This window comes from Crocodylus porosus, unplaced genomic scaffold (assembly GCF_001723895.1).
Source record: "Crocodylus porosus isolate Cpor-Errol unplaced genomic scaffold, CroPor_comp1, whole genome shotgun sequence".
Taxonomy (NCBI): Eukaryota; Metazoa; Chordata; order Crocodylia; family Crocodylidae; genus Crocodylus; species Crocodylus porosus.
In genome coordinates, this window is record NW_017728909.1 from 11,513,580 (window position 1) to 11,585,668 (window position 72,089).

Below are 72,089 nucleotides of genomic sequence, written 5' to 3' on the forward strand. Positions count from 1 at the left end.
GAAGCATCTCTGCATGAGAAAGTTCAAAGCTGCGTTCCTCTGTCTACTAGTTTCATTTCACTCTTCCGGGAGGGGTGGAAGAAGGAAGCACAGCAAGGTTTTTCTCTACACCAAATGGGCAGAGGACTTGCAAGCACCAAATTTCCCCAGCTATGCACATAAATGGGAGATATATAAGGTCCCATTATCCCTGCAGAGCAGCCCTACCCTGTATCTATACATCTCACTGGGTACGTCTAAACAAGACATTTCCTCCAAAGCTGACTTAATTAACTCCACACTAAAGTCACAATGTGTACACGTATGGCCCTATTAGGCTGCAGTAAACTAATAAACTCCTGCGGTGGAGTTATTTTGTGCGCTGCAATGCATGTGTAGATGTTGACAGGGCGGGCTGGGGCATGAGGGTACTTCAGTGCCGGGGCTGCTTGCTGGCTAGCCTCAGACTGAAGCACTCTTATGCTCCAGCGAGCCCCTTCACAGCACATTGAGCCAAGTCGGAGCAGCCCCAGGCTGGCAGGCTGACCCCTCAGGGTCCCCAGCCATGAATACTCTGACCTGGCTCAACATGCTGCCATCCCAGGTGCACATTCAAACAGCATGCCTGGGAGCAATAAACTCCAGCATGGACTGCACTGGAGTTTATTGCTTTGAATTAATTGCACGTGTAGATGCAGCCACTGGGGCAATGAACTTTGTGAATATTGATTGGATGGAAAATGGCAGCTGGTTGGCTTACTGATCAAAGACGTGTCCTCCCCCTATCCCTTCAGTCTGCTTCAGGAAGCAGAAGAGACCTAAAGTTAGCGCATCCAGGATTAGGGCAAAAAAGTGAGGCTGCCACTACCACATGTGCAGTATGATCCTTCTTTTCTGAGATCCTATGGAAGCTGTATAGGGCCACGCTTCTGAAGGCTTTTGGGGCTAGGAGAAAATGAATGGTCTGTTGCTGCCCTCCCCTTTCCCAGATGCCAGTTGTTTCAGACATCCTCCTTCCTGGTCTGTGCAACCATGGGAGCAGCTGACACATGGTTCTTGATGTGCTAAAACCACAGAAGTCCTTAAAGCAAATGACCAAGCCACTGAGTACATGATGCTCACTGTAGAAATGTCAGGTGTTCGGTGACCACATGTGGACTGTGGATGTCAAGGTTATTCAGACTGCAAGAAAACAAAAGAACCATAGGGACAGCTTAGGGGCAAATAACCACTTAAGGGGTAGATAAAATATCTACCATGTCTGCAAGAGAGTTAATTTTGGCTTTTATGGCTTAGTCATTTCGTTGCTGAGAGCAGAATCTCGATTTGACCTCCTCAAATTGAATGTTCACTTTAGCCTAGATTTGCTGAGCTATTTGTTAATGCTCACATACAGGGCCGTTTTCTCCAGGGTTTTAAGGAAAAAACTCATTTCAATGTAAAATTCACAGGATCAAATTGAAATTTATTTTGAGAAGAGTTAACATTACTGATTTTCAGGCTCAGACAATCACTTCAATGTCAGATTGTAATTACACATTTTTGTGCATCAGCTGCATGCATAGGGTGGGAAAAAATGGAAGATAATATGGTTCCTTTCAACTACAGAAAGGACCCCTGTGCTGCCTTTCCAAGGAAATCCTTGACACTGAAAGGAAAAAGAGAGAGATTTTAATCAAGCAGTCATCAGAAACAAAAACATTCATTGTTTTAAATTGTTCTTACCCAAAATTTTGTTTCCTTTTCTGCTATCCTCTTACTGGCATCTTTAGAGAGTTTTCTTCTACAGCAGCCACACCGAAACTTTATTTCTACTAAAATAGCAGCATTAAAAGATATTGCAGTGCTGACCTTAATGTTTTACAACATCCAGCCAAAACACCTAGGCCTCTGAACTATGGATAACTGTATAATAAAGACAATGTAAAGAAAAATTACAAGGGAGTGAAAGTCAAGAAGTATAAAATAGTTCTGTGATTTTTGTTCGCCCTGTTATGTCCAAATTCTGATATGCACCTAGAAACAAAAACTCCCCATCTCAATTTCTCCATCATTTCAGAAGAAAGCAAGGGTTCAGAATCTGAACTAACGCCCAGATCTGAGTTTCATGACTGCTCCTTGCTGTTATTCACAGTACGGCAGAATCTAGGATCGCAAGGTAGCAAGCACTGAATCGGTGCCCGCTGTACAGTGAGATTTCCACTGGTGGACTTATCGCAGTTGGTTTCATGGTGCAAATCCCCAGTGTAATCACACTGTACTGGAGCAAACCAGGGGCTTGCACTCATGCAGTTTACCTCAGTAACTTATCTGCGTAAGTCGACCAGTAGAGCACATCTGAACTGCTCTACTGCAGTTGTGTACTAGTAAAGCTAGGGTGGAGCAAAACCTGCTGCATAGACAGGGCCTAAAAGTCAGTCCCTTACCTTTGTGGTACATAATGACCTTCATATTGTTACTCCAGTTGTGCTGACAGCCCTCAACCAAAGCAGAACCCTAACAGACATGACACTGCCCAAACATCCAATACCTGCCCCAGGGAGCTTACAGTCTCATTACATACGGAATAAAGACATAAATGCAGGATATAATTGCTCATAGTGAAGTGCATGAAGAGGAGGAAGAAAAGGTGTGTAGCTGTACTATGGAAACATCAGTACGTTGATCTGGTATCTGCATAAAAGACCAAGCACTTAGTACTGAACTTGTCTCGCAGCAATGGAATGAAATCTTGGATCTCAATATTGGGCAGCTCCAAATACCATTGCCTTCTGGCAAAGGATCAAGGTTTCAAAGCCATGTCTGAACTTTGTAGCCTGTGCCCATCTCTGTCATGAATTACTGTCCCCAATTCTGAAGCTGGAAAGGAGGAAGTCATTGTGGAGCAGTGATAGCTTTGAGCTGAAATCATCACAGCCAGTTTGGCTTAGCTAAATAATTTTCTTGTGCCAGCACAATACCCAGGTACAATTAATCTAATCTTATCTCTGCTAGGGATCTATGGCGTCTCCACTGTTGGAGTCCCGGGGCAGTGATTTAGTCAGGTCTCCTTAATGCATATTTCTCACAGCTGCACTTACTTGAATCAAGTTGGGAGCTGGGTTCTCCATTATGGGCACCTTGCATGGTCATTTTTTACAGAGCAAAATGAGTTCAAGTGCATGAACATTGTTACTGAATCAGACTGGTAGTGCTTTGTGTGCAGGGGGCAATTGTGTAAAAGACTATGCCAAGTGAGGGGAAATGCAGAACCAGAAATCCTCATCTTAATGGTATTTCATTAAGCATTTCACTAGTTTAAATTGATGTGCATGTTAAAGCTACAGAACACTCAGCCAAGAGAACAGTGCTTCGATACATCACTTACAGGAAAGGGAGAGTATAGCTAATATCAAGAATAGTCCTGGAAACTAATGAACAATTTATTTTTGGTCAGGAAATACCAGATATAGTTGGGAGGATACAGACTTTCTCACTGTACTACGTATTTTTGATGTTACCAGTCCAGAAGGGTTTGTCGAATAATATCATTTCCCTAGCCCTGGACGTTGGCAGAGCTAACCTTGAACTCATCTCTGCCTTCAGAATCTTTTCGCGTTGTTAGGTCTCTCGTGTAAATGGAGGACTTGTAAAACCAGAGGCCAGGAGAGCAAGGGAAAGTGCTAGGTCACAGAGAAGTAGGGCTCCATAGTTCAAGTCACTGCCTGAGATATCACAGTGGGTGCGTCTACACAAGATGATAAATGCACAGTAGCCTAATTCTAATGCACATTAGCTCATCGTGGCAAAAGCTGTGCTAATGTGCTAACGGGCAGTATAATTAGTCTACTGCGCATTAGCATCACTAAAAAGGCAAGCCCTGGCACTACTGCACAGTAGCACCATTTACTATGCATTGAGTTAGTACTTGCTATTACAGTCACTAAACTTAATGCACAGTGACTGTGACGCATTAATGCATGTGTAGACGCACCCGGCGATGGGTATATTAAAAACACAGAGGTAATTATATAGGTCCAGACCTTAGTTGTATTTAGGCAGCTAACTTCTAAGGTGTTTAGGCTTTTAACTCCAAGGACCATAGAGACTTTTAAAGAATTACTATTTCAAGAAACGCAAATATCAGTGACATTTACCATAAACATAGCACAGCATAAAATAGGGTCACATTGATATTCAGATTAACTCTTGTGATTCCCAACATGAGAACTGTGGCAGACGAGCATTTGGAAGCACGAGGCTGTTCACTAGAGCTGCTGAATCTCGGGAACACATGTCGTGCAAGGTTGGATGTGACTGCTCTTTACTATGCATCATGATGGCATTAATGCAGCAGACAGATGGGTCAACAACAGTTAATTCTTTCTGCACACAAATTAAATCTTAAGAGCTATCCTTTTTGTCCAGCAGGAGGGCATTGGCATCGTTAGATGAATACATTCAAACCCTTTAGCTTTTGAATCAAATAAAGAAGCAGGCCTGATTCCTTTGGAAGGCTTTCCATTATCTTAGTGGGCTTAGCATCAGGCTCATAATTGCTAAGCCACCCAAGCCTGGTCCGACTTCCTTGGAAGTCAGTGGAAAGATTCACAGACTGGGCTTCCTATCTCCCTCCATGAAGGCTGCACAGTATGGTAATAATCCTCCCTGTGGTTTCTCTTTGATACAGTACGTGTAGCGAACACACTTTAATTCACAAGGAAAAACAAGAATATTATTTCTTTACATCAGAAAATAAAGCCACCGTTCGCAGCCGTGAAGCTCAGATGTCTTGAGCAATGTGTGTAGCTTAGGGGGTTTTTTTGACAGTGCAATATTGTATATAATAACAATTACCAATGACCTCTATTAGGTTGTCCAGTCTCATTAAAGCCAGTGCATTTGGTACCTGCCACTGCCAATTTGCCTCAACAGAGGTTTTATTCAGTGGGATATGATAGAGCTGTAAAGCAATCTTTTTTCATTTAAATAGTTTAATTGAGGAATGCTATCAGATGTTTCAAAATTTAATGTATACAACAATTTGCTTCCCCTATCTCTTTTCAGAGTTTAGTTTAGAGAAAATGACATCTGATTCTTATAGAAAGAAAGCAATTACATTTTGGAGCCTGCATGCCCGTATTGCATATGTTTTTAAACATAAAAAGAAATTCTTAATATGTAATTGTCAGGTAATAAAAAGGAAAATATTTTACTTTGCATTTATGAAGTAATTTTTCAAAAGCACAAGGGAATTGCATGTTAACGTTTTTCGTTTATTACCACTCTCCTAATGGTGCATTCTTTCTACAAGTTTAGATTTAAAAAAGATAGAGCTGATGCTCCTGTATTAGTATGATAATACCCTATAAAGTAATTAGGGCAGGGGAAACCACAGAGGTTCTGAGGCATTGATATGCCAGCCCAGGCTGTAGACCATAATCCAAAAGCCACTGGGGATCTCCACTGCCTTCAATGTCCCCAGGTCAGAACTTGTCAGAAACTTCAGCCCCATCTCCTCCATCTATATCTTTCATCCCCTTCTCTCTGGGTGCATCTACATGTGCTTCTTTTAAGCAGACTTGCCATTTTTAAGGTACATTAAGGGTGTGTGTCTACATGTGTGTGCCCTTAATGCACCTTAAAAAATGGCAATTTAAGGCTATGTGAGCCTAAATTTGATACCTGCATAAAGCAGATATCAAATTTAGGCACGCATAGCTAAGTTGCATTAGTTCACATGTAGATGCGCTAATGCACATTAACATGGTGTATTAATAAACTATAAAGCAGATATCAAATTTAGGCATGCATAGCTAAGTTGCATTAGTTCACATGTAGATATGCTAATGCACATTAATACGGTGTGTGTCGATGCATACACACCATGTTAATATGCATTAGCACAGCTGCATGTGCACTGTGACTTAGCTACTCATGCTTAAATTTAATGAGACTTAATGCACAGCAGCACATCCATGTGTAAACGTGTGCCTAAACTGCTGTAATGAGCCTTAAGCACAGTTTAGGCAAGCGTAAATACACATGTAGATATGCCCCCTGACTCATAGCCCTGCTCATTGCAAGTTTTGCCACTGTGTGCCCAGGGTGTAGGACTGTGCCCCCGTTCCTCACTTAACCTAAACAGAAGCAGCAGGCTTCATTCAGCTCTTCATTGCTCTAGTTTTATGTCACTCTACCAAGATCAGAATTTGAATAATGAAGTGGTGAGCCAGCCCTGCTGGAGCGTGTTTGTTTGCATTTACTCTATGGGGCAGTTATCCTGCAAAGGATGATATGCTGTGACTTTGCTCCACAATAAAAAAGTTTTCGGCATGTGCTCCTTTAAGGTAAGTTCTTCCTTGCATCCGTATCTTTCATAAAATGGACCTTTATTTCTTTGAAGTGCAGATAGCCCACCTGGAATCAAAATCTGTACAGCTGAATCTCTAAAATAAATAAGGGTCTTATCGCACAGCAAAGATTTTGCCATTTAAATACTACCAGGTATTTACTTTAAACTATAGAAGCTCACCTTATTGAATAAGACAAAATTCTTTGTAGCAGAAACAGGAAGCAAAACTAGGCGAAAATTTTTCAGAGGGTGGTAAATCAGCCAAGATGCATAATTTTGGAGGCACCAAAACTATACATACAACATGGTCAAATTCATTGAGCAGTCACAGCTGGGAAAAGGGAAAACAGATATTTAAAATGTCATAACATTTCATTTGCACATTTGCCAGATGAACTGCTTTGGTTTCAGGACATTTTGTTTTGCATTTTTGTTCTGAAGCAGCATTTTTTGCATTGAATGTAGCCCTTTTTTTAAATGAGGGGTTAAAAAGCAAAATGTTGTGGGCTGACCCCAAACAGGTTTGTTTTGTTGTTGTTGTTATGCTAAGAAAACTGCAAAATTTCCCCTGCTGAATTTTTTCAAAAATTTTCAGTGCAGGGCCAAACTGGAAAATCCATCATTCCCATAGCTGTTCTGGTCCCCAGTTCTCTGATCCAGCTTATGATTGTGCGTGAATGACTTCCTCTCTTTTATGTTGTCTCTTTGATCAGGATTCTGAGTTCTTCAAAGTAAGGACTGTCTTTCTGCTGTGGACAAGACCTAATGTGTCAGTCTGGGTTGGGACCCATCAGTGCTACCCATCCTTCCTAAAGCAAGGAAACTCAGAAACTTTCAGTGACTTTTGAAAAGGGAAAAGTTTTTCAGCACTGGTTTGGACTAACAGGTCATGACCACACACATTTCCCTGTGGTCTCTGTTAATGTCCCCCACATAGCTTCCCCTTCTGCCAGCATTGCCTAAAGGCCAGGAGGAGCATCCCGCAAATCTTGCAGGTGTACATCCACAGTCACCTGGGTGAGTTCTGCCCCTCTTCCCCAAATCCAAGTTTCCAAAAATCATGGTTGCCTGGATTCTAGCTATTCTGAGAGTTTGAACCGAAGGTAAGAGCTTCATAGCCTTCCTGCAGCCTCTCTGCATATGGTACATATTGCCTTCAGTGAACAGCTCCAACTTTGCCCCCAAAGATTTTTGCCTACTGCTTTATAATGCTGGACATCAGACAGCTGCTGGAGAAGGTGTCAACTTGAGTAGACCCAGAACCAGCAGCATTCAGTGGGTACAGTGGCTGCTGGCTAGACTTGCTGGTACCTTCTGGCTCGGTGTCAGTGGCTGCAAGATTAATGCCACATGAATGCAGCTCTTGTTCCCAGTTGGGATTTCCTCTGACCTATTGTTGATGCTTTGTTGGCAGCAAGAGCAACTAGCTTTCAGCTTGCTGTTGGAGGTCAAGGTAAAGTGATTTCAATTAGAAGAGGATCACACAGGGCTCAATCCAACACAGGCAGGTTGTGCAACACGGGCAGCATTAGAAGACGGGCCATTTATTCATTTCTTTGCCGCACAGTTTGGGATTTGCAGAGACCTTTTTCTTTGTCGTCCTTCCATTTCACTTTTACTGATAGACATGGATGCTGAAGGGAAAACGTGGCTCCTTCATTTAACTCTGCAGTTGTTTGCAGTGCTCCATTCTTCCCCAAAATTAGGCATGCAAACACATAGCAGAGAGAAATCAAAGATGTGCAAGGAAGAAGCAACCATCCAGTCCTTCTGACAGGCAGTGCAGGATTGCTCCCTATGGAGAGGACCGGCATTAGACTCATGAGGCCTTAATTGGAAGTGAAGGTGCGGACCCCTCCATCCCCCCACCAACGCACTGCATGACTTGCCCTGCCGCTGTGTAGATATGATCTAATTTCTAACGAAGACCACTATGGCCTGGAGCCTTGAGGAGTTTTCATGGTTGCTCAGTCCTTAAACTGGCTCAACTTGTGCACAGAATATCTACAAGTGTGTTGCCCAGTCCACTTGCAAGTGTCCCAGAACATGCCAGTGGTCACTGGGCTCTCAGGAAGACTCTTCCACAAGAGTCATGGAGTAGCCTCTACATGCCACTACCTTCAGGGGCAGCAAGTGTGCCTCATCCTCGTGTGCACAGCACAAAAGAGAATGGGGAGGAAGACTCAATGCACCATGCCTCCTCTTACTACAAGCTCTTTCAAGGAACAGTCCGGACCTAAAAAAGGTGCAGTTGGCTTCATCTACCAAGTATCAAATCAACCTGTCAGGACCTTACTCAAGTCAATGTCCATTGATACTTGATGGGTTTTGCCTGATGAAAAAGCGAGCAAACCCCAGGATTTGGCCAACTGCTGGTTTTGTTGACTTTTGTTTGTTTGACCAGGAGTACTTGTTCTGTACTATGTGAAGCTGAGACACGGTGGGCTCTCAGGGGCAGCGGGAGGAGGAGGTTGGAAGCTGGGAGAGCTGTTTCTACTATAGAATAGCCACCCCCAGCCATTCAAAAGCCAGAATTAAGACCTCAAAAAATCAGTACGTTTTAAAAATAATTTAAGGGAAGGGGCTTCTTTTAAGCGGCTTTTCAGTTTTGGTGTCATTGGAGATGCTCACAGCACATTTCCCTTCTTATCCCTATTGCCCTGAGGGCTGGCAACTTACTTTAAAAATAGATGAAAGCTGAAAGTCTGTTGTAATCACGTGACTCCAGAGGCTGGGGCTTGAAGGAAAAACCATTCACCATCAAATTGCACTCTGACACTGGCTTCTCTTCTTTAATTATTTTTGGGGGGAGAGAGGTTGACCCTTTATGTTCTCCTTTCTACTTTAAATAGTTTGGGCCAAATTCTGGGAACTTCATTCAAGTGAAATGTTGTCTCAACTTAGACACAGTGAAGAAACTTCAGTGAGAGCTTGGTTCCGTAGGAAGCGAGGAAAGGCCTTAGGATTTGGCCCTTAACCCTTGTACCTTTTCTGTCAGGCCTCAAAAGTAGTCACATCAGCATATTTTCAGAGTTGGGCTGTGTGAGCAGGAGGATGTAGACATGGTTTACTGTGGTGGCATCCCACAGTATGCCATGTATGAGATGCCTCCAGGGTCTAGATAGGGATAGGCAAAATATGACCCGTGGGCCGAATCCAGCCCACCAGGCACTTTCATCCAGCCTGCAGCACCGATCAACTAATTGTACCCCGCCCAGCCCTTTCACCCATGAGGGTGGAAACGAGGCGCCCAGATATACATACCTTGCCAATATACCCTACATGTGTGTGCCCTTAATGCACCTTAAAAAATGGCAATTTAAGGCTATGTGAGCCTAAATTTGATACCTGCATAAAGCAGATATCAAATTTAGGCACGCATAGCTAAGTTGCATTAGTTCACATGTAAATGTGCTAATGCACATTAATATGGTGTGTTAATAAACCATAAGGCAGGTATCAAATCACGCTCGTGGGTGGAAGGGCCCAGTCCAACCAGCACGCAGCTTCTGGGTGGAGTACTGCTGCCACTGCTGCAGCTGCCAAGGGGCCTGCTCGGCTTCCCCGACATCCCGCTTGCTCTGGGCAGCAGTTGGGGAAGCATCGAAGGCAGGAGTGGAGCTGCAGCTGGGTGGGAGCATGGAGGGGTTGGGGCTGGTAGCAGAGTGGAGACTGCTGGGTGGGCAGCATGTGGGTGTGAGGGGAAGTTGGAGGGTGGGTGTGGGGACTCCATCACATGCCCCATGATGCAGAAGCAATAGCAATAGGTGGTAGTGCTTGGGGTGCTGGTGCCCCATGCAGGCTCTGGTACCTGGTGGCACACGGCATCGGCCAGCACTACAAATCACGGGAAGGAGCGAAGCTCCCGCCAGGCCATCTCTAGTGTCAAAGCTCCCCACCACACATGCACAGTCCCTGCACTCACGCCCCACTGGTGATAGGATCCATGCACTGAGCCAGCTGCCTTCCCTGGGCCTTGCCACACAGGTCCTGGGACTCTGCTGCAAGTAGAGGGGAGCCCTGGCCCCTGCTTCCTTGCAAAGTCCCGGGACCTGTGCAGCAGGGAGCAGAAAAGGCAGCTGGCTCCAGTGCATGGAGCTTTCTTCAGATGGCACATGAGTGAGGGGTCTACATGTCTGTGGTCAGCAGCGCTGGTGATAGAGGTGGCCTGGCCGGACTGCACTCCTTGCCCTGATATGCAGCGCTGGCCTAAGCCATGCACTGCTGGGCACCAGCACCCCAAGTGCCCCGCATGCTGCTGCTTCTCTGCTGCCGCACCATGGGGGGGAGTGTGGAGGGGTCCCCACACACATCCCCCCATCCTGCTCCCAGAACTCCCCACATATTCACCCCCAACATACCCTATGCCCCCCACACACAGCCTCAGCCCCTCACAAACTTGCCCCCCACACCCACCCACACCCCAGCATACACACACACTGACACCCCACACCCCACCACACACATGCCCCACACCCCACCATACACACACACCCCGCCCACACCCCGCCCCACCATATACAAGAATAAGAATTGATTTTTGAGTTATTTGCAGTCACCTCTATATACAGGATGCAAACAGAAATCACAACAACAAAAAATGTAATAAAATTAAGTATGTTATAATAAGTGTTTGACTTTTAGTGTATGATTTGAGGTTTTTTCTGGTTCTAAGATGGCAACCTCCCCCTCCCTAAAGGAGTATTTCTGGGGGACAAGGGGAGGGACTTCAGGTGGCAAAGATCAGAGGGGTCTTCCAGTCTAAACATGGCAACCAAGGGGTGGGGCAACTGTCAAGGAGTGGGACTACCCATGCAGCCCTTGAAAGCTCCTCAAACCATGTTAAATGGCCCTCCACCCAAAATAATTGCCCACCCCTGGTCTAGACATATTCTGCATGACTTTTGAAAAATCCTACTCTTAAGTATGTGCATTCAGTGAGGCAACTTCTGTTCACTTGCATGCAAAAAGCTGAGCATGTGCTTAGGCAATGGCATGTTGCTGAATTGGAGGTAGAGTCCTCTTTTCCCCTTGCAGTGGGAACTGTCTCCTTTCCTTCCAGTAAAACAAGTAGGTGAAAGTGGAGTGGGAAAGAAATGGTATTTAGAAAGTGGCTCTATAAATAAAAGAGCCAGGAAGATGTTGATCTCCACGGGGTGACAGTGAGTGCAGCTGATGGAGTGGCTAAGATTCAGATTGATAGTGTACCAGGTAGCGGGGTGACTTACCCCTTTGATCTTCATTCCCTTTCCCACCAACCTCGGCCTTACCTGACACACAAATTACTGCTGCCTACCGGAGAAAGCTGTTTTCTAGGCTTTTTGCTTACTGCAACCATGGCCTAGGTGGGAAGTGATGTGTTGTTTGCTACTGTTTTACACAGCTCCCAAGAAATGGTGCTTTTCGCTGTTCAGCTTAACACGTCAATATTTTTTATGTCAGCTGGGCATTTTAGGGTAAAGCCAAATGGTATTAATACAGAAAATATTAAATCGGAAAGAAGGAAATAAAGCTGAGGGCAGAGCCCCCCTCTGTAAAGCTATAAATCTCCAGGAAGGGAAAATGCGAGGGTGCTGTATGGATGATGTTGAGAGACAGCATATTCTGGAAGAAAGAATAACACTTTGGGCATCACAAGCTGGATTTCTAACCTGGGCTCTGCCAGACATTTTGTGTCACTTTGAGACACTTATGTCCTTCTATAAAATGGGAATGACTAATAATAGCTACCTCACAAAAGAGCGGCAAAGCATAATTATTAGGTCATGCTTTTTCAACTTTGTGACCTACAGTTCAGTGTAGAGTCAGGCTATGTTTGTATTGGTATTAGGAAAAATAAAGTGGCCTGTGGCATACGGGAGGAATGGATGACCTAGTGGTACCATCTGGCCTTAGACTCTGGATATGTCTACATTATATCTCCAGCCCTGTTACAGACACCAGCTCTTGGCTATGTCACCCATCTGCTCCTACTTCTCCACAGCAAACCTGGAAATGAGCAGTGCAGGAGAGTCCCACAGTTGCTCTCAAAGCCTCTGTGCCCAGTGTGCTTGGGAGAGGCCACAGTATGCAGCTTCCCAGATCTCGAGGGATGCAGCAAGGAGCCATGAGATCATCTAGTTACATCTCCTCCACATCATGGGCAATTCCCTTTCACCCAAACACCCCTAAGTTGACTACAGTGATTTGGTAAAACCAAATCCCTTCAAGCTTGAGGAGGGCACAGCAGCTTGTTCTGTGACCCATAAAGACTAGGAGAAACCAAGGTGCCATCAGTATCCGCGGTTCCTGCAATGGCAGGGAGTTGAGATGAGATATCCCCAGAGAATTCACTGCCCGCACGTCTTGGGGAATATTGCATCGATGCTTGACTTGCATAGGTGGATGGTGCTTTTGTTCCGAAAGATCACTGAGAGGGTGCAGGTTGTTAGCAATGAAATATAAGCTTCCCATATGTTCACAGTTTTAGCAAAACACTCACATTGGCAGGACTTCTCTCTGACGGGACTGATTTTTTAAAAAAGCTAAATAATGATCTTACAGCTTCTATGCCCTCCACTGCTGTTCAAGTTCCCCACCAGCTGTTTTAAATGTTTTAAAATTAATTATGCATCATGGAAATCTGTGGGTAGTTGAAACCTGAAATGTGTTTTTTGACTGAGGCCAATAAGTTAGTGATACTGAGTCAGTCTTATACCGGGCGAGACCAGACCATATGGGGGGAATCTCCTGGTTGGGCCCATGTCATTCTTCTTCTGGCTCTAGCTCCAGCCCCTTTTACTGCTGAAACCTCTTCTGTCTGCTACAGTATGGACGGCTGTGAAGAATTTTAGGGACCTAGCCCTTTTGTCACCTCTCAGGTCCATTGTGCATACAGGGCTGTTGGAGGCTGAGTGAAGAAGTGTGAATTGCAGTGCCCTCCCTACACAGATGAAGCCACGCTCTGCAGCTCAAATCATGTCCCCAACTTGCGATGTAGAGATGTCCCTCGTGTGTTGTTCTTCCCACCTCCACCTCAGTTCCACCGGCCATGGCAGCTTGATGACCTGCCCTTTTATTATAGGCACTTATGTTCATATTTATAAGTATTTGATTGATTAATAACAGCTCATGGCCCACTCACAAGGTGTACCCATGGTTAACAAAACCTGATGAATTTTCAAGGGAAGGAAAACTAGCTGAGAATGGGTACCAGTACAGGCGACGCCAACTCCCCAGCTTTTGGGGGAAAAACGTTCAAGTGAGATAGAAGTCCTTTAAACCCAAGGCATAAAAACGACCAGGTAGTACCTATGTGCTATCCTGACATCATCCTGAAATTGCAGTTGTATTCTGAACAATCTCTGGTTTCCTTTTTTTTTTCTTTTTAACCTAAGTCCTTGTCTGTAGTTGCCCACTTCTCCTGCCGGAAGCTCTGGAGGCAGCGGGCAACCATCGCTAAGCGGCCAGAAAACAACTGCTCTACTAGAGCAAAGGAGGGTTCTGCCATACAGGAGCTTGAGTGTGGATGAACTCAAAGATTTGGAGGACAGGCTAAGTCTCCCGGCTCTGATAGCTGTGAGGAGAATGCACACAAGTGAAATGCAACAGATGCAGAAGGGAGTCGCTAGAACAGCCTCTGGGATGTAAACTACCCCATTGATCTCTGTTACCAACACAGATGTCCGGTGGTGATCACATCAAGGTTAAGTTTATTATTTCATTCCACCTGGAACAAAGCAAAGCGGGTTTGTAAATCTGAAGTTTATTGTGGGTGGTGTCTCATTTTGGTGCCACAAATGCGTGTCACTGGAGAGATACTACCACTTTTTTTTTAACACTCAAGAACGGGCTGAATGCCAGGTGACTAGGAAAACTCATGGGGATGTTCAAATGGCCCAGCCCAGGAAATCCACTGGAGCCCAGCAGTACATACCCTCATAACCAGAACTATTGCAGTTTTTTCAAACAGGGCTTCAGCTGGGTGGTTGTCTGATTTCAACTTTAACACCGTATCAGCAATTCTTTTCTTTTAAACATATATCTCTGTATATGTACAGAGCCAGACTATACGCACGCGCGTGCACGCGCGGCTCTTCCAGATATTTCAAGATTGGACAGTTTATGTAAGTGAAAAGATGGAAGAAGCTTTTCATTCAGTTCAATTTTAATCAAATTCTAAAGAGCAGCATTTCTATGCCCAATGTAAAACCCAAAATAAAGGCAGAATACTTTCCTTCTGAATCTATACCCTCTTATTATTGTCAGAGCAGGGAAGCAAGTAAAAAGCTTAAAGGAACCCTTTTAATCCCATTGACATTGGCCAGATGCAATCTGTACAGATATTTTAACCCCACTAAATAACCGTTTGAAATGTCTTTGGCTTCCATATCTGGGTTCTAAAAGTCTTGATGAAATGATACCTGAACAAAGTGGCCTCTGCTATTGTTTGAGAGATCTCCCCATGGTTTTTTAATAGTAATTTAGAATATTAAGCATTTGTCCCAGTGTCTGTTGTGAGATTCTCAAAAATCTACTTCAAAGTGAGAGAGACAAAAGAGAATGAATGCAATCAAATTGAGTTGTACCAGTGGACAGCTGGGACCCACTCTCTAATGCAACCTGGCCTATTCATGACATTTTCTTCCATGCGGAGGCAGGCTCTAGTACTTCGAACACAAATGGAAGCAGTGTAGTTCTAAAGATTTGCTTTACACTTCAGAATTTGCATTTACGTACGGCCCTTTTAAATCGCCCTCCATTTAGCCTGTCTCTTTGGCCCAGTAAAGTCTTCGTAAACATTGTCACCAGGGCTCAAGTTATGGAACCAAACTGGCCTTTTTAACAGCACCATTTTCCTGAATGTCCTCAGGTGTCAAGTTAGGGACTGGGAGCTGGTATGTGCTGCCAAGCCACACTCTTAACTACTGCAGTGAACCGCATATTGCTATTCCCTTTCTGACCGTATCTTTATGAGAGAAGCATGGCCCACTAATTACCGCAAGTTGAAGAGATTCCTGGGGTTCATCAGGGACTACACTGCTGTCACCAAGCCTTTGAATCAGCTCAGCCGGGGACACCAAGCGAGAAAGTCTTCGCCCCAGCAGGGAAAAGAAAGGCAAAGCCTGACTGAGCCTTTTGGAGCCCAGTGGGATACCCAGTGTGAGCTTATTCGGCACCTTACCAGTGCCCCAGTACTGGCATATCCGGACCCCCACCATCCATTTGAGCTGCACACAGACGCTAGCCTGTCAGAGTTAGGAGCTGTGCTCTACCAGGTGCACGAGGGGCAGAGGCATTAACCCCTTCAGCACTCCCCCAGACTACTGCCAGAGAGTGGCGCGCCACCTGAGAACGTGGCCCTGACGTTCGAGATGTTTTATGGGCTCAGCAAAGGGGGCCCACCCCACCCTCAGTTAATGCAGCCGCCACACCGAGGGGCAGACTTCTTTTAAAGGAATGGGGAAAGTTGTGGTTGATGGATGGGGTAGTGCACCGGGAGGTACACTATGTACAAGGGTCACCCGTATTGCAGTTGGTCCTCCCACGAGAGCAGCAGGCTCTGGCTCTCCGGGCCCTCCACAATGAATTTAGTCACATGGGAGTGAACGTACCCTGACCCTGACCTGGGAGAGGTTCTTTTGGCCCTGGCTGGCTGTGGATATCAAAGACAAATGCCTGAAGTGTGAGCGCTATGTAAAATGGAAAACCTTGCCCGCGTGCGTACAGCATACTTAAACTCCATACACAGTTTGCAACCAATGGAGTTAGTCTGCATGGACTTCCTCACCATCAAAGGAGAAGGGAATCAGAAGGGCAATGTCCTGGTACTGACCGATCATTTTACGCACTATGCCCAGGGCTTTGCCACTCTGGATCAGACTGGTAAGACCATGGCAAAGGTACTGTGGGAGAAGTATTTTATGGCGTTTGGATTGCCAGCCTGTATACACTCAGACCAGGGCAAGGATTTTGAGACCAAGCTGCTCAGGGAAGTGTTAACAGTGGCTGGTATTAAGAAATCGCGTACCACCTCATACCATCCACAAGGAGATCCCCCCCGAGTGGTTTAACCCCACATTACTGAATACGTTGGGAACATTGCGTCATGAGGAGAAAGCTTCTTTCTACCTGGTGCAGCCTTACAGCTCAACCCAGACTGATGCTACTGGTATGAACCCATACCTGCTCATGGTTGGGCAACAACCCCAGTTACCTATTGACATATGTTTTGGGATCCAAAAAGCATACGGGCAGCAACTAACCCACGGACAGTACGCTTAACAGCTGAGGGATTGTCTCCATTGAGCCTACCCTCTCACTGGGGATTTAACAGGCTGCAACCAACAGCATCACAAGTGAAATTATGATGCCTGAGTAAGGAAGCAGGGACTGAGCCCTGGGGACCAGGTGTTACTAAGGGATTTAGGCTTGACTGGTAGACATAAGACTGCAGATCGCTGGAAAGCCAAGCCTCACGTAGTTGTCAGAAGGATGAGGAATTTGCCCGTGTATGAAGTGGCCCCTGAGACAGGGCCTGGGCGGCCCCGAGTACTGCACTGTAACCTACTCCTACTTCTCGGGGAATTAGTTGGCACAGGGTCCCCATCGGCTGAGATCCACCACAGACCCCCTTCAGCCTGAGAAACAGGCTAGGCCCAGGACAGAACAAGTTCTTCCTCCTGCTTCAGTGAATAAAGAAGACTGACTCGGACAGTGATGGGTGGTACCCCTCGGAGTGCCATGCCAGCCTACCGCCGACCGCCTCTGGAGGACATGCTCGGGCTGGAAGAGCAAGGGAGCCCCACAACGGCCTGACAGAAGAACCACGACCATTGCAGTGTCCCAGGACTGCAAGCCCTGCTGCCAGACCGTCCACCTCCGGGGTTGAAAGCCCTGATAGTGGGGATGAAGGGAATGCCCCTGAGTTCCCACGGGGCTCAGAACCTGAGCCTGCTCCTCGAGCCCAGCGTGAAAGGAGGCCACTTAAACGCCTCACCTATCATGGCTCTGGCTTGCAAAGCGAGGTGTCCATCTCTGCCCCTGGACACAATAGCGGCAGGGAGCCAGCCCTTCACCGGGATGGTGAAGGGTTCTGCAGGGGAGAGTGCAGCAGGCTCACTTTTCAGAGCTTGGGTTGAGTCCCAGGCTTGAGATCCTGCTGTTTTGATTGGCGGAGCACATCCACCAATCAGGAGGCAGCAGGAGAAATAAAGCCACGCCCCTTTCCTGAGGGGAGGGGGAGAAGAGCTCACCCGGACCTGATTGAAGACTGCAACACTCAGGTCCAGAAGACTTCAGGGGCGGAGCCATGGAGAGTATAAAAGGAGCCGCATGCCCAGCATGAGGGGCAGGTGCAGCGAGGGACCCCTGAAGAGCGGAGCCAAGAAAAGCTGGGGAGCTCTCCCCCTGTGGGTAATAGGTCCACGGCTCCTGAAGCTGCCACTGGAGGAGCAGCCTCGGGAGCAGTGCGAGACTGTTGGGGCTGTTGACGATGCATGGGGATGGTGCGCAGAAACCCGGCCCTGGGAGTGGTGTGAGACTGCATGGGCCCATCACGGTGCACAGTTTAATGCACAGAGCCCAGGTTTGGGGAGCCTGAAACCCCGGCAGGGCCTTGGGGGCTGCAGTGAGGCAGCTCAGGCCTCATCTCCCAGCATGCAGCTAGGTCCCACGGTGGGCAGGGCGGCACAGGGGCCCGAGCCTTGGGAGCCAGGTTGCACCCAGTGTGAGGACGGACAGACGGACGGAGCTGAAGAGCCTGGCCTGTGCTAAGAGAGCCCTCAGTGCCAAACCAGAGCACGGGGAAATGGTAGTGCTGCAGCATGAGGCCCAGCACCCAGGAGCCAGCAGCGGTGGTTTGGCAGCTGAGAGGAGATGAGCCCTCGGTGCCCAGAGCGGGGCACAGGGTGGGGAGGAGCCCAGCAGCTTGGGAGAGGCCTGGAGAGGTGCTCCAGCAGAGGAGACCCCATCGAGCTGCACTCTGGCCACCGCCACCTGAGGGAGCGTGAGTCATTGGGCGCTTGGGTCCCACAGGGGAAAGACGTTTGGGGCAGGCAAACCCAGAGAAGGGGCTGGGTGAGCAGCCTCCCCCCCTGCCTAGTCAAGGCCCTAAGCGGGGGGCCCTGGTGCTTCCTGGACACCCCCTCCAAGGGACCCCATTGAAGGACTATCTCTTGCCATGGGTCAGGGGCTATATTAAGGAATAAATGTTATTAAGATTGTTCACGTTTGTGCCTTATTTTGTAATTGAAATGTTGCATTGTGACGTTGTAAATAGTGTTATTTAGGGTTTGACCTTGATTTTTGGTTAATGTTCACTGTGTAAATACATGCATATGCTATTTGGTTTTATGTTTATGTATATTATAACTCAGTAAATTGTATATAGCTAACAACTTTGGGCTTGGGCTAACTCTGGAGAGGAAAGAGGGATCTGCTCGAAATTCTGGCATCCCTCTCACAGCACCCCCTCCTGCCTACCCATCCCATCCAATTGAGAATAGGGCACACCCTTGAGTGTACCCAGATTACACAAGCAAACAAGTGAACAAACCCCCCCTCCACCCCACCTCACCCCCCAAAAAAACCCACCTATTCAGTCATGGGCAAAACACATAGCGTGGAGATTTTCAGCCCCAATGGTTAAAATTTGGTAAGGATGTTAGCAACTGAAAACAGGGCCTTATAATAGAAATGCTTACCTCACTTATCACCTAGAGGGACAGGTCTGGTATTTCTTAATATGAAGTGGATACAAGAGGAGAAAAAGCTGCCTGGCTATTTAACTAAACAGCTCAAAGTTTGATGGCCAGTTGGCTTCAAAAAAGCATTGCCCTTAGCAAAGGCAGTTGGTATTTGGAGGCTGATGGGTAAGACCTGGTTTTCAAATGGGAGCCAAATGCTGAACTATACAAATAAGAGTATCCCTTCTGAGTGAACCACAGCCACTTACAGAAGTGGGAGTCACTGTTTCCAAACTACTTCCCACTCTGCAAAAATAAGGATTAGAAGAAAAAATTTAGATTTGATTCATAGATTGTAAGGCTGGAAGGGACCTTGAAAGATCACTGCGTCCAGCCCCCTGCACTAGGCAGAATATTTAAAAGCCTTGCTGCATTTTCATCTAGTCATAGAGGTATAACCTGATTATAATGCCCCGCCCCCCCTAGGACTGGTAGAAAAGATCATTAAAAGAGGGACTTTGCTATGATAGGTTTAATCCATTTATTGTATCATAACTATGAAAGAAATGGGTTCCTTCTGTTGAGATTGTTAAAAGGGAAGGGTTTATTAGCACGTTTTGTTATACTGGGATTGGAGATATACAGTTCTTGATGTAGGTCTGTGGAGCATGGGGGGAGGCAGCCAGCTGCTGTAGCCCTTCCATTTGTGCAGAAGTGGGGCCTTGTCTTGCTCTTTCCCCCCACCCTTTGGAAAGCGGGGAACCCTGGCTTCGGAGCCCTGCTCTCTAGACTTTTCACACCAGGGGTGCCCAACCTGTGGCATGAATGACACGTGGCATGGGCAGCTTCTTTGTGTGGCATATTGGGGAAGGAATAGGGCAGGGAGCACAGCGGCAGATAGGACAGGAGCAGAAAGCTAAATAGCAGATTGGGTGGGCAGCACAGAGTAGGAAGCAGAAAGCAGGGCAGCAGATCAGGCAGCAGGGCAAAGAGATCAGCGTGGTACTTAGGGAGGATGTGGGGCTAATTTGTGGCATGCCCGTGAAAAAGGTTGGCCTTCCACTGTTTTACACAATGACTCTAATGTCAGCTGCATTACAGACCCTGCTGTATATCTGGAGCCACATGCTTGGAGGTCACAGCACCATTCTGGATTGCATGTTAGTAATGGGGCAAGATCTGGCCCATTGGAGTTGTATCTGTGCAGGTAGGAGGGGAATCTAGCTGACAGGGCACAAGGTGATTGGAAAAGAAATAGATCCCCACTCCTTCACGTGCCCATACCACCCCTCTGTGCAAGGAGAGATTTGAGAGCAGAGCATGTCATCCAGGACCCCAAAAGGCAGGGAGCACTAGTGAGAGTGGCTGGAGAACGTCCTGTACATGGATGGGCTTTCTTTTTCTGGAAGAGACATCAGAGACCTTTCCATAGCTACTTTCAATCTACCAGGCTTCCTTTTCCTCCCTCCACCCACTCCTTCTTATTAGGGATTTTGAGTCATGTCTTCCAAGAGGTGGTGGGCAGAAATACTGCAGTGAGAACCACCACTAAAAAGTGTTCTGAATATCTCAGATAAAGCATCAATCCCAGTCCTGCTGGGAAGGAGTTTCAGATAGGTGGAGCACCATGGGAAGAAGCCAAGAAGCCTGCTGTCTGCCCCCAGTGGTCTTTATGCAGTTTCTCAGTGACTCTGTCATGCAAAATGGACCTACCTAGTCCATCTGGGTGATTAGGTTGCGTTCTGTGATGTGAGAGATGAGGGTTTACAACCTCTTGACCTAGGCAGTGCTCTACTCGGCAAAAGTTGGGACACCCCCCCAGTGTCATAAAATCATAGGAAAGTAGGACTGGAAGGGACCCTAGGAGATCATCTAGTTCAACCCCTGCTCAGGCAGAACCATCTCTAGCTAAACTATCCCAGATAAATGTTTGTCTAACCTATTCTTACCTATGTGAATACCCATCTCGCACAAATAGTAGGCACAATGCACAAAACATGAAAAACATCCTTTAACTTGTAGCTGCAAGGCTAGGAAGACATTAAAATAGACTCAAAGATCCCAGGAAAAGGACCGTGCTTCCAGCTACAAGAGGAAGGCCAAAACCCTCACAGTCCAAGCCAATCTGGCCATGGGGTGATTTGGCTGACTGTCAAACAGTTGCTAGTTATAGGTTTTGATCAAATACAATTCCAGCGCTCTAGGTTGCACCTTCCTGCCCCCATGGCAGAACTGAATTGCAGCTTAGATGCTTCTGGGGCAGGATGGCATGGCATCTCTCCATTAGCAGTGGGGATAAACAGCCACGTGAGGCACAAGTGCACTGGGTATTTTGCCACATGTGTGTGATTCAGGCTACTATGTGAGCTGCCGTAGAATGCTGTTAGGGCACAGACACCTTAAAACTGCATTCAGTGATACTTATGCATCTTAGCAGTGAAACTAAATTCTGCCTGAGGCATCTCCACCATGTGAAAATCCGCATTGCCCATAGCGGAGGTGCCTCCATGATGGTAGCACTGAGTTCTGCATCTCACATTCATTCTTGAAAACAGTTGGCAGCGCAGCAGAATGGCTAGACCACTTACCCAGGAAGTTCAGGAGCCTGTGTTCTGCCTAAGTCCTATTTAGGCACTTATAAGGTTGATGCGGACCAGGCCCTATGTCTCATTTAGAAAGTAGAGTTAATACAGCATCCATAGAGGTCCATCATAATGAGTACTTATTGATTATTATCATCTCCTGTGTGCCTCCAGAGCCCTGATATGCCTTAGAATTACACCACTTATGGTGCAATTAATGCTAAGGCTCCCCTTTGAACATTTCTTCTTCCTCACCATGATAAGGGAAAAAGCCATCTTTTTTGTGTTTAAACAGGGTCTAGCACAATGGGGCTTCTTTCTCACTTGGCTCTTAGGCACTACAATAATAACGATGATGATAGATAGATAGATAGATAGATAGATAGATAGAGGAACTGGTAGAAGTCCCTGGCCCCTGCTGCCAGTTCTTAAACATTGCCATCAGGTAACTGTATTTCTCATAACTGGGCATGCCTACTCATCTGCTTTAATGAATGTTAGCTTATTTTAATGTGCATTACAACATCACAAAAAAACATGCTCTTCAGTTCATGTGTATTCAGATAAGCTAACGCACCTTTTTCTAGTACCTCACAATGGAGATACTAAATTTAATGTGTAGTACCTAAAGTGCATTAATAAATGTGTAGACGTGTCCAGTGTTCCCTATATTGCCATGGGCAATCCTTCAGCCTTTTACCCTTCTCACTTTCCTACCTTCAAAAGCCATTTTCACTTGTCTTCATCTGTTCTCTCACCCCTTTCTCTGCTTCGGCGTTCTTTCTACAAAGCAGGAAAGGAGAAGTAACAGCACAAGTGCAAGGTTTCCATCTACAGAAAGCTAGTGGAGTCCTCCTTAAGTTGGGAGGACGCAACTAATGCTCTGGGTTAAAACAGAGGTGGGCAGCCTGCTTTACAAGAAGGCTTTCCACCTGACCAGAATGTGGGAAAGCCATCTTAGCTAAGGGTAAGGCAATACTGGCAGATGGTGGCCAAATACCTGGCTGAGATGACTGAGATGGAGACAATCCTGTTGTGAGCAGGGGTTGTTCTAAGTGACCTCCCGATGTCCCTGATTCTGAGATCTTTAGTAAAAGCAAAAAGGCACAAGGTACTCATAAGTGTGCCTGTAAACGGCATTAAAAAATCATTTAAAGTTGTGAAGCTCACAATAAGACCATGAGAACTGGCAAACCCACAGAATATCATGTTTGGAGCGCCAAAGAGCTTCAAAATGAGGCAAGCACAGCAATGGGGTTGAACTAATTAAGGCTTGAGGAAGTAAAGGAAGAGGGTTTCTACCTAGACCAAAGGCACATAACTTCTCACTATAAACGGCACGTTACTTTGTGTTCCAGCGCCTCGGCCCTGAGATTTTTCACAGTGGGAAGCTGCAGCTGGCAGCTGACGGCTTGTGGCCCACGTGGTCTTCTGCAAAAGAATTTTCCATTTATAAGCCCATGTTTCCATGTTGCAACATCCCTCCTAGGAAAAATAAGGAAAAATGCAAAGAGCCCATACCCAAAGTATTTTATTTAATCAAACATGAAATGTAGCTCCTTTTTTCATTTTAAATTGTCATATTCTATCCATGGAGAAATCTCACTGGTGGGGAGTATAAACAAGCAGCCCAATCACTGGGGCTCCAGGAGCCTTTGTTATTTATTTCCACAATTAGCAGTCGACTTCTGGTGGTGTGCCCAGAGATCTCCTCTCATTTTTCAGTGTGTCACTCCATGCACAATATGCTTTCAGGAATTGAGGATTAAGGCTGCTGATTGTGGGTGGTTTATGAAACTTTTTATGGGAAACCATATAGCCAACCCTTTGGAGAATCAGACCCATCATTTTAATGGGCCTATGTTGTATAGGAGAGTGTTCAGTAAGATTTCAAAGCAGTACAGAGCATCTTGATGGAGAACTTGGATTAATCAGCAATATTGTTGCTGTTTGCCATTGTTTTCTGAACGGGTAACAAATTCCAAATGGTGCTGGCAACAGTCCTAGGGCTCCTGTCCTCCCCGCGTAAACCTTTTGAAGTGGTTGGATTCTGTCCGACTGGAAAACGTTAACTGAAAAGCCCAGCAAAGGATACTAAGTAAATATAAAAATATGTGATATTGTTTCCTTTTTTTTTTTTGACATTACATTAAAACTAAGCCAACAGTAAAGATAAGTAGCTATAAAACCATGCCACATACAGACGTTATATTTATAAAACTGCCAACAGCATTTAACATCTAAACCACAAAATCTGCTTGCTCAAAGGTTGCTGATATAGTGGCCCAAAATTACAGGTTCTGAGCAAGCTCAGGTTTTTACAAGAAACCATCCAGAAAGTGGGGTGTCATCAGGTGTCACCATTATGAATCAAATTCTCATGGCCTGGTCCCAGCTCACCATGAAGGGACTTTGTCTGTTGAGAAAGCAGAGTAACACTGAAACCTGTAGGTGCTTAGGCCCTGCCAGGTTTTGGCCAACTGCTTGTAGCTATGAGGAAGGTGTGAGTATTTAATGCAGAGGTCCACAGCGCAGAGCACAGAAATACTGGTGGTGCCACCTGCCCTTGCAGTTGTTAAAGGTATTGATGAATTGCCTATTGTTAAGCTTATTGATTGATGAGGCTATGAGCATAAATACTGGTACGGTCAGATACTCGACACAGATTTTAACCTGCAAGCTTGAATTTTATCATATGTTGCTAGTACTTCTCAGTCAAAGCACCAGCTTTCACACCATGCCCCGCTCTCAGATGCTCTGCTTCTTTTTGGCTAGCGCACCCTCCGCAATAAGAACCACTGCCCAGCAAGATATCCATGCTGGCAAATCTATATCTGCTGTACGTGAATTTTCGGGACAGTTGTGATGTTTGCACACATTTACTGTGGACAATATGTTGCTTTACACAGGAATCTCCTGCCCTTATACTTTCAAGTGCTGTTGACTCTTAGGCCCTCACGGGAAGTGAAAGATGGAGCTCTTCACGCCACGTTTTCCAACAAGGCTGCCTGAAATTAAACATTCAGTTCTGGAAATCAACTGCTTAAGACACGTGGCTGTGCATCTTCCATCCTAAATGTGCCGCTCAGCATGTCGAGACCTAAATCAGGATATAGATGCTTCCCTTGAAAACACCCAGGAGCGAACATTCAGCCCCAGTGATCAGAAAGGGAAATGAGAGTGAGACCCGCAGCCTCCATTCCCTTTCAAAGAGAGGTGGGTATTTCACTGTCTTTGGCATCTTCCAGAATCTGCCCTAGTCACTTGAAACAGGCAATACATTTCCCCAAATCACTAGGGACATTATTGTTTCTATGATGGATCTCACCAAAGGAACGTCCAGCACCAATAGGTGCATGAATAAAGAGGGAGAGAGCAGGAATGAGACTTGTCTTTCTAAAGTCACCAGGGAAGCCAATTTCCCCATGTGGCATTCAGCCATCAAACACACCTGACACCTCACTACCTGGTTAACTTTGCTACAAATAATCAATCACCTTAGAAAAAAATCACTTTCCTTTAGTGACATCCGGGCGCAAGCATTTTATCAGCACGTTCAGAAGGAATCCGGAAAAAAAAGATATCTGCCAAGGCCTTCAAGGTGAATCCACTACTACTGCCACCAAAGTGATGCAAATGATGATTAATTACTCTCCTATTTAATTGCTAAATCATAGTTCAAAGCATCTCAAGTGGCACTTCAACGCGCTTATTGTCAGAAGCCCTTTTATCTTGCCATTTTTATTGCAAGGGTTTTAATTAGGGGTTGAGGGGGGAAGGGGGAATCTGTTAATGGGCCCACTTCTGAACAGTCATCCAGGCTATGAGAATGCACTAGCTGGCTGATACGCCCCAACCCCTTCCTAGGGCACTTCACCTGGAAGGGGAATAAGCAGCCAGGGAAGCCAGAATTCATCAGCTGAGCTGAGAGGAGCAGCGGCGTTGGCCTCATGGCGTGCTCCATTTGCCAGAGTGGTGTAGCATGACAGCAGCACTGTGCTAATACAGCGGCTCTCTAATGTGAAGGCTGAAGGAACTCCTGGGCGGGTTAGAGCTCCTGAAGCTTCACAGCTAACACGGACAGATGAGGCTGTGGGTCATAATGTAATATCCTGCCTTGGATTAGGAAAGATCTATGAACAAGGACACGCACACGTTCCGGCCTGTTCAGATAATCAGCTGGTTTTCACAAGCACTTAATTCTCGTGTCATATCAGAAGGAAATGCACTTGGAGAGCTCCCCTGACCAAGCAGGCAGGAAACAAATTAATTGTATTATTGTTTAGATGAAATGGAGAAAACCGTGTCCTCTGCTATTAGATCCTTCCTGGCACTGACGCTGCCTCAGGTCATCTGCTGTTGCCGGCAAAATTCAGAGAATACCTTAACAAAATTAAATGATCAACTCAAACTTTCTACCATTGGAGGCAAATAGAGTAGAAAGAAGCAAGCGGTTTAATGCAAAAGGGTCCAGGAACTTTTAGGGTCAGAATCTCAGGTAACGTAATCAAGTGTAGCTCCAAATGGACATTATATAGGTACTGAGCAACTTGACTTGGGGACTTACCTTTAAGGGACTTTTTTGTACACCTGTAATAGTTTGTACCGCATTTGTGATGATGTCTACACCAGAATTGCAGTACACAAAATGATTCCTTATTTGACTGTCCTTTTGCCTCCTGCAAGTTTACAGCTAATATTCCAAAGAGTTGAATAGCTTCTGCTGACCTCTGTAAAAATACAATACTTGCCGCGATAAAAGCTTCTTTCTTTTGCCTCATATGTAGAATCCTAATCTAGTGACAGGTGTAAGGTTTATCCTCATCACGTCACGAACCCAGAGATTAGTGTTACTAGAAAGCGAGATGTGCCACTTTTCCAATGAGACACACACAGTGCATTTGCTTCAAGCCGTATTAGATCTCCAAGTATTAGACCTCAAAATAGAGCAGAGAAAAGTTATCACAGAGTTTTTATGATGATCTCTGAGTCCAGTGGGTGATAATAATTAAAGCACTTGGCCTTATACACGTAAGGATAAAATTCCACTAGAAACTGTCCAACCCCTTCTCGAGCCTTTGTCCAGCGTTGTTGTTTCTACACATATACACAAACACACACACGTGACAGGATGGCACTATGGAGTTTTATCAGGGTTGGCTCAGCACGCACTATGCTGGTCACTCATCGTATTGCTACTTGTGGCCACTAAAGTTATTGGTACTGGCCCCATGCAGGACCACTCTTTAGGAAAAACACCAGGGCCAGTGAAGTGGCCTGAATACTTCTGGGTGCTCGTCTAAGAAAATAACAGCAATAATCAAATGTAAGGCACTGTGTACGAAAAGACCTAGAAATACGGGGAAAGTGGGGGTGGGAATCATCATAACAATGCACCTCTAGTCTCTGTGGATTCACAGTGCTTTGACAAGAAGGTGTCATCAACCCTGTTCTATAAGTAAGGAAGCTGAGGCACAGAGCAGTGCCTTAACCTGCCCTGGGTGACCCAAAAGGTCTTAACAGCAGAGCTGGTAAAAGGACTCAAGGACTGGAATCTGCTGCATCTCCTATGGCATACCAACACGGTAGACTGCCGTCAGTGGTGAGATGCACATGCTGGATGTACACAAACTGGTGTGAGCACCAGAAGCTGTATAGCTGTGCAACCACAAACCTCTGTGCAGGCTCATTTGCCCTGCCGAGAAGCTCCAGGCTTTTGCCATGGCTGTCCCACCCTGGAGCTAGCACAGGTATCTCGAGATGTCATTGCACAACAGTGTAGACAGCCCCTAAGACATGCAGCATGCAACTGGCAGCTCGGCGAGAGGACATCTTTGCTTAGCTGGATGCAGGGCTCTTAGACAGTGATAGTAGGGGTAACAATGTCTTCTCGGGTCTCCACTTCAGCATCCCAGCCAATGAAGCACATGCTCTCCCTGTTTAATTTTGTTCCTTTCTTCTTTTTGGGGTAGGAAAAAGATCAACGTGATGCTGTAATTCCTGGCTGAAAACTACATATGAAAGATGAGCAGAATCACAGTTAGGTCCTATGAACAAAAAGGATTGAGTCAGGGAGCAAGTTGACCCAGAGCCTGCATGACTTGGAAGCATTCAAAACCCCAAAAGAAAGGAAAATGGTGACAGGTGAGCCAAGAGCAGAGATGATGAGAAACACATGTGCACAGGTACTGCGGGGTTGGGGACAGTGCAAAACTCAGGACTGAGAAGGGATTGCAGAATTCAGTCTTGCCAATGAGCTACTAATGCCCATTGCTCAGGGGTAGTCTGTGAACTCCATGTGCATGTCTATACCATATCCTGCCATTGCTGGAACAACAGAAATACTGAGTAAGCCCTAGCAAGCTGCTCTGCTCACCTATGCCAGAAGGTACATTGCTCAATGTGAGGGCTGCTTCCCTGGATAGGGGCCCTTGGCCTCTGCCCCCAGTGGAGCAGAAGCTTTCCCAATGCTGTTTATCCATTGAACATTAAATGCATAGTGCAGTGGACAGCTCTGAGACGGGGCTGCGAGATGCCTAGCCTATGGATCAAGAAGCAGAAAATACAGGTTCAAAATTACGCTGAGTGAGGGGTGCCTAGACCTCCAGGTCTCCTGCTCCCTAGGCCAGTCCTCAAGACCTCAGGGATAACAGGTGGGCAAGCCCACTGCCTCCTTCTCTCCCATGTATGTGCAAAAGGTAATCCTATTGCTACACAGGGGAACAGAATCCCAAATTGGGTGTACTTGCCAAAAAAATGCAGATATGCAATGACTGGCACGTACTTGCCACTGACGTGTGTGCAGGATCAATAGGATCTGGTCCTAAGTGACTGAACTCCAGCCACTCAGGAAATCTGTGTCGAAGCCAAAAATGGACTCCAAGGCTCCAAGGAAGTAAATGGGAGATTTTCCATTGACTTTAAAGGGACCAGGGTTGTACTTCAAACCTCCTCCAAACCTGTCATCTTCATTTGATGGTGGCTAGGATGAAAGAAGATTGATGAAAAGACAACAAAATAATAGGCAGTTCAATAGAAGATGAACATCAACACGGAGCACAGCAAGGTAGCACACTTGGAAAGGAGCAATTTAAGCTGCTTGTAGACACAGGTGGGCTCCGGACTACTTGTGATCCACTGGTGTCCTGGCAGAGCTCCCTGGGCAGCGGAGGTCGAAAAGCCCATCAGGGGTTAGTATTAGGTTGTGTTACAAAGGGGTTGGAATAAAAGGATAAATGTAACCCTGCTGTATCACTGCACGTGCCAATGAGGAGCCTTCTCGTGAATGCAATGTTCAGATCCGAAAGTCGTGTTCAAGGGACCCAGAGAAGGGCAATGAAAAGTCAAAAAAAACCCCACAAACTGCAGTGAATGATCTGATCCCAGCCCTCTCGGCATGCAGTCCAGGCAACGTTTAATTTGACAGCCCAAGTCCATCCCCGCAGACTTCCACATGAGCAAACTACCCAAGAGCAGACACGGAGCGTGTAAAGCTGAAGTCTTCGCCGTCCTGTCTTTTCTGCTGGGGTTGCAGCATGACTCTCTGCACTGCCCTCTGAGTGTAGGCAGACCTGGAAAGGTCGGGCGTGTGGCCTGGAAGGGCCTCTGAGGACAGGTTTAGATGACAGGTGCTGAGAACCTGTTGTAGAGACATCCTGAATGGATAATCTTAGCAATCTCAAGCCTCCCTGCTTTGCTGGAGGCATCCCCCGCAGGATTCAGGCATCCCAAGCAGGCGTTTCCTCAGCCCACGATTTGAAGGGATGAGGGGCTTATCAAATCCTTAACAACCAGCTTTTTCTCCACCTGTTCCCAGGGAACCTGCCCTACAGAGGTGTTAATGAAAGCCAACAAACACCCCATCACTCAGCTGGCTGCGCCGGCGTAGCTGATGCTGTGATGGTCCAGGGAATATGTGAGAAGCAAGTTATTTAGTCGCATCATCCTCTAGACCCATTTATAATTGGGAGAGATGTTAGGCCAGCTTCCCGGCACTGAGACCAGAGCAAATCAGGAGCAACTCTGCTGTCGTCAATGGTGTTACACCAGGTGCGAGGCCAGGGGGAGCCCCTATGCACTACAGCGTTTCAGCATGTGCCGAAGTCCACTGCAGTTCAGCAAAGCACTTGCACCTCTGCTTATAATGAAGCTTGTGCTTAAGTCCTTTTGAAGTCAATGGCTAAGCACCCATTCCCTTCAGTGGGGCCAAGATCCTTGACAACGATGATTCAACAAGCAGTTTCTTAAAACTGGGTACCTCCTTCAGCGCTCGGCCAAATGGGAATAGCCTGAACAGGATGAAGGGAAACCCAGCCTGCACCTAGGTAATTGCAGCGTCCTCCTGCCTCCCTAGAGTCGGGTGACATCTTTCCAGTTTTTTGCTTGGCTGACAGTACTCAGCCTGCCCCTTCTCCATTCGCTGACTCAAGTCAATTCACCCGCCGTCTTCTTTTTTAACAGCTTTATTGTCTTCCTTTGTGCTAAGCCTCCATGCCATGACTGTAAGCTGTAAATTCACCGGACATGGACCTCGTCAGGAGCTAATCTTCAGTGGGGAGGGAGGGAAGGGAAGAGTATCGCGAGCTGCAGCTGCGGATTCATTTGAATCCCAATCAATATTAATAACCAGTGTCCCCGTCTCAGGCTTTCCCCTTACCATGAACACAACCGCCCCAATTTCAACACTGACATCCTCCCACTCAGTGTTAATCACCATGCCTCGTCCAGGCTCTCTCAGAAAGTCTAAGTGTGTCGTCAAGAACTGAAGTGGATCCCGAGTAATTAAATGTATAAATTAATTCTCCCCTTAAGATAAGTTCCTCTCCCATTATTAGGTTTGTCTCTGAGAAAATCCTTGGAGGATCTCCATAAAAGCACCACTACTTCAAATATTGTGTTTCTAGGGCTTTTTATTTATTTTTTTTTAGATTGATGCCTGCAGCCTGCAATTAAAATAAGTGACATGAATGTGTCTTTAAAATAGAGATCTATGGAAAACTAAAGGATTGTCTGTCAGAGGGGGGGGAAATGAAAAACGGCAGTCTCAACCCTCTGAATGGATGAGTGGGAAAAATTCTTGTCCGTCCTAGCACCCAAAGGGATAAAACCCAATGATAGCCTTCTCAACTGCTTAGCAGATAATGCATGTGCTGTTTGGATGCTAGTAATGTGTTTTTTACTTCTTTCTATCTGGGAGGAATGAATCAAATATGAGAAGTGCTGGAACATGATTTTCAACCCATTGCCTTTGATTAAGTGCTTTAACATGTGGGTCCAGAGACTTGCAATAATACTAATGGGGCATAAAGCACTATAAACAGGACAGGCCTACTTTTGTCCAAATGCCATTATCCTGGAATAAAAAAGAACAGCAAATGTAATATGTCCACTGTTAACCTTTTTTTGACAGGAAATTTTCTCTCCTACGTGCACGCCATAAATTATGGCTGCATTTTGCCAGAACCGTGAGCGATGGCTTAATTTCAAGAGAAGGGGTGTTTTCTAAGCTTCAAATACTTAACTCAGTGCAATATTTAGCTGTGAAAATAGGATGGTTAGAAGCAAAACATATGTGTGAACTGCAGGCTGACTGAGCTTGATTTTTTTCTTCTTGCAACAAAGGTTTCAAGGTGGAAGAATAAGGAACTGTAAATAAAAATGCTCTGCTTTCTTTTTCTTTAAAAAAAAAAACTTTTAAATTCACCTAAACATTCAACTTCTAAGTGAAAAGGCAACCTGAAAAAGCAAGCTACTGATTAACCCTGAAGAGGCCAGGGAGATGGGAGACATTGTCTGGGTTTGTTCTTAAAAGTCCTGGGGGTTGAAGAATGTTTTGTTGAGAAACGGTCACTTCTCATTTCCGAGCCATGTATCTGCTTTCAGCAGCAGCTGCTGTGATGGGTAGAGCAAACCAGAGTCAGCTCCATCCTAAGTATTATGCTTGACTGGAGCTCTTTGGGGCTGGCTCCATGTCACTTCTAACTTTGTGATACATTTTATTGCTCTCAGCAAGTTGCAGATTGTCCAACTGTTCTGTCATTTATTGTAAACGGCTGCAAAAAGGAGGGGAGAAAAAAAAATCCACGACGCTATAACGTAGTCCTTGGTGTAAATCAAACATTCCCTGTCATGTTGATAGCTTGTGTTAGTCTAATGTATTTTATATTACTCAAAAGCATTGAAACCCTGCAGCTTTCTTCATATAGGCCATTATGCGGTTATCATTAAATTGTCTTGCAAAGAACATTATCGGTAATTATAGCAGACACTAAAATCAAATGATCAGACTGGGACCTTTAACACCAAGAGGAACCATTAGAAGTTAATCAAATAAAAGGATGAGAATAATTATGTTAGGATTAAGCAGTAATATGCCAGAAGTTATATACTTTGCTGACTATATATCTTTACTCCCAGCTTCTTGCATCTACTCCTTGTTGATGCATTTTATATAATACGTTGGCACAGAATGTAAATGACGGTGTTTCTGTGTGTCACAAATGGGGCTTTAGGGTTCAAATGAGGTTCATATTGAAATGGCACAAAAAGCAGCACTATGATAATGATGGAGATAAAAATAATAATAATAAAAAAAGGTGAAAAGCTGGAAAAAATCCATTGGTCAATGAAGCATAAAGCGATGATAAAAATTGTTGCAACAGGCACAGGTGAAACTGAAATGGTTATTAGTTTGTTACTCAGGGTTTTTTTAGCAACAGGATTTCTGATGCCGGTGTTTCTATGAACCAATATCCTCCTGTCTTGAGTCTGTCTGTTCACAAGTAATTTTTCTGCATTGATAAATGCTGTTGCTTCTGTCCAACAGATGGTCCTCTGAAAAAACTTCAGTACTGTGTTTCACTCCTGGTCTCAGGATGACTCTAGAATCAGCAGTCTTTAAATTAGCAAGAAAATCCAGCTGTAATTAGGATCGGGAATATGGACGATCTCCAGAGGAATGCTCTTCACATAGGATTTCCAGGCTGATTTTGCACACTCAAAGCAGATCAGATCATTTGGATAAGCTTCAAAGAAGAGTTCAAAGCCAAAACCCTGAGGCCCTGATGCTCAGTTTTTAACCATTATTGCTGGTGAAGGTCTTAGCCAGATAAAACTCCAGTCATCCCCGATTAATGTTAAGCTTACCTATTAACTTCTCAAGCATTGTCTTATGTAAGGACTAAGTGGAAACCAAATATAACCTCACCGATGCTGGGAGGATGCCATAGCTGCTAGTGGTGGGTACTGGATTTCACACTCAGGGTGAAGATACATATTATACTTAGACCCCACTAAATCTGTGCAGTGTTAAGCAGTGTTCAAGTTAGAAAGTGCTACGACTAGTTGCGCATTAAGGGTAAACGCCATTTCTTGACTGCACAGCTCTGACTTGCCACTAGAGGACTGGCAAGCAGGGAGTGGCTTGGAGCCAAGACACCTGGGATCTATCCCTGCTCTGGTGGGGGTGGAGGGAGGCTGCTGGCAGCAGTGCATCCTGGGATGCTGGAGGACTGCAAACTGTTTCTTTTAGCTCCACGAAGCAGGCTGAAGTTACCCTAATGTGAGCTAGGTGGCATGACCCAGAGTTAACCCTTATCTGAAATGGCATAACTTCAAGATCCTTGGGCAACACTTAGCATGAATGAACAAGGTCTAATGTGCAGATGCTCCTGTTTTAAGTGCTCTTAGAAAGCTAAAAGTTTAAAGGGAAATTTCCCTGTCATGTATATTGAGTCATTTGGACCCATCTCGTATTAATACTAAGATGCTACATGAGTGCAAGCTACTCTGCTTCAGTCTGAACCAGCTTCAAAATTAAAGTCATTCACATATGTGCATGGGCAACTGGTGCCTCCCGAGTCTGGGGGGGCACCAAATCACTGATGGCGGGTTGGGGGGCACTTCCGGTTCCGCGACTGGACTTTCAGGGGCTGCACGGCCAATCTCAGGGGGTGCACATGCACCTCCTATGCATCGCCAATGCATTTGTGTGTACTAAATCATCCAAGTCAGGGTCTGAGTCAACAGAATGACATGGCTGAAGCATACTAGTTTCTGTAGCCAATGGCACACGAGGCAGTGCTGCTTGTTGAGAGCAGCAAGACAAGGACGCCTCACTTCCAAAAGGTGGATTTCAACCAACTCTGAGAAAAAGTAAGTAAGATCCCATGGATAGACAACTTCACAGCAAAAGGAATTCACAAGGGTTGACATTAGACGTCATATTGGAGGCCCAACAGCAACCTGTTCCAGTACAGAAGAAAGATAAGAAGAACTGCAAGAGACTGATGTGATTAAACAGAGAGTTGTATAGATCTGAAAATCAAAAGGGATATACGTAGGCGATAGAAGAAAGAATCAGAAGTATATACAGCAACGGCACAAATGTGCAGAAAAACAAAGGTGCGATATGACTCACAGTTAAGAAAAGGCATTAAAGACAGCAAGAAAGGGCTCCAGAAATATTTACAACTAAAAAGAGAGATAAGGGAAGCTATGAGTCCACCGCTCAATGAGGAAGGTGAGCTATTAACAGAAGAAGCAACAAAAACAAATCTATTCAGCGCCTAGCTGGCTTAAGTCTTGACACACTCACACACACACACACACAAATGAACAATTAGGACTTTCCAATACGATGGGTAAAGAAAGTGCCAGGAAATTTTTTACTAATTTGGATGAATTCACGTCATCAGGAATGATGGAATTCACCCCGGGATGCTGGAGGAATTAGCTGGAGAAATCTCAGATCCACTGGCAATAACATTTGCAAACTCCTGGATAACAGACGGGATGTTTAAGGACCTGGAAAGGGTTAGTGCAGTACCTATTTTAAAAAGGAGGAGGCATGGAATTGTAGACTAATGAGGCTGATTTCAACACTTGAGAAGGTTCAAGAACAAATGGTGAAATATTCAATTTGTAAATACCTGGAGGAGTGATCAGCAACTAGAATGGATTTGTTAAACAATTCATTCCAAAGCGTCCTGATTTCCTCCTTTGACAGCATAACTGGTTTGTTACATAAGGGGAATGTGGTGGACATAATATGCCTGCACTTTGTAAGGCTTTGAATGCCTTCCCACATGACATTCTCATAAGCAAACTAGAGAAATGTGAGCTAGATGGAATTACCATTAGGTGGATATATAATTGGTTGAATAACCACAAGCAAAGAGTAACTATTAATGGATCAATGTCAGAGTGGTAGGAGGTCTCAAATGGGGGCCTCTTCTAGGTCCAGTGTTGTTTAACGTTTTTATTAATGACTTGGATGCAAGGATAGAGAGTGCACTGATCAGATCTGCAGATAATGCAACATCAGGAGATGCTGCAAAGTCTGGAGAGGACAGGATTGAAATCCAAAAGGACCCAGGTAAACTAAAGAATTGGGCTACTGACAACAAAACGAAACAAAACACAGACCAGTATTAGTTGCTAAGCACGGGGAGTAAAAATGAGATGCACACATGCAGAATGGGGGATAAGTACCTAGACAACAGCACTGCTGAGAAGGACCTGGAGGATCACAATCTCAACAGGAGCCAGTAATTAGATGCTGTCACAAAAAAAGGCAATGCAATTTTGGCCTGTACTAACAGAAGTGTATGCCGGACACTGGGGATAGGAGTATGGCTCTGATTGGCACAGAGTAGCCCTCTGCTGCAGTATTGTGCCCAGTCTGGGGCAAAAAAAAATGTAAAAGGGATTCAGAAAAACTAAAAAAGTTTAAGGAGCCAACGAAGATGATACAGGGGTTGGAAAAGCTGAGGAACTAGATATGCTTAGAGTGAAGGAAAAAAGATGAAGGCAGGACATGAGTACAGCAAAATGAGGTGGATTAATGGGGCGCCAGCCCTGAGCAGTGGTTTTGAGGGGTATAAGATTGGTGGCCATCATCATCCTGGCCTGGTTTCTGCCTGACTTCATACCAACACAGCTAACTCCCTCTCTCCACTGTCATCCTGGCCACTGTCACTGCCACTCCGGCCACCACCACTGCTGCCACTGAGCTGAGCACCACTGTTGCCCAGAGCACAACAATGGCTATTACCCCTCTGGACATGGGAGCAGCTTTCAAATATGGCTGTCATAAAGTAGAGGGAGAAAAAGTATTTTCTCTTGCCAAAGAGCACAGAAGAGGCAATGGGTTGGACTACAGCAAAGCAATAGTTTGCTGTGATTACATCTCAGGAAAAAAATCCTAGTTGTAAGCACAGTAGATATTAGAGAAAGCTAGAACTCCCAGTGTGAAGCTCAGGCAATGGAGACAGATGCTTTTGGATCTATAACAGGCAAGTATGGAGTAGGAATAGAAAGGTGAGATGTAGGGCATTTTTAAAGCCAGGCATGTCAAAGATAAGACCAACAGGTTGATTCCAGCCTGCAGGGCGAAATCATCCAGCCCCTAGTGCTGCCCCTGGGTCTTCAGGTAACCCACATGTCACATGCAATGGACACCTCACTAGCCAGGACATGTATCACGTGTGGCACCTGCTCCAAGACATGTTGCAGATGGCATCTACGTGGGGCCAGTCCAAGACCACACCCCACACATGCTGCATTCAACATCCACAGCACCCGCTCTGGGACAGTGGACACATGCGGCCTGGCTCTTAGAGCAGGTGCAATGTATGGTGCAGTCCCAGACCAGCCAGAGCAGGCACTGGATACAGCATGCAGCGGTGAGGGAGGTGAGGGAAAGTGGGGTCCAAAAGACCTGCAGAAGCAAGATCCACTGCCTGCTTCAGCCAGTCCAGGGCCCATGCTGCTTGCAATGCCTGCCCTGAACTGGCTAGAGAGGTGAGGGAAAGGGGGGTCCAAAAGACCTGCAGAAGCAAGATCCACTGCCTGCTTCAGCCAGTCCAGGGCCCATGCTGCTTACAATGCCTGCCCTGAACTGGCTAGAGAAGATGCTACATGTGGCACAGAATGACCAGAGCTGGCATTGGTTCCTGCATGTGGGTGAGAGAGGTCTATGGCCTCAATTTGGCCCATGGGACCAGCCCTGCATCATTCATCTGGCCCATGGACTGGTCCCACATCACTCATCTGGCCCTTGTTTTAAGCCAATGTTGAAATACGGCATACAGTTCTGGCACCCCAAAATGCAAATGTTGGGCCAAACTGGAAAGGGTTCAGGGGAAAAAAAAATCCATCAAAAGGATTTGTGGCTGGTTCCTCACATGATAAATTAAATGTGTGGCCAGCACTGATCAGCTGATAGGCCCTTCCAGCCACAGGTGTGCATCAGAGCCCTTTGCTCTGTTGTGTTTCCATTGCTGGGAAGACCAGTCACTTGACTGGCACCTCCAGCTGTGGGAACACATCAGAGCCCTTCAGGCGTACTGATCAACTGACTGGTGCTTTCGGGCACAGGGGGACCAGGTACCCAGCGGACCATTTGCCAGCGTAAGCACGGCCTGAGATCATGATTGCCACTGTACCGGCACTAGGACGTGATTGGGATTTGATCCCCGATCTCACAATCATGCCTCCTGCCATGCATGTGTGGTATGGCAGGAGACTTGATTGTGGGGATTACAGATCAGATCCCATCACACTTTTAACTGAACGTCTGTCAACAGTCTTAACCGAATAATATGTTCGCTGGGGGAGGAGGGGGTGTGCGCACGCGCATGCATGCTCATCCTTTTTTAATAAAATCTAGAGCACATGCACAGAACTGATTCACTCCATCAAATTTCAGTGTGGTTTATGAACTCAAAACGCAAAGGTCACCCCAGGTAAAATGCATGCATGCTGCTTGATTCTGTTTCAAAATTAATACCTAGATGGGTCCAAATCAATAGGGTCAGGTGTGTAGCATCCCTTTACAGCCAATGCAGAGAGTTAGCTGCGTCCCCAGGACAATCCAGAGTGCTTAAGCCCTGAGCAGGACAGTACCGGGTAGCACAGAGTACAGGGGAGTGTCAGAGCCAGGAGATCTGTCCATTAGGGGCCTCCATCGTGTCAAGATCCAGAGCAGCAGTAAGGGGGGGACACTGTACATACCAACATCAGCACTGAGATTGTGCAAAGTGCAGAAGGCTTAGTCATTCAGAGTGGCAATCCTGGCATGTGCAATACCTTGCCCTGGACTCAGCACTGCTGTTGTCATCCACTGACCATTAGGCTTGCTTGGCAGATACCTAATGGATCAAGGACCTAAATGGGTTTTAAGCACTTCCTGGGTCAATGGAGCTGAGATTTCATAAATTTCATAGACATTAGGGCTGGAAGGGACCTCGGGAGATCATCGAGTCCAGCCCCCTGCCCAAAGGGCAGGAAGTCAGCTGGGGTCAGAGGATCCCAGCAAGATAAGCGTCCAATTTGCTCTTAAAAGTGTTCAGTGTAGGTGCCTGAACCACATCCGCTGGCAGGCTGTTCCAGACCTTGGGGGCTCGGACAGTAAAGAAATTCTTCCTTATGTCCAGCCTGAAATGGTCTCGCAGTAGTTTATGACCGTTTGACCTCATCATCCCTTGGGGCGCTCTGGTGAGCAAATCATTAGGTTGAGATGCCTGACCTGTATGACTTCACAACTGGCTCATAAGCACCACTCTAGGTGCTTGGGGAACCCCACAGGGAATTTCTAACGATTCAGGGTATCCAAGTGCTTTGGGAGCTGCTGAAGTGAAGTTGATGGGATTTGGTTTGGGGGGCTTAAATTCTGCCTAAGACTTGCTTAGGTGCCTGTAAGCATGATTTGGCCCTTCACCACATCATTGCTGTACTAATGCACCTCACTTCTGCCCTATGGAGATAGCCACATTAAATAACTGTTGTAGTTACTACTGGTCCTATTTAACTGGCAGGGTCAGCATTTTAACCGCCATGTTCTCTAACCTTGTTCTGAGAGGCCAAGATGACTTGCTGATAAAAAGCCAGTGATTACCAATGCTGGTTTACCCCAGCTCCCAGTGGAGCTAAAGCAATAGCAGCGGTATTTTAGTCTACTGTAAGCAAGGGCCAAGTAAGAAAGACCCACAAGCCTGGACTGCCATCAAGAGAACCAGCTAGTGCCACTTCGGGTGGTGGTGTCCATGAGAAGTAGACTGACTACCATCACTCAAATGGGGATATATTGCTTGGTAGACCAAGCACCAGGGAACTTCACAGGCCAATTACCAACCGTACCAGCGTTAACAGTGAGCCAGTAAAAGCTCCAGTGAAATCTGGCCTATTCAGAGCAACTTGAAGACAGGGGCTAGGTGTTCTGCTCACACATGATCTATTAGGAAGTGCAGTCGGGGTGTCAAAAAAAACCCAAAACTTTTCAGAAGGATAAAAATCATGTGTCGTTTTCTAAATTCTGCAAAATTATGACAGTTTAAAATCCTCCCTCCCACAAACAATTATTTCTTCAGCAAATGCATCTCAGCATTTGGTTCTTTAAATAAAACATGTTGCTATTACACGAGGAAATCATTTGCAGAGTATCCTATTCCACTATATGCACAGCAAGTATTTGCTTCGTTTTGTTTATCGCAGGATAAAAACATTTTGCACATTAGAATTAATTTAAATTATTCCCAGCACTTTAACAATTTACAGTCAGTCAACTGCTTCCCTTCCATTGAATTTTATCGAACCGCTTGGGATTATTTTAGAAAAGATGATGGCAGTTTTTAACAATTAATTGGAATAGAATGAATAGTAATGAAAAATTTTCATATATATTCATTCAGAATTTTAAATCAATGTGTTTCACTTTACTCTCTATTTGTGACCCTTTTCCTTTGATAGTCAAGTGAATTAATTTACTGGCATGAATGTTCAATGAAACCTAGGATTTTAAGTGAATGTTGCAGAATATTCATGAGAAGCAAATTTAACATGGTAATTGTAAGTATTTGCCTCAGAAACCTGATGTGCAGTGTTATGCTCAGCTAACTGGGAAAAAGAAACTTGTCATGTGACCTCCATGTCCAATCAAAGCAGCTCAGATTTTAACTACAAAATACAATGAACCACTTGTGAACAAGCTACAAACCGAGAATTATTTGCGGAAGTTATCTGGTGAACAATTTAGAATAATGAATCCATTTGAAAAAAACTGCAATCTGTTCATGGACATTTTGCAAACAGGAAAAGCAGCGAAATTTGGTGAGCAAATTAATCATCACAAATTATTGGCCCAGCTGTACTATTAACATTAATAACTCTCCCAAATTAATTAACCAAAAAACTCCCTTGTTATTCACAAATAATCAAACCCTCAGTCAGTGCCCTTCCAGAATAATCCGTTCTCACTTTGGCAGTGGCCGTTTTGGTATTTTTATTAGGCTGATGTCTAAATGCAAAGCGGAAGTCATTTCCAGATGCATTATCAATATGGGCTTTCATTTCTTTCACCCTGCTTTGCTGAAATCTGTTGCAGGAGCTGCGGGAGCGTTGAGCAATTTGGAAACAAAGTGTAGAAATGTCATCTTACAAGTTAAACTGTTCAGGCCCAATTCAGCAAAACACACAATACGTCTTAAGCACCTGCCTAAAGTGAAGCAGATGCTTAAGTGCTTCATGGAACGAAGCCCTTAATTTTCTAAGTCAGCTGATGGAATTGTTTTGATGACAATTAAGGATTAGCTCAGAAACAGAGTATGAGGTTTATCTATTAGGAGCAGGGAATAAAAAAATCCAATGAGAATCATTGCAGCTCGTTTACCAGCCCAGTGCAGCTCCGTTTCCAAATTGCTGCTGACAACAATAGGCATAAGGAAAGCATTTTGAATAACTTTAACTGTGATTTGGGGGCAAACTTTGTGACTCCACATCTAAATTTAAACAAACACACAAAAATAATGCCTGAAAAGTTTTGACCCAAATGTCCACTGATTGCTTTTTTCATTTTTCATTTTCTACCGAGCTGGAGAAATTTTATGATTTTTAAAAAATTTATCCAAAACTTTTTAAAACCTGCAAATTGTTAATTTTTAATAATTCGTAATAATTCTTTTTCCATTGGTTCAGGCAACCAATGTTGTCTACAGCAGAGAAATTTGCCTTGTTACCTCTTGGTTGATCTCTACAGTGCATATATACTCAAGGCACACATGAGGTGTTTTAGCAATGAGTTGCTTCATGTAATGTGAATTTATAACTTTCTTAATTGTGTAATAAGTTACTTATATAGACAGGCCCTCAGAGAGGATGTACAGACTGACTGAGAGGACGGGCTTATGGAGAAAGCACTGGACAGAAGCCAATAAAAGTGTCTGAGATGGGCATCTTATTGACTCAGGCCAGTCTCACATACAGGCAGGTAAAATACATGTGAGGCTTTACCAAAGTGCTTCCTAGTATAATCTAGAGGCATATAGGCAGGCCCTGAAGCTAGGGACAGACAAAAAGCCTGAGCCTGAATTGATTCAATCTTTGCAGGTTAGTCTAACCTGGGTAGGCTGAACTGGGTTGTAACTGGACAGACATTCTCTCTGGACTGAGAAAATGCAGGCACATGCCTGCAGTGGCTCAGGCTAGAAGCGGGGGGGCACTAGAGCAGCCCTCCCTTCCCTTCAACAGTGCTGAGCAGATGGGGGCATGGCCAGGCCCTGGCAGGACCTCTGACTAAGAAGGTCTGCCTGCACCATTCCAGGCTTTTCCCCAGTGGTTGCTCAAGGGGTGGGAGTGTTACCAGACCGCAGCTCCCGCTAGCACTCTGAGGCAAAGAGGGTGGAGGGAGCAGGTGCACGGTGCATGGATCTGTTAACGATACAGAGCTTTTCAATCTCCCTCCTTGCTTCTTCATGCAGTCTGCAGCAAACTGACAGGTGAGCAAGCCAGCAGGGGGCTGATAACAGTGTTTATCACCTCATCAGCAAAACAACAGCCTCTCTCCATTAGTTCAAACTCTTCTTAAACAGCTTTTTCTGTGGGACATTACCAGTTGACCTCTTGATTAGCTCCAAAAGCCCTAAGCAGTCACTGTTCTGTCTGCCTGTCCCAGTGAAATTGGAGATGCTCACACACAGACACCTCTCAGCATTAGCTAGCTTACCACATGCCTAGGGTCCGTGGGGCTAGGGTCTGTGCTGTGGGAGATAGGAGGGAGGGAGTGTGGGGGGATCTCTGCTTGTCCAGCAAGCAGCAAGGGAGGGGTAGGGCAGGGGGAAGCCAGGCAGACCCTGCTGTGCCTGCAGTCTCTGCCAGAGCTGCAGCCAGGGAGCAGAGTGGAGGGGCAAGCTCTGCTGTAGAGCAGACAGCCCCACCCAGCCCAGAGAGCATGCGGGGTTACTGGAGGAGTCTGATTTATCTTAAATCAGGAAGGAGTCTGTGACAGACATTACATAAACTGGTTTGACCCAAATCAGTTAAGTCTGATACTGCATTCAACCAGGTTTATCTCAAATCAGTTTCAGCCATTTTCAAACTGGTTTGTGCACACTGAATGTCTGTTCTGTTAGAGGTTGAAACCAGTTTCTGATCACTTAAACTGGTGCATATATAAAGTCTATCCCTAGCCTGAGTGTCTACAGAGGAAGGTAGCAAGGAATAGGCAATGTGCAGCAAAGTGACTCCCTGGCTACATCCTCACAAGCATCCTTACAAGTTTCTCCCTTTGCATGTTGGTACAGCTTTCTCTGGTTGCCCACATCTTTTCCTTTTTTTCCTCCTAGGCCCCACTAATAGCCTTATACTGCTGTGTACTGCACTAATTCATAACCACAGCTACTTGGCTACTCCTAACTGCCTGAGGCTTTTTGCCACATGAGGATTTTACATCAGCTTTGGACAGCTTTCTAAACAAGATGCTCTAGCTCAACCACAAGCTGCTGGATATGACTCAAGAATCCCCGGGTGAAATTCCAGGGCCTGCATTACACAGGGAGGCAGACTAGATGACCCGTCCTGGCCATAAAATCTACGAATTGGCCCTGCCTCTGTTCACCCCTCCTCTCTCTTCTTCTGACTCTTCTAGATTCATCAGCTCTATCTGATGAGATACAGCGCCTCAGGTGGTATGGGATGACCTGTGACCCAAGCTCTCCATCCACAGCATTCATCCTTTAGAGAGCTGTATTTAATAGACTTTGATCCATAGGCAAATTGTGCATCTTCTGGCCCAAATCCTCCTTGAAGTGACATCAGTATATGGTAAATTCAGATTAACTCCTGTGCTATCAAAAAAAAAAATTCCAGATTTACTCCTGGCTTTCGGCACACAGTCAGTGAAGGATGCATTTTTGCCCTCCCATATTATAAAGAGGAAAGGAGAAGTTTGCTGCTTCCTCTGCAAATACCACAGGATTAGACTGTGTCTGAACACCACGCAATCTAACATCGTTCCTCAAGAATCATTTTTCATTAAAACTGACTTGGTTTTAATTTGCAGTAAGCTTTCTATTTTAAAAAGAGTCTCTCCCTCTCGTTAACTATAACAGTGGATGAACTTACATATGTGTATTATGCATACACATAAAAACCCCATACTGCTCTCAGTGTGTGTAATGGGACAGTTCATCCCTCTGACACTTTTGTGGATTTCTGTGAAGTTTGACACCAGTGGAATTTGGCTGTAAGTTCAGCATCCTGGTAAAACCTGCGCTGTTAAAAGTGCTTGCAGCTGAATCCTGATTTAATATTCATCCGCCTCCCTCCTTATTTTTAATAACCGGTGTGAGCAATTCCACAGGTGCTGAAGGATTCTCCGAACGCCGAGTTATTTTCTTTCTTCTGCCTGACTGTGATTTTCTCTGTCGAATTCACTACTGCAGTTTAAGACTCTTGGCCATCTGTGTGAGTGTGTCCAGGGTCTCGGGGTGAAACTCATTCTTGTAAAGTTCAATGCAAGGGCTATACAAGCCCTAAGATCCTACATAAACCCCCAAAGTGGGGTGAAGGTGGGACTGAAAGTCTCCCTGGGCTTTATGCCAGCCCTTTATGCAGGGACACATTTCATCCCAATGGCCTCTGGGCCTGGGTGAATAGTCCTGAGGGTCAATGACTTATTGAACTGGGTGTAGCAAATGGAGCATCCTTATAAACCTATAGTAAAAATCACAGCAATGCCACAAATAGTCCACAAGTATTTGCCTTTTCTGGAGCTGTACGTGTAGTGAAAAGCCCTCATGCAAGTCTCCCAGCTGAGTATGCATGCCCTTATTAGTCAGTTTATTCTGCAATAAAGGTTTTTTAAAAGCCCATTCTTTAATCCTTCAATTGAGCCTTTAAATTATCTTTAAAAACCTGCCTGTCAGTTTTCCACATGGCCTGCCAAAAAGAATGGCCATTAAAAATGCTCTAAAGAAATGAATGTTTAAATCAAATAGTCTCCCTGAAGGAAGAAGTCTTTCCTAATCATGTTCCATATCATATTTTTTTTCCTCTCCCAGATGGATGTCTTCTTTCAAAATCTGATGGTCAGAGAGGCAAAGGTACCTTTCAGCATTAAGTAACTCTGGAAGTTTTACCTTGCCAGATTATTTGTTCGGTGTAACTAACATAAAAAATGCCCTGTCAGAAAACGGCTTTTAAAAAGTGTAATATTTTGTTTTATTTAGCAACTACTTGGGAAAATTTAGCACTGAGTCAGAAAGGTTGCCCGGCTCGTAGCACTTCATAAATTGCTAGAGCCCTAATCAATACATATTGTCATCTAGTCAAGTCCTTCTAGCAGATTTTTCTTTTGCCCTGCCTCAAAAGCGTATTTTATGAGGTTGTTACCCGCTTGTGCTGCAAGGCCTAGTCTAATGAATCTGTCACTGGCACTATTGATTGACATGCCAGTGTAAGTGAGACATGTGATTCCGATTGACTTCCTAATTACTGCTGCTGTGATGTCTCACCAACTGGTAAGGCCAGAGGTTAATAGTTTTGATGTTCAGCCATTGCTGGCTCTGGAAGCTGGAGTTAAACTAGCTCCTTGGAAGTCAATATCTGAATCAAGTTCTCAAGGCTACTTCAGAAGCTGATCAATTAAACCCTTCTTGTTTCTCTGGTTGCTGTCTGACAAGAGTTTGATGAGTAGGGACTTCTGAAGCAGGCGGTTTAAGGTAGTTTAGGCACATTTCAAAGCACACGGGCACATAACTGGGGCGCTTACAGCAAAGCGGTGCAAATGTACAGCACAGTAGAAAAATGATGTCAGTAGGGATTGTGTTTCCCTCGTCCAGGATATCGGACCTGACGTGACTCACCCGACCTTCCTTCAGGAAAGTAAATGGAGTTCAAAGCTGCTCACAGGTGCTACTCATACTCTTCAGCAAAGCTGATATAACTGTTTGTGTAAGCTTTGACCTAAATTCTCCTACCCTCTCCTTTCTCTTCTGCACTGTAAGGATAAGAATAGGGCCCCTGTGTTATCAGCTCCATGCCTATATCGTTACTCAGAGCTGTGCACCAGTGTCGGCAGCAATGCATCTAGCTCAGAGGTTGGCAACGTTTTAGGTCAGAGTGCCAAAAACACCCACCAACTCAGCCTGTAAGATGTTGGCGTGCCAGGGGCAGATGGCAGGGGAGCCAAAAGGGGCCTAATTCTTGTTGTGGCAGTGAAACCCTGACCCCTTTCCTGCCATCCGCTCCGAGGTGTGCATGCCATGCAAAATGCCTTCACATGTCACACTCTGGCACCTGTGCCGGGGGTTGCCTACCCCTGATCTAGCTTTTAATGGGTGAAGCAACAACCTTGGCTACCAATACATGCCTGCCAGAGTTTAGAGAGTATGTGAAATAACAGCTCTGAGAGATGCAATTTGCTCCAGGGGGGTTGCTGCAGTAGAATTTGGCATTTTCCAAAATCCTCTGGAAGTCAGAGTGTCTGCTGTGGCATTTGCCATCGGGCTGCAGTCGGGGACATGATGTTTTATTTGCTGCTTCCCTGGACTGCTGGACTGGACTGTAGTTATCAGTTGCCTTCTGGCTTTGGCCACTGCAAGGAGCTGATCTGATTGCAGTGCATGTTCCCTGCAAAATCCAGCGGGCCGTGGAGCTTTGCTAGTAGTAAGTGATCACAGGAGCCAAAATGTGAGTCTTGCCTCCAAAATACAGCAGCTGGGGCTTGGGGAAATGAACCACTGAAGCCACCTACAACCTTCCTGCTTCTGCAGCAGCCTTTAGGGGAAGACAATTCCAAAATGAACCAGGGGACCATAACAGAAGCTGACACGGGGTAGCAGAGCCAGGCAGGCTCCATAGCACAGAGGAACCCCCGCCCCCACATTACCTAAAATAATCACTGGATCTTTTCAGCTCTGAGCCTTGGCTGTGTGTGTCTGGGGGGGTCTAGTGAAGGGATTGCAATTAAGTGCATTTCAAGATGAAAGAACATATTAACATCACTATGCAACCTAGTTGGCACAGAATGTGGTCTTATTGTTTTGTGCCGTACATGGAGTCTTGATAATAATGCCTAACTCATAGAGTTGTCATGAGCCTAGATTAATTTTCTTTAAGGTGCTTAAACACCACAGTGACAGAAGAGGAACCTAAAATAGATTGATAGCTATCCATATCCACTGGGAAGTGAATTGAGACACTAAGCAGCTACTGAGCATCATTCAGATAGCCCCGAAGTTCAGTCACTGCAAAACTAGGTCAGATTTGAACCAGGGACTTGCCTGGAAAAGAAGCCACATCTTATTTCCAAGCCTCTGGGCCAGCCAGTTCTCCACTCATGCAGCTTGGAGTAAAAGAAGATATGAATAGTAATTTGAAAAAATGGAGCAAATCTCTTTGCTAAGTTTCTCATGGAAATTGATCCCATAACCTTAACTACCTTGGGACAAACCTTTGCCATTAGCTTACCGAAAAATATTAGGCTGCTGCAGACTGATTTCTGATTGATTACACACTGTGTTATAGTAGACAATATAGATCACTCTGTCAATAAGAATTTCTAGGATGTTAAAAATACAAGGCCAAAAAAGATCATGGGGGGGGGGGGGAGAATCATTAGACAATCAGGAATGGCAATAATTCACCCATATCTATGCATTGTGTACAAATAATTCCCAGGGGAATTAACTACACTTATCATTTTGGCGCCTGTCTGTCACAGCAGACAGTGCTAACTTCTTCATTTGTCACTGCTTATTTCCTGGAACATTTCAGAAAATGATAATAAAATGTCAGGATTTGAATGGAATTCTTGCTCTCATGCAATTAATTAAAAACCATCTGAACACATGTGCTGTGTTACTAAATTAATTCTAAGATATACATGTTTTAAGTACCTTATGTAACGCTGGTTAAGGAAAAGAGACTATTTCAACTCTAAATCCCTACAGGGGGCTTAGAATGAGCATCTTGATAACTGTGAGGCTCTTGGCTGCCTAGCAGAAGCCATGGCCCTGACGCAGGCACCCCAGGATGCGAAGAATTAAGTGCCTAACATTGTGATTCACAGATGCCAGCAAGCTGAGGAGGAAGCTGCCTCAACCAGCTGGTTAGAAATGCTGAGAAGTTTGGCAGGGCCTAAACGCCACCCACCACAGGTAATTCCATGCCTAATCCCAGCCAAGGCCTGTTACTCCCCAGTGGTTAGAGCACTCACCTTGGCTGCAAGAAGCCTACGGGCAATCCTTTCTGCCTCGTCTGAAACAGGAACTTTGACTCGCACTCCTCTGGGAGCGTGCTAAACACTGGGCAAGTGGGGGCCAACCTTTTTTGGCAGGCATGCCGTAAATTAAGGCACACCCCTGCCCTGAATGCCCCCTCACTCGCCTTCCTCAGCCTGGTCTGCTGCTTTGTCTTCTGCTCCCCGCCCTGTGCTCCCTACTTGATCAGCTGCTCTGCTTTCTGCTCCCGGTCTGGTTTGCTGCTCTGCTTTAGCTCCCTGCCCCCTCCCCAATCTGCTGGGTACCACACGCAGGGGGTGCTCATGCCACATGCAGTATGCATGCCGCAGGTTGGCCGCCCCTGCACTAGATTATAGGGTGCCACGGGATGGCTCTGATGTTGGACTTATTCTACTTCAGATAAAGTACCTAAATATTTACTGGGAGAGAGGCGGACCCTGGAGGCTCCTGGCTTGCACACTTTCCTGGGCGACCACGCTCTGCTCTCTGCTTCAGTGAGTGCTTACGTATTCGATCCTGAAAGTCTGGACTCTGGCACCTTGAGTGGCACAAAGACTAGCTGATAAAAAATACAAGAGGTTAACACAGGAGATGGGTGCAAGTGAGGCGCCTGAAACCAAAGTCGGGATGCAAAAGCATCTCATACAGCAGCTGCCTAACCCTCGGGCTGCCTCAACTTCAGCAATGTCTCCTCCCCATTCAGCCTCAAGTTCCTGCTTCTCAGATGCCCCGAATTGCCCCATTTGGGCAATCTGGCTCCTTCCCGCACCTACACCAGATCAGGATGTTGCAAAGCCGTGGCTGGTTTTAAATGACTGATTTTCCAAAGCTCTATGTCCACACAAACTATTCAGCAATTAAGGAACTTAATTACTTTAAAAACAATTAATTAATTAAGCCTCAATCATCCCTGCAAGGTAGGAAATTATTGTTATGCCCATTTTCCACAGGGGGAAACTGAACAGTTAAGTGATTCACAGGATAGACGATTCAGAGGTGGGAACTGAATTCCAGGGCCCTGGCTTCCAGTCTTTTGCTCTAACCACTCTGCACACTACTTCTGCTCATACCTCTGCTCTGCATGGGCCCGGGTTTTAATTATCCTAGGGGGGAACTGCAAAGCGCAGACTTTACTGGTGTATGTTGTGCCCCTGTCCCTAGGGTCCCTATGCATCAGAACAGGTGGAAATCCTCCAACCCTGGAGGTATTCTCCAAGCAAAAGGTGTTTTCCTTTCTAGGCAGTCCCTGCTGGCAGTCCTGTATGGTTTCTGCAGTAGTCCCAGGAGTATAATGGGGGAAGATGGAGCCAGAGGGAGAGTGTTTATGCCCCTTGCATTTGTATCCCCAGAGGAGCCATTAAAGAAGGGGAAGGATCATGAGCTGTCCTAAGGGCTGTGTTAGCCAAGGCCAAACCAGGCCTCATTGTTATTGAACAGGGGAGATGCATGATGCCACCCCTTTGCCAAAACAGGGATCCATCTGCCCCTTTCTTTACAAGAGCCAGTGCCAGTCAAGCACTGGGGCTCCTTACCTTCAGTCTCCTGGAGGCGAGGGTGGGACCCAGAAATCCCCGTGCCCGTTGCAGGGGAAGAGTTAGGTGCCGCAGAAAAGGACCCACAAGAACATGCATTATCAGCAGAGAGCCTAATCAGAGTGAGCCGTGAAAAATATCAGCCCCAAGAGAGAAAGTTGTAGGAAGGTCTAGGCATCAGAACATAAGAGCATGAAAATGGAGAATATAGGCACTCTTGGCTGGGCCCAGCAGTGCTGGGGGTGCCCATCAACGAGACTTTTACAGCTGTGGATCCCAGAATCAGTGAGATCAGCCCTTTGCCACCTGTGGATAACTGTAGCACAGGATCTAGTCCCGTTTCTCTGCTCCCCTGTGCCAGCTGCTACAAGTAGGGCAGGGTGGCACCGGCTGTACTGACTCTGAACCCCTGGGGACTCTCCCCAGCACTGAACAGCTAGTAATTTCCTTCCATTTATTGCATTATCACAGTTCATTCTGGCCACCCAGCATCCCAAACTCACTCTCACAAGGAAAACAGAAGGGCCTTGCAACTTAGCCTGCAGGTCATAAAATGCAGGCCCTGCCTGACAGAAGTAGAAATGAGTTAACAAGGCAAGGACCTCTTAAATCCCTGTCTGTAGTGGTCACAGCAAGGAGCCTGTTAAAACTGTGTCTAATTGCTGTGAAAGCCAATAAACCCTTCCAGAAATGATGCCGACGTTGCTATGTTTAAATCTTAATATTGCTTCTTCTTGGGGAGCACCAAATCTTTGTTGAGAAGGCAAGGCCAGTGTCAGCGAGACCAGCATTTACGGAAATCCTCCAAGGGGTTAAATGTACCTACTGCAAAATATATTCAGTTAATTCTGGTGCATCATTTGCATGAAAGCCGCGTGGGAGCCGCATGGGACGTACAGATTTAGATCATTCCTATACAGTCAGGTGATTATCTGCTCCCAATTCTTAGCAAGTTAATTCTTACCTGGTATAATTATGTATCTGTTCAATCTAGCCCACTTTAACCCTGCTGGTACCACCGCTCTCTGAGTCTCAAAAGCTGGATAATGGGAAGAGTAAGACAGCGGCCTAACGCTCAGTAGATGGGTGGTCAGTTCTTGCCTCTGATGCAGAATTCCCGGGCAGCCTCAGGCAATTCATTTAATTAATTTGCTCGTCTCTCTGTGATATTTAAAAGTGCCTATGCCTGTGCCATGGTATTTAGAGCTTCTCGCCCCTCCCCGGGACAACACTTCCTTCCATGATAACCAAACGCAAAGGCATAAGAGCACTCTGCCACTCTCAGCCCCTTTCCAACAAATCTGATTTCTTTTCCCGGCAGACAATGCCCTAAATACCAGGGCATCCTCTGGAGCTGAGTCTCCTGAAACACAGAGCAATATGATTGCTGCTGTACCCTTGGCTTTCCTCATGCAGCTACTAAACACAAGTGAAAGAGGGGGCAGCATGCTTTGCTGAAAGCAGTAACAAGGGGTTATTTCATATCGCTACCATTTTGCCACCTTAACAATCAAGCAACGTGGAACATGCAAGCGGGGGCAAGCACAGGCCGTACGTATGCCTAGCACCAAGACAGACATGGAGTCGTCACCTTAAATAAATGCGGCTCTCACACGTTGGCCTCTTCCTTCTTCAAGTTACCCTCGTTGGAGTCCATCCACCGCAGCGGAGCTCCTCCCAATCTGTCCAGAAATCACCGAGAGCACAGTCCAACCCTGCAGCCTGTTACGGACTCGCAGTTACTCCGGTGCATGTTGCTATAGCCGAGACGAAAGAAACAATGACGTGGTTTCCAATACCCAATAAATTATTCCTGAAACACCATCATTGCTTAGCTGCAGCTGCCCAAGCAAAAACATGCAGAACTTTAATAAAATATTACCGTTCAGATCAATCGGTGGTGTTGCTGCAGTGTTTCCTGCTCAGGGGGCTAAGCAGTAAATACTGGTAACACCCTTTTCTGCTCACCGATCCCATTGCTGAGACAAGCCACAAGGCATCTGATTTTGCCAACAGGAATCAGCTAATTTAACCCCGCTGAGTAACTTCCGGGGACAGATTCGACTCTCCATTTGTCCTGCTCTCCATTTGTTATTACATTATTTATTTTCATTTAATAAGTGAGAACTCAAAGGATGCCAACCCCAAGCTCCCAAGGCCAGATTCACAGAGGCTTTCCAGGCGCCCAGAGATTCAGACAGGAATCAAGTGGCGTTGTTACAAGTGCCTGAGCAGATGGGCACCTAATTCCCACAGAAGTCAAATGGGTCCCAAACCCTCTCAAACTACAGAAAAGGCATGTGATAACGGCCAGGCGATTTTGAACCGAGGACTACTGAAGTCAGCAGAGTTGCTCGGGAGCTCACAAGGGGCTAAACTGAAATCAGAATCAGGCCCTACTTACCCACTCATTTCTGACACCGGCATCTGTTCTGCATTGTGATCTGCAGCAAAGGAGCAACTCACTTTATTGACACTGAAATAACATACCTGTGCCCTATTATTGTTAAACTCAGCTGGTTTTAAAAACCCATCATACTGTTTGTCGTGAGCGACCTTAACAAACTGGTCCATTGTCCTTGGATCTGCGGGCAAGAAAGTTGTCAAATGCCCCCTTTTTGCAGCCTTCTGCCAAAAAAAAAAAAGGAAAGAAGAAAAAATCAATTTCAATCAACATGGAGTGTAATATTATCAAATGTCAGATGCTGAGGCCGCGTGCCTTGAAAATTATCCTTGACAGCTTCTTGTCGACTTAATTAAGTGCTCAAAAGAAAAAAAAAGAGGCAAAATATCTCAATTGCTGGCTCCTTCGCTTTGTGCTTCAAAGGGTCTATTGACAGCTCGGGAAAAAAAAAAGATTGCCTTTGGGGTTTTTATTGATAGATCCTTGCCTGATATTGGAATGATTCTTGGGCAGATAAATCACATTTAGATTTGTTAGTAATTGAGGAGAATTGATTGAATTGTTAGGATAGTCCCAGAGGGAGGCGCCTAGTCCTCTTCCGTTCTGCAGAGGTTGTCATCAGATAAAGGACCTTTTTGGGCGAGATGGGTAAAGGTCTAATTGTTTACATGATCAAGTATTGCTTCCTCTCGGCACCCTCCCCCTCCCGCTCCCCTACTTTTGCATGGCAAAATGTCAAGATGAGAAACAGGGAGCCTATAAATAAAAATTAATGTCGAGTGAAGGCAGCCGTTAGCTACCCACTTCGAAAGGCTCTATAATTGTTTTCAAATTACACTTTAAATTTGGGTGGGATGGACAGCGCAGGGTGTTGCTGGCTCTTTTTTTGCTTCCCTCCCTCCCTCACCGCCTTTTAATTCATACCAGGATTTCACCATCATTATAAATTTCTTTTAAACAGCCTGATGTAAACTAATTTAACAGTGGGTTGATCCCACCTAATGCACAGTCATTTATAGATGGATGATATTTTATCAGAAGAGTCACTTGATTGGTGCAAGCAGTGGATGCCCTGCAATTAGGCCTGCCTTGTCACACATCCCAAAGGTACGGACTCTCTCTGGGACACTCCTAGGTCCTGCTCTCCTGAGTTGGCTGATGGTGCTGCCTGTAGGGAAAAACATCCTCCCCCAGAGAAGAAGTGTAGTGCAGGACATCGACCACTGAGCTGTGATACAGGAGCCCTGGGTTCAATTCCTGCCTGACTTTGCCACTAGCCAGCTGGATAACCTTAGCCATGTTACTTCACCACCCTGTGCCTCAGTTTTTCCACCTGTAAAATGGGAATCATTAAACCCCTTTTGAGATCTACTTACTGTTATAATTACATGTGATTTTGGAGAGATTTAATTTCCTCTAGGACACCGTGAGTCACCTGCCCAGCATGGACCAGTGATTTACTTGTAAGCACAGTTGACTTTGAAATTACTGCCCTTCCATAGCCTCAAAACCCCCAGATCTGTTCACAGCCCTTAACATGCAGTAATTTCCTAGCCAAGAAAATATCTCTCTTCATCTTCTTCTTAGGTTATTAGACTGAGGACCTGAATGTGTGCAGTTTCTCCCCTCTAATGATAGCAAATTGCTAGAACTAGTTGGAAAATACTAAAAAAAAGAAAAGAGAGAGAGAGAAATATTTTGATTTTTTCTCAAGTCATTTCAATTACATGGGCCCCTAAAAGGGAAAAGCTCCTCCTTACCCTTTTCTCTTTTGTCTGCTCCCCTTTTTGATACTGAAGGAGTGAAGAAAAAAAAATGGGAGCGATAAAGAAAAATAATATAGCTTCCCCTCCCAAAAAACATGTTAGGTTTGTTTTTGTTTTTTTAATTTTTTTTTTTATTGTTTTTATTTATTTTGCTTTTTATCAATTTGACTGGGAGTTTTCTCTTCCAGCTTCATTAAAAATTAACCATTTGGGAGAGTCCTTCTTTTTTCAAGAAATATTTGATAGAAGGAAAAAGGACCATTTTTCAACAAATATTTTGTTCAAAACGTGTTAACCAGCTCGGTGCCTTGCAAACAATGGCCCCACTCCTTTTAGCTTCTGGGCCCAAACCAATTACTCTAAATGTATATTATTTCATTAATTTCCTTTCTCTCCAGTAGGTGTTTTGAACCTCAGCTCCCCCCAGATTCAAATATATGCCCTCTGTCCATATCTCCGAAATCTTTGCACTGCCCCCCCCAGGAGTTTGCTACTGGAGTTGAACTGAGTGTAAACTGGCCATGAATGAATTTAGTCTGGAAATTAGAAGGAGGTTTCTAACTATTAGAGGAGTGAGGTCCTGATAGAGCCGTCCAGCAGGAAAGGAAGTAAGAAACCACACTAGTTTTACAATGGAGCTCAATCCATTTCTGAAAGGCATTATACCATGTGGTTTCCTGCAATAGCAGTGACAGAGAAAGTCCCTTCTTGTCCAATGCTTCCATTCATTACTATTATTACTACTGCTCCTATGTTTTAGGGTTTTTCCGTCTACTTCTCTCTCTCTGCTTCATAGAAATAAAAACTGTGGATCTCTCTTGCACTTACTGTTTTTCTGGGGTAAAAAAATCTCTGGTTGGTGGGGGAGGGATTGGTTTGGATTATTTTAGACAATTTTTTTTTTTTGGACTTTTTTCAGAATGGGGCAGGCCGTTGGGGGTGAGGGTTCAAGTAGCGGAGGATGTCGGCCTCCATTCATTTCTCTCTTCTTTTCACTTTTCTTTTCCCTCTCCTGTTGGTTGCTATTCCTAAGCTATGTCTTTCTCTAGACATGAAAATCTAACACTAGCTCTTTTCACAAGTAGACGACTATGCAAATAACTGGTTTTGTGTTCAAAGCAGCCCTCTCCACCAAAATAAAACCTCTGCCCTCCCTACAGGGATGATCCCAATAAGGTGGGAGCCTACCACATGCAGGTAGTTGAGAAAGCCAGCGCACAGACCTGCACACGTCCCCTTATGCATGCAAATGCACACACACAAGCACACACACCAGAGTGCTGTTTAAGCTTCCACTGAAGTTGATAGGTCCTCTACAGTCTGTAATGGGAGTTGGTTTACGCCCAAAAGTCTTGTATGGTACAAAAATTCAGTCTTTCACCAGATGGCAGTAGGGTTGCCAACCCTCCCAGATTGGCTGGGAGTCTACCGGAATAGGCATCGATCTCCTGGTGACTATTGAAAGCAATCCAGGAGATTTGAATAGGATATTTTAAGGGAAAAAAATCTCCCGGAATAGCTTCAGTCAAGAGTTGGCAACCTTAGATGGTAGGATGCTCAAAAACCACCCCCTGATTCCAGATGCAAATCTGAAATGCCCAACTTGACTGTAGCTCTATACTGAAAAAACCCCTATTCTTGTAAAAGGGTCACCATCCTTTCCTCAAAGGAGCCTACTAAAGGCTGTTGAATTGCCTTTTCCTTTCTCTGCTCATTCCTATTGTATGAGTAGAATTGGGGGGTTTTTTGATGCCATCCATTTTGTTTGTCACATTAGATCGTCTCTACCTTCCTGTGCCTGTTCCTGAAATATCACCTACGAATGATTATTCCTATCACTCCAGTCACCACTTTGCCCGGGGCAGAGAAATCTCACGCAGCCAAAGTGGTCGAGTAATTGAAGACAGAAATGCTCGTACCTGTAGCTTGGAAATTCTAATAAAGTACCAGAGGTCCCAGGAAAGTTAAATATTGGGAGGCATGTCATAGCTGCGGTGTGATTAGTGGAACTGCAATACACACACACACAAGGAGCAGCTGCCTAAGGCAGCGAAGAAGTAAGGATCAGTCTCTGCACGTCATTGGATCGTGCTATTCCCCTTCGAGGATGGGGCTTCTACTGAACGATCACCCTGGGTTTGCCGTACAATAGCAAAATCACAGTAGGAACAGAGTGCGCATAACTGCTCAGCAATGGTATTCTCTGTCAAACTGGGTAGAGGCTGCAAATCTCTGCACTAACCGGCAGATCCTAGGAAAACTCCTCACCATTTGATATACGAACTCAATACCATGGCTACCCATGTGACTGGGATGCGACATTCCTGCCTGTTAAGCAACTGAAGTCTTTTTCTTTTAATATTCAGGTGTTACATCCTCCTGAAAACTCTCAAGCGATTCAGAAATCATACAGATGATATATAGAGAGACGTAAGGATGCTGCACAGAAATATATCCCCCATTTCTTTAATCGGCTTATATTTTGTCATGTATAAACCCACCCAACCCCTGCTTTACCTGTGGCAGGTTAGGGTGTTATGTCTTATGTTAGGTCAGGGTTGACTGTGTAATTTTGCTAAGAACTTAGACTGTGAATTTGGATAGGATGGTTTGGATAGGGATGATCCTGCCTTAGACAAGGGGTTGGACTACATGACCTCTGGAGGTCCCTTCCAGCCCTATTCCTCTGTGACTATATACTAATACACATACACATACACATACATGCAGGATGTACATGAGTCTATCACATAATATCTAAAGTTGTTTCATTTATAACAGAGCATTAGCTTTGCTAAAATTAAGTCTGAGGATCACTTAGGGTCAGATCTGATTCTACCTATTAAGTTCCTAAATGGAACTAGACACCTGTGGACCTATTTTACCCTGCCCTGAAAAACTGTTAATGCAGAATGTGGCTGGGCCCTCCTTCCCAATGCTTTTTGGGACTTGGTCTTATGCTGAAGATGATGGCTTGCTATAAGAGTCAATATATGAAATATATTTAAGGGACTTGAGCAAGGTGCAACAGGACTGAATGTGGTTAACAACAGAGGCGTAACAGGGCCGTTCCATGTCCCGGGCGGTGGCTTCACATGGGGAGTGGCACTGTGGCCAGCTGCCCGCTGCAGCTGTGGTCCCCCACAAGTTGGCACCTAGGGTTGCCCCCCTCCCCAACCCACCAGTTACACTACTGGGTACCAAAGTCTGTTTAGGTGCCTATCAGATGGCCTAGTATCTGGCCTTTACCATTTAAAGATCAGCTTTAAAATCTACCTACCTTTCTGCCTATTTCTCAAAGCATTATACCCTATCCACAGAATTGTGTACACAGTTTTGTGTAGGTGTGTATTCATCAATGTGCATACACCCATTCTTGAAATGAAAGGGGAGTCATTTCTATACGGAGACTTTTTCCTTACAAAGTTTCAACAAAACAACCCATAGCTGATTATACCCTGAAGCCTCAGTCCGAGGAACTCATATTCACGTTGGTCCAATAAAATAAATCACGCAAAAGAAATCCTTGTCTCTCACATTTTAGTAAGGTTATTTCATGTGCAGATGTATTAGAGGGCTTATGCCCTAAGTTTGCAAATGTAGCTATTGTGGAGTAGGCAGATGCAGTCCTGTAACCCTGCTGTAAGTTATATCTCTAAATACGATATGGCAGAGGTGAAGGAGGAAGTACAGTAATTGCAAATTTGCAATTCCCACGTATGGGTCCCTAGCAATTAACTTCACTTTCCTGCAGGGAAAAAAAGTAGGGTCCTTTCAGGCGACTTTAATTTTTTTTTAACAGAGCGTGCCTGATTACTGTCCTGCCTCATTATCCTTATCTTTTATTATGATTCTTTGCTACTGTGTCAAAGATGAGAGAAATGAGTACAGTTCTCTGGAATCCTAATATTCATCTATAACGGCAGCTGTCACGAGATGGATGACAGATTACTGTGTGAATGATGCAAAGAATACTTGAATGAGCAAAAATATTTACCAAAATAAAGAAAGAACTGATGGCCGTGTAATTCCCTTTGTGGACTGTGACACTTTACAATCCTGAACCATAGCTCGGGCTGTCTCAGTAGCAGTATTACTAGAGGCCTTTCAGGCCTGGGAGCAGAAGGCTCTCACAGGCCCTTCTTCCAGTTACGGTAAGTATTCTTACACTGCTTGTCTGTGCAGGAGGTAAAGCTTTTAGGGGCACATCTGGATGCTAGGTAAATGACAGGTCTCTGAAACTAAGGACTATTCCACAGCTCATCATCTCCCATTCCACGTCCATGTGCATAACCTGAGCCTGCCTCCTCTAATACACAGGCAGAGAGCTATATGCATTTAAAAGAAACAAAACTAAGAGCTTGCCAAAGCAAAACGCTCCATTGCAGCCACACTTCTACTGGGGAGAAAGAAGAGAAAGAGCAAATCACACATGACAGTCATTAGTGATGTCACTTAGTGTGCCGCTGGAAGGTAGATACTAATAGGTATAAGGGCCACCTAGGAGAGAAGGGACTACAAATCAACAATTAATGCAGTACCCCTAAAAGTATAATAAAATGCCTCAGGGGTGTACTTGGTAGCCATGTTGGTCTGAGACAAAAAGACATACAAAAAACTAGAACTCTTGGTTCCAAAATGATACCTTTTATTAGACCAACTGGAAAATGGCAAGAAAACTGTCCTTTTCCGCAAGCTTTCAGGATCATCAGCTTTCCCTTCATCAGGCTCTGGCAAAAGTGTAGATGGTACAAGATGGTAATAAGTCCCCATAGGTAAGAAATAAACTTCTTATTTATTATTTATATAGGTATTATATATATTTATATAGGTAGGGAGATGGGCGGCACAGGGAACTTGTTCACTGGCATGGCGTGCATCGGATTAAGCATTTTAAAGTTGAAACGGATGTCAGAAAGTGGAAATGGGATGTCAATTTATAAACACTGTAAGTGCGAAACATTGTAACTCAAAACATTGTAAGTCGAGGGCTGCCTGTATTCAAACTTGGCTTGTTTTGAAGATTTTGCCTAGGCTTAAAAATCGCACCAAGTTTGAATACTGTGGGCACAGTGACACAAGATGTTTACTGCAGAGTTTACTAATTAGCTCCGCAGTAAACATCTCGTGTCTACATGTGCAGTGCAGTTAGGTTGGAGTAAACTAATAAACTCCTCAGCAAGGTAGTATTTATGAATACAAATACTATCATACTGCAGAGTTTTTTACTCTGCAGCAGCACATGTGTAGATGCTGACGTGGCTGGCTAGGGCACAAGGGCGCTGCAGTGCAGGGGCTGCCTGCTGACTAACCCCACACTGGAGCATCCTTGTGCCCCAGCCAGCCCCTCTGCAGCATGTTGAGCTGGGCTGGAGTAGCCCCCAGCTGGCAAGCTGACCACCCCTCCAGCCCCACTGCCGAGTCCTCTACCAACTGGGACCAAACCAACCCAGCTCGATGTGTTGCAGCCCTGGGCACACTTTCAAATGTGGTACCCAGGAACAATAAACTCCAGCAAGATGTGCGCCAGAGTTTATTGCTTCATGCTAACAGCGTGTGTAGACGTGGCCGGTAAGTATTCAGCTGTAACCTAAAGCTCGCTTTATATTGTGCATAACAATATTTATCTGACCAGTAATTTATAATGATCAGAAAAGAGATCATATTCAAAGGCCTGACCACAAGGCTTTCACCTAAATTTGTAATGTCCCAGGTTTTTGGAATATGTGCTATTGCATTAAAACAACATCTAATATTTTGCATGAAATATAAAGCCAAATGTCATATAGCTTCATCCAGCATCATTACTTAGCCAGAAGAGGAAGTCTTGTGCCATGCAAAGTCTGGTTAAATGCCCACAATGTAATTCTAGAGCTGAAAAAGAAGATACATTTTGTTGATGTACTTCTCAAAGGCCTGGTTTGCACAAACACTTATGCATGCACATTCATTTTAATGGGGCTATTCACCAGCAAAGGTAAGCATGTGCTCAAGTCTTTGCAAAGTTGTAGCCTACACTTTCTAGCAACAGACTGTTTTTCTTTTAATTCAGGAAGGGGTGTTGGGTGAGTCATGGGAAATTTCCCAGGCTGGTTCACAAGTCTCTTAGTGAGGAACTGCTTTGATTTCTGAAAAACACAGTCTATGGAAGGTTTGGTGGGGTTAGGGGCAAGTTCCTACTCATAGCTTTGACCATAGGATGTCGTGAATGCTTGCAACTCCCAATAATTCAAGCATCGACCAGTTAAACCCAGTCAGGTCCAACCCTGATAAGAAGCCTTTTGCTCTACGCAGATCTGCTTCTTCTATGAACACTGGATCCCAAAATAAAATTACCCATTCTATTATTCAGGTCTATTCCATCTTCTTATAAGGCAAACATGACCAATCATATCTGCAAGCATCTTAAAAAAGACCCTCCATCTTTTCTATTACAGTCCCCCTACTGCTTTTGCGCTGTTTTTACTCAGCCACGCCAGACTGGCAACTGGCAAAAATACACATATAAAGATGTCTTAATCTTAAATATAATTAGATATAATACCACATGCAGCGTTGTATGATTAGTAAAATATATGATCATTAGTTATTAGATTAATGTGTCTACTTGTGTAACTGAAAGCTATTTGCAAGCAGAAATGAAATAGCTCAATTTGCTGTAATTGACTGATCTCCCATAGAGATTAGCACATTCGCTGCTGTAGAGAAAGGTTTCCTCAAATGTTACAAGCAGATACACGAAGAAGCAGGAATTCGTTTTTCCTGGAAAGACCTTACAGAGTCCTGGGCAGAAGGTGTCTGTGGCAAAATCTGCAGCCCCACAACCTGCACAGCTTGCATGGAGCCCTGGAGCTCAGACGCCTCCCATAAAGTGACAGTCAGATGCATCAGTCCAGTTTCAGGTGACTGCTGACTAGGAACCCACTTGACCCCTGTCATGTTTGGCTGAGTAAATTAGGTGGAAGCAAGTCAGAACGTAGCATTATATACTCCCTTTAGACAGGCATAAAGGGGACAGAAATGAAGGGCCAGCTTCTGCTCTCCTTTCCCCTGCCGTAAATCAGGAATCATTCCACTGGTGGCAACGGAGCTAGAGTCATAGAGAAACTAAGGAAAGCGAGAGCAGCATCTGGCCTCTGGCTTTTGAATACCCCTAAGCATGTGCTTCTCCCAGGTTGCTTGGGTGACAACAAAAATCAAGACAAAACCGGGTCTTGTATCTGCAATGCGGGTCTCTCGTGCGTGTTCTGCGCTCCCTTGGCAGAGGGGGCTCCTCCTCTGGACGTGATGGGAGCTCTCTGGGCAGAACACGTGCGGAATCGGCAATTGAGAAGTCTCGCTTCCAAGGCAGGCTCCGCCATGCAGGACGGTGCCCTTAAATTATCCGCTGACACCTCCGAGGTGCTGGTGGGGCCCCACAAATTTCAACTTTTCCTTCCCCCCCCTTTTTTTTTTTTGTAAATCAGTTTTCTTATGGTTTTTTAATTTATTTTTTTTAGCCACCGCCACTAAGCGAACCCTTCAAATTGAAACGCTGAAATGAATTGAGCTGAACAATAAACTAAAACATGCCTAGAGCAAGTTGAGCAATAAACAGGTTTTTAATTTTTTTTAACTTCCATCTCGGTGGTGTCTGGCGCTGATAGATGATGTGACAATGGAAGAATCCTCAATAAATTCTAAATTCTGAATACTAAATCAGGGAGCACAAGGAGACGGCCCCTCTCACAGTTGGCTTTGCCACTGCAGCTCCTCTGCACAGCGTGGCTTGGTAAAGCCGTGCAGACAGATGCGGAGAGGTGCACGTAACCTTTCTCACTATTGCACGTTATTACTCGGTGACTCTCTCACCTGGTTGTAACCTGTCTTCCTGCTATACCTCACCTGGCACTCCTAAACGAAGTATTATTCATAGATTCGTAGACAAGCCTGAGGGGATCATTGTGTTCATCTTGTCTGACCAACTGTATATCCCAGGCGGTGGAATTTCACCTATTAATTCCTGCATCAGCTTCACCAGTCTATCCTCCCTGCACAGCCGATCCTATTTGCACAAACCAAAGGAAGTAGGTGGCTAGTTGGGAATGAAGACAAAACAGGCCGTGTCTGCTATTCAAGCATGTACTGGACAAAGAAATCTGAAAGAAATGTGATGCCATCCCAAACATTAGCTAAAATCTTATTTGAGTGGTATATCTTGGACATGAACTTTCCCTCTTCTTTCGGATTGTGTGATGACTCACTAGGCAAATGTGCTCACTTAAACTTGTGAAGCAAAAGATAAGCAATGGACTGTCTGTTCAAAAGACCTGCATGTTCTTCATCTTAGTATGGTGTTAAAATGAAGCAGGCTGGCAGGTCAGGTGGGACAATCGGTAGCTGGTTAGCAGTAGCCATGGTCCCTGGGTGTGGAAGCATACTGGAGGTGCATGTTTGCAAGGGGCTTGATATCTAAACCCAGATCTGAATCTGAATTTGCAAGTGACTCTTAGGCCAGGTACAGACATTACATATAAACTGGTATAAATGCCAAAAAAACAGTTTATACCTGTAACAGAACAGAAGTTCACTGAACATAGACTGGCTTAAAAATGGCAAAACCTGGTCTAAGATAGACTGGATCGATGTGCACTCAAACTTACTCAGTTTGGGTTAGAACGGTGCGTTGAACTTCTATGCAAGCTCCCCTACCAATTCATGTTAGTTTGATGCCCGCCAACATCCCAGGTGTCTTTGCAGCTTCCTGCTAGCCCCCTTTGCAGAGAGGCATTCGCACGCACCCCACACATGGCTACTCCGTCTGAGCGCCCAGCAGGCCCTGCCCCAGGCAGCAGAGTGAGGTGCTGGTGGGGAGAAAGGTAAATGGATGCTTCTGCCACATGCACCCGGTAGCCATCGAGGTGGCCCGGTCACTCAGCTGCACTCAGCAACCTCTGGCAGCCCAGGGAGCGTCCCCAACCTGCTGCCCTCAGCCAGTGCAAGCAGCCTGCGTGCTCCTCACAGCAAAGGGTGAACCAACACCACTTACAAAAACCCACATAGGTTTAATCAATTCGCCCTTGGGCTTTCTGAATGTCTGTACCTAGCCTTATTTTTATAGTTGACCTATAATGTGCAAAGTTATTAAATGTTTGGATGTGTTTCCATGCACCACCTTTGTCTTTATAAATGTTCTGCCTTTGTGCATAAAGAGCAGCCCTTTGGTTCTCAGAATAGATGCAGCCCGTTACAAAGAAGAAATGCAAGCTTTGATCTCTGAGGCACTTTACTTTTGTTCCTGCATGCTGTTGGTTTCCGCAGGCTATGACAAGAGAGCTGTCTTATTGAAAATACACAACTGTCCTCTGTACATACAGAAAATGTAACAGACACCTGGAAAGTGTGGTTATCTGAAATACAAATGAGAGGCCAAATTTGGTGGCTTTCTATACATTCATTTTACAGGCAAGGCACACTATAGGCAAAGTTATGTTCACTACAGGCAAAGTTATGTTCACAGTTATGTTCACCAGCCCCTAGCTGAACAATTTGTTATGAATCACTAAATGGTCATGACAAAATCTTACTTGAGACAAAATTGGTCTGATTTTAGAACTTCTTGCAAAATTAAAAATTTAAGTTAGGTTTGCTACGTTTCCTGGGCTTTGATTACATTTCGGGGAAATCTGTCCTGCTTTTGGATTACAGATGGATGCAACCTGCAAAATTCAGTTCCAAGTTTCAGGCACTCTTATCTTTACCTCCAGAGTTCGGTTCAAGTGCTAAACCTGCCAAAACCTATTTACTAACCATGTACATCCCCTATTAACCTTAACTGTTTCAAAAGGTTTCCACCTGAAAACAGGAAAAATCTTATCATTTAAAACTGGAGGAATCCAGAAGGAGTTGTCAGGATTTGACTTTTTTTTTCATCAAAGGTGAATGGCAAAATAAACCTGATGCAGGAACTGGGGTTTGCAACTGAAACCACTGAGCTGGGCACGTTTCTGCTGGCCAGCCCAAGGTAGAGGTGAGCCCAACCTCAGATGTTTAGCTTCCATTGCAAACTAGCCTGCAGTGCACGCTCAGTCGGATGTGAGCACTTTGCCTGGGCTCATTGTGCAGAGATAGACCGGCTGTGAAAACTGGAGACTTCCAACCTTCATATGTAGGTTTTTGGCCCATCTTTGAAACCTTTCTCCAGGGAGAAAACATATCCAGAGTACTTGGAGTGACTTCTTCACACAGCCAGTGTGTTGGGAGGAGAAAAGAAATGGATCCAAGAAGTTTTAAAATATATTAGAAACTCATTGATCAATTAAAACACCCTAGTTTTAGACAGTCTCCACTAAAAAAAAAATCACCTGTTTCTGACAGGCATTCGGATGTCTATTGCTGAGGTACTGGGGTTGATCATAATTAAACCATCAATATAGACAAGGATAAACAGTGCATGACGTCACCACGTCAGGTATCCAGGTTGTAGCTGTATTGGTCTAGAGGAAAGGCCATCAGGGCTCATGGTAGAGGTAATATCTTTTATTAGACCAACAACATTTTTGAAAAAAAAATCCTTTAATTGCAAGCTTTCAGGCACAAACACCTTTCATCAGGCATCAGAGAAAAGATTGCAGAAGTTCTCCTGGGTAGAAATGAAAGTTCATATATCATAGGGTTTCACAGAGGAGTCAATAGATGGAAAACTCCTCTGGGCAGTCAGTTCATAGCTGGCAGGGAGTCTCTCAGCTCTTGTGAGGATCTGTGAGGATCCAAATTACCTTGAAACAAAGGCAGGAGCTCAGATTTCATGTGTTCAGAGTTGCTTTCTCCTTGGGAAAATATGAAGATTTCATTTAAAAAATCAGCTAAAATTCAATATCTTCCATGAAATCCTAAGAAATATGACCTTTCATTTCTACCCAGGAGATCTTTTACAGTCTTTTCTCCAATGCCTGATGAAGGGTGTTTGTGCCCAAAAGCTTGAAATTGAAGAAATTTTTTTGCAAAAATCTTGTTGGTCTAATAAAAGACATCACCACAGACACTCTGGTTAAAGACTAGTGCTGAACTCACTTTGTCCTCGGTTACACTTGCAGTTAAACTGTGTCCTGCACCAGTTCAGCAAAACCAGTTGACAGCACCCACTCATTTTCCAGGTGTAGACAAGACTATTTAATATTAACAGAACTAATGCACATTCTGCGTCTCTCATGCAAAGCTGGAAAAGGCCAAATACGTTGTCAGTTAGTTTATTCAACGAAAGTCACCATTTCTGGTAATAAAGTTTTTGGACAACTAATTTTTGTGTTACCGATAGATTTGTTACGTGGCTCAATGCCTTTCATCTGCTATTTGACTACCTTTGTCAAGCACACGTAAAGTCATCTTCTGATCTGCAGCTCTTAGAGTGCCTTAGAGCTTCCTATGAAACCTGCTGCCATTGTATTTGAGAGTCTCATAACCTTGTACATAGCCACCTCTCCCCTGTCTGAAATAAGGACGTACCATCATCAGATAGGCAGTTTAGATATAAGTAACTTACCCAAAGTTACACAGGAATCTGTGATAGAGGAAAGAATCTGAACCTAGGTCCATCCAACAGCAGGTTAACCCTGAAGCCATAAAATCCATGGCCTGTACAACTGCTTATATCCATGCAGGGAAGCTGTTTATTGAGGGTTTATTATTAGAGTTATTAATGAGACTGCATTAATAACTGTTGGTCTTACAGTTGCCTCTAGTGTCCCTCAACCAAGTCGAGGACCCCTTATGCCAGATGTTGACAAACGAAGACAGAGCTGTCCAACTTCTAGGTAGGCAGGGGCTGCATGCCACACAGGCTGTGTGCAGGACCAGCTACACCAGGGCAAGCCATGTGCCGCTCCCCAACCCCGAAACCACTCCACCATGCGTCCACGTAGCCATGGCCTCAATGTAAGTGCTGCACTGCATTTCCCCCTGGGGAGGAGGCAGGGAGTAGAAGCCAGAGGACAGAGAGGGAAGCCCAGAGACTCGGGCTGCTGTTGCAGCCAGAGCAATGGAGGGAGCAGCAGTTGGATGGGAGCCCAGAGGTTGCAGCTTAACCCCTCACAGGCTGCATGTGGCCCAGGGGCTGCCAGCTGGACAGCTGTGACATTGATTAAGACACAGGCCACTGCAGCCAATCAGACAAGACAAATGGAAGGCAGGAGGAAGAAAGCATTACTACGTCCATTTTATAGATCGGATGCTGAGGTTCAGGATCACTCAGTATTATAGATGGCATCTATGACACAGTGGTGAACTGAACCCAGAGTTTCTAAAACCTCCCTGTCAGAAAGCTCATGTTCTTCATTTTTGTTTAACATCATAAGAACCAAGATGAACTCAGGGCTCAAAGGAGGCAACATCACTTTGCATGTTGTGATAGGACAAATTTTCGTTAAAGTACACCTTTTGCTGGGAAGGTATTGCTATAAAATGGTGTCTGGTTACTGCAGGTGTCTTCTCCCCTGTGTTTCTCTAGAGCCCCTCAGCTGACTAGAGAGAATCAACATTTTACAACTGCTGGCACTAAAGGACCGATACGGCTGGAAATAAACAAGCCCGAGGCTCTGATTCCAGAATGTTTCTTGTGGAGGATGGTGTATAAAACAGAAGGAACATAACTTGGTTTTCAGATACCTGGCAGAGTTTAAAGACCTGGCAGTGACACTAAGAAGCTTCTGATCTTGACTTGTAAACAGCAAAAAAGAAAAAATGCAAAATTACAAAAATGTGAAAATAAGTGAATTGTATGTGGCAGGACTGGTGGTGCAAAGGGATGGAAGGGTCTCTGGTAAGTGTCACTTGTATAACAATAAGTTCCCCAATGCTGTAAGATTGATTTCCCAGAACCAACTTCAAGTGAGGGTAGATGGGCGGGAAAGGTCTTATATGTCAGAGTGCACAGTGCTCTGGCAGCTTGAGCACGGTAGGAAGCCATCATAACTTGTAAGACCCCCTTACAGCAGCTCTAAGTCACACTGGGCTTGAAAAGTTTACTGCAGAGCTGCCAGGTTAGCTCCTCAATAAACTTCTCAGTGTCTATGCATGTGGCCCTATTAGGACGCAGTAAACTAATAAACTCTGCGGCAGGTTAGTACTTGCAATACAAGTACTATCCTGTGATGGAGTTTCTTAGTGCGCAGCAATGCATGGGTAAATTCTGACTGGTCTGGCTGGTACACAAGGCTGTTTCCATGCAAGGGCTGCTTGCCAGCTAGCCCCATACTAGAACGCACTCATGCCCCAGCCAGCTCAGACTCATGCACAGTTTTCCAAGTCAAAAGGGCCCTTAAGGTCATTTAGTCTGCCCCAGTGACTCCTGCATGAAACCCAACAATCTGTGCTTGACTAAAGCATGTCTCCAGAAACCCATCCATTTTTTATTAGAAGTCATCAATAGAAGCAGAATCCATCTCTTCCCTTGGTGCTAGACCATTTCTGCTAATGGCTAATCAACCTTGCTCCAAAACATTTGGACCTGATCTCCAATTTCATTACGTCTGGCTTTCCTCTCTAGCCACTGGTTCTTGTTATGCCTTTCTCCACTGGTTTAAGTAGCCCTTTCATACACAGTACTTTCTCCCTGTGAAGGTACACACTGTAAGTAAATCACTTCTAGCTCTTCTTTTTGATAAACTGAACTGGTTGAGATCAACATAAGACACTTTTCTCAGCCCTCATGAGCTTGTCTGTACCAAGCCAGTGGCCCAGGGAAAATGGAGCTGAACATGCCTCACCTACCAGAGTCTGCAGGCACATTCCAGATCTGGAAATTTGCTAGTAACACTGCTCTGAGCTCACACCTAGCAGTTGAGTTTCCAGCATACATGAGATGAGCTATTCAAGGTGCCAGCCCTAATGAACTTCCTGGTCTGGACCACATCAGGGAACTTTGGTGGGTTGGGCTCAGCCCTATTCTCCCTGGGAATGCCCATTTCAGTGGTACAGAGAAGCCCCTGCTGATTTTAGACAGGTAAGAATCTTGCTAAAAGTGGCAAGTGTGGTGGCCCAGCAGGGGGCGCTACTATACAGAGCCCCCCTCCACACTGTTCCAGGCCCAAAATCACACTTTGGGAGTCTCTCCTGGGGAGCCTATGGCCAGCCATCCCTCTTCCTGGAGAACTCCCACAAGCCTGAGGTAATGCTGCCACCACCCAGGCACTGGTCTCTATTAGGGCTCTGTGCAGCCCAAGATATACAGACCCTGCAAGCCTTGGGTGTGCTTTACCCACTGGTAATATTTTGGGGTGCTTCTCTCAGCCTGAAGCATCCAAGCATAGCCTCCAGCGCCAGAGGAAAATGGAAAGCCAAGCCCAATGTAGCTGGCCCAGCAAAGGGATCAATAAAGGCCTCTTCTCAGCCCCTTACACAAAGAAACAGCCAGTCACACTGTAGCCCAATACCTTTACTGATCGGGGGAGAGAGTGGGGGTGGGTAGAACAAAAGGAGTTAGAAAACCCTTTGAATAAAAATACAAATATGAATTTTTACAAATTTTGGCTACAGGGACCATTTTAAGACATGTCTGAATTACTTAGTTCTAATCTACTAACTAGTTTCCAGGTTTTAACTCACAGTGAAAACATCTGATTGGAGCCTAAGTACTTTGCCTGCTGCTTTCCAAAATACCCACCAGAGGAAGAGGGAGGGCTCCCCCTCCCCTCAGGAATTCATCCAGCCCGGTCACCTGGGTGATCAGGTTAAAACCAAAGAGCAAGCAGGTAAAAGAGGGAAGGGTGTAGCTGGGCTGATACAAGCAGGGACAGATGGGGGGAATTTCTTCATGGCAAGAAGTTTTTAATGACTGAAAATGGTCAATGTTTCAGTAGCAACAAGTGATTCACTGTGAGGGTAGCGTGAGGCCTTTTAAAAACATGTTGAGAGGCCCAGGGGATGTCAGCCACAACTCCAGGTTTGCATCTCTACACCTCTGGGCCCTGACTGATCTGGGTTCCATCTGAAGCCTGATCCAGTTCCACTCATCATGCTACAGACAAGAATTTAGTACCATATCTTCCTGGAAAGTTGGCACCTTGTAATAGAGAACCCTGTCCCTGTTATCAGAACACAGGCCGACCCCTTTAAGACCAGAATTTTCCAGGCACAGTCTACTAGCAGGGGTTAAAAGCTGAGCATTGCCGGCTAGTCGGGTGACTGGAAGGGGGCAGGCCAGAAGTATAAAAACCCTGGGATGACCTGGCTAAGGGGGCTTGGCTGCAGAGGGGGTAGACTCTTGATGACTCCCAGAGAAGCTGCAGCAGCCCCACAAGAAGAAGCACAGCAGATGGTGGGAAGCAGAAGCACAGAGCCATGGAAAACGTGACCTGGCAAACTACCTTCCTTAACCTTATTTTGGTTATAGCCCATGGGCTTACTGTTTGTGTTTGATTTGTAATCCGGTGATTTGTGGTTGAGGTTGTAGGGGAGGAGGAGACCTCATTAGCACCTTGGGGCACAGTCATAAAAGGCCAAAGGGCCCAGTGCACTAGTGGGTGCAGCTGTATAGGTCCAGGGCCAGAGCTGGCTGCAGGAAAATAAGACTTTGAAGCTGGGTCCTAGTGAGTGGATCTAGGCTAGTAGCTCGAGCTATAAGAAAGGGCCGAGCCCGAGGAGGCAGAAGCCCCAACAACTTGACACCCAGGGGCACAGTGTGAAGGGGAGCCAGAAGACCTGGTGCCATAGTGAGCACAAAAGGAGGGCCATGGGCCCAGAGAGTATCAAGGAGCTAGAGCCTCAGAGTCAAACCCTACCTGGTGCATTTAGGCTGGTAGGCCTAGCTAGAGAAAGATGGGGGTGAAAAGCCCATGGTGGCTGAGAACCCCAACATAGAAGTACAAACAACATCTGCAAGGCATGAGGCACATATAGGGGTGGTCAGAGCCTGCAAGGACAGCCCTAGTCATCGGGTGTACAATAGGGAGTCTCCTGCTTGTAAGAACAATTAAACAATATTTACATCAAGACATGGCAGCCGAGTGAATGTGGGATACAGGACAAAATACAGGAGTGAAGTATTAAAGGACTTCAAGGGTTCCCTTCACAGGCCACCAGAATGCAGCTGGGGATGGCAACCTGTTACACACCTCCATCAGCACAGAGCCACTGACACCATGCTGGGGCCTGGATACAGGAGGAAGAGTGCCCCCTAGTTAACCAATAATGTTCTTTGCTGAAGCACCTATGTTCTGCTTGGAAGTCCCCCCATCTAAACACTGAACCAGTGCTGCAAGCTGTGCTGGAAAGGTAGGATAAGGTGCTCCAGTTGCTAATGATTATTTGATTTATGATTGCAGTACAAGGAGCTGATATTGCAAAATGTTGATTCATTCTTCAGGTGCTTGCTTAAAGTGCCCATGATATTGGGAAATACAGAGGTATGGAACATGGCTAAGACTTGCATTAAAACAGTGCAAACTGGCATCAGATGACTTGAATTAGTACACAAAAAACGTATTAAACATATTCATTTTGTTAATAGAAATGCCTGACTATATTAGACTTTTTTTGCTTATTATTCATAATATTTTTCTATAATACAGAAAATCAGATTTTATTTTTAAAAATGCAATCAAATTATATTTCCTATTAAAATTTTAATATCAAAACAAATTAAGCAATGATACAGATTACACATTAGTAACAATCTAGTTCCATCATAACTCATACTATTTTTCTATTCTTTTATGAACTATACACTGCTGAAGTACAGCCACTCACCAAATGTTCTTAAGGGGAACTGAAATGCACTTGTTAAAAGAATAAAACAAATTTAAAAACCTGGTAGGGATCCCCGAAGATGAATGGAATGAGCTTCAGGTTTACAAATAAACACATTTTCAGATGTTTTATGTGAAAATCAGTTCTTCCCTTCCTGTTCTCCCAAGTTCAGCGTTCAAGGGCTGGGTTTTCCCTTTGCTAGAAATCTGATCATTTCTTACTCCAAGTCACACGAGGCAGCTATGAAAGGTGATAGATCCCTGTCACCAGGAATCAGCATGCAATTTTTAAGTTCTGTTGTGGGGGGTCGTGGAACCATCAAAACTGTGAAGTTACTTCAGGTTCAAGTGTGCTTTCTGGAGACAGTGTTGTGAACTATGCTGTCTCAGCGGGAGCTCCAGAAGCACTGTGCAAGGCCAGCCAGCCCGGGGCAGGGTACTGGGTGCTCAATCCCTCACCTGATTCTTGCATGTCCTGTCCATCTTGACCTCATCCACTCTCACATTTAGGAGTAGGTAGGTACTCCTAAGTGCAAATACAAGCATGTTGCCCAGTACCTTGTACTTCTGCACAAGGGATAACCACAAACACCTGGAGGTTCCTAGCTACAGCGTTTTGTCGCTCTGCTTAGGGTCAAACTGATCAACACGTTTGGAATCAGGAAGGAATTTTACCCCCTGGCTAGACTGGCAAGGACTGTGGAGTTTTTGCCGCCTTCTCTTCCTCGGAGCATGTTAACAAGTGCATGTTAATAACCCTTGCAGAAGCAGGACACTGAAAACCCTCAGCCCCCTGTTTTACCTATGCCATGTTCGGGTGGTTTAGGTGTCTTTGGACAACATGCCTTGTACGTGTACAACAGAAATGATTGTGTTGTTTTAGGAATAGGTAACACAAGGGTTTGTATTGATAGTTTGGATAAGGATGGTACTGCCTTGAGTAAAGGGTTGGACTAGATGACCTCTGGAGGGCCCATCCAGCCCTGCTTTTCTATGATTCTATGATTAAGGCAAGCCAAGTGCCTGATTCCAGAAAGCCAAAAGTTAAGCGAGGCCTTACACAATCCACTTCCGTTTATGGAAGAACACACAATTCAGGCATCTTACACAACCTCACACAGGATTTCAGTATGAGATGGCTGCTAGAAACCAACTCCAGAGCAACCCACATTCATAGTTTCATAGTTTCTAGGGTGGGAAGGGACCTGAACAGATCATCAAGTCTGACCCCCTGCCCTGGGCAGGAACGAGTGCTGGGATCATAATACCCCAGCCAGATATCTATCCAACCTCCTCTTGAAGACCCCCAAGGTAGGGGAGAGCACCATTCCTTTGACATGGGGCTGTTAATCTGCCCTCATCTTACTCTTACAATATACCGCAGCCATCTCTGCAGTAGTGCACACACCAGTGTGTACTTGTTAATAGAGAATGAGGCTCAGCTGTGTGGGACACACCAGCACAATCAAGCAGTGGTTATACAGTAGTTGCCAGAAGTGGGTCGGTCACAGGACCAAAAGACTGCAAAATGCTACGCCGTTAGACCACAATTTCTTATTGGGTCTCTGCTCTCTCTGTACTCAGTTGTCCAGCTCTTCCACAAAACACCGTGGACTCACTGACTTCACAACTGGACAACCACAAAGTCAAGATCTGCCCTTCAGAGACCTTGCCTGCCCCAGTTAGATGGCTCTTGTATCTCTGATTGAGCAGGGAGTGTTGTTAGTTACTAGTTGATGATTGTGATGCTAATTAAAACATACTAAGAGACACGCTATAAACATGCACAGCACATGAAGCAAATTAGCCAAGAAAGCTTGTCTCTTTCATTCTGCTTTTATTACGATGCCCCTTGGATGATGTTTTTAAATGAATTTTGAATAGTTTTCTTAATTTGTTTTATTCTGCATTGTGGTAACAGAACTGCCAGAATCCCACAGGAATGATGCTAAAAAATGCAATATTATTGGAACATGTCTCCTGGTTTTCTTGCTGCTTACTTATAATTAAGCTTTATTGAGGTGTAAAATGAATAATAATTTAAAAACTGTTTATTGATCCAGGTGCAACCCACAGATACAGATGAAAACTTTCCTTCTCTGTGACCTCAAAGTAGCATCGTTAATTCTACTAACTACAGTAGGGCTCTACTGGGTCGTTAGGGAACCATCCTGCCCTGGAGTGCTCAGAGTTACTCCACCCCAGAGGGAATTCTGGGAAGCTCTGACATCTGAACTCTCCATTTGTTTCTAGAGTATAGAGGTAGCACGGCTGCTTTCCTTTGCACCAAAATAATATGCCTGCTAGGTACAGTAGCACCCCCTAGAAGCATACATATATAGATATTGCCCCTATGTGCCTTTGGGGTGAATCAAACCCCTCCCCTATTGAAAATCTAAGGCACGTGCAGTACTTAAGTACTTCAAATGAACGATATTGTGACATTGTTCAGAATGGCCATGAGGTGCACTGTAGCTATCTTTATAATTAGGGTGGCTATATATCCTAGTCTGGCCAGGACACTCCATAGATTTCATAGATTTCATAGACATTAGGGCTGGAAGGGACCTCGGGAAATCATCGAGTCCA